Source organism: Oncorhynchus gorbuscha, linkage group LG09 (genome assembly GCF_021184085.1).
Source record: "Oncorhynchus gorbuscha isolate QuinsamMale2020 ecotype Even-year linkage group LG09, OgorEven_v1.0, whole genome shotgun sequence".
NCBI lineage: Eukaryota > Metazoa > Chordata > Actinopteri > Salmoniformes > Salmonidae > Oncorhynchus > Oncorhynchus gorbuscha.
The window spans coordinates 28,123,484-28,195,572 of record NC_060181.1 but is presented as its reverse complement, the minus strand read 5'-3'; the positions used below and the strand labels follow the sequence as shown (position 1 = coordinate 28,195,572).

At 45.0% G+C, this 72,089-nt stretch overlaps 2 protein-coding genes across 3 annotated transcripts; one reads left to right on the top strand and one right to left on the bottom strand.

Moving 5' to 3' along the window:
• Positions 1-38,751: 38,751 nt before the first annotated feature.
• On the bottom strand, positions 38,752-58,388 carry sdhaf3 (succinate dehydrogenase complex assembly factor 3). Its single transcript, XM_046360862.1, has 2 exons — positions 57,854-58,388; positions 38,752-39,725 (listed from the first exon to the last, which is right to left on the bottom strand). Exons 1-2 carry the CDS (start codon positions 58,028-58,030, stop codon positions 39,525-39,527), a joined length of 378 nt encoding a protein of 125 aa, XP_046216818.1. The 5' UTR covers positions 58,031-58,388; the 3' UTR covers positions 38,752-39,524.
• A 675-nt stretch (positions 58,389-59,063) lies between these two features.
• Positions 59,064-69,946, top strand: LOC124042755 (glycoprotein-N-acetylgalactosamine 3-beta-galactosyltransferase 1-like). 2 transcript variants are annotated; one of them, XM_046360860.1, is made up of 4 exons: positions 59,064-59,167; positions 59,468-59,660; positions 65,903-66,567; positions 68,572-69,946. In XM_046360860.1, exons 2-4 carry the CDS (start codon positions 59,492-59,494, stop codon positions 68,746-68,748), a joined length of 1,011 nt encoding a protein of 336 aa, XP_046216816.1. In that variant the 5' UTR covers positions 59,064-59,167; positions 59,468-59,491; the 3' UTR covers positions 68,749-69,946. The 2 variants fall into 2 exon arrangements, with proteins under 2 accessions (XP_046216816.1, XP_046216817.1); XM_046360861.1 differs by lacking the exon at positions 59,468-59,660 and having other exon boundaries at positions 59,070-59,167.
• Positions 69,947-72,089: the final 2,143 nt, after the last annotated feature.

The following is a 72,089-nucleotide window of genomic DNA, read 5'->3' as shown; positions in this document are numbered from 1 at the left end:
TTAGAAGCTTCTAATAGGCTAATTGACATCATTTGAGTCAATTGGAGGTGTACCTGTGGATGTATTTCAAGGCCTACCTTCAAACTCAGTGCCTCTTTGCTTGACATCATGGGAAAATCAAAAGAAATCAGCCAAGACCTCAGAAAAAAGTCTGGTTCATCCTTGGGAACAATTTCCAAACACCTGAAGGTACCACGTTCATCTGTACAAACAATAGACCACGCAGCCGCCATACCTCTCAGAAAGGAGACGCCTTCTGTCTCCTAGAGATGACAGTTCTTTGGTGTGAAAAGTACAAATCAATCCCAGAACAACAGCAAAGGACCCCGTGAAGATGCTGGAGGAAACAGATACAAAAGTATCTATATCCACAGTAAAACAAGTCCTATATCGACATAACCTGAAAGGCCGCTCAGCAAGGAAGAAGCCACTGCTCCAAAAATGCCATAAAAAAGTCAGACTATGGTTTGCAACTGCATATGGGGACAAAGATCGTACTTTTTGGAGAAATGTCCTCTGGTCTGATTAAACAAAAATATAACTTTGGCCATAATGACCGTCGTTATTATTATTATTATTGATTTATATAGCCCTTCGTACATCAGCTGATATCTCAAAGTGCTGTACAGAAACCCAGCCTAAAACCCCAAACAGCAAGCAATGCAGGTGTAGAAGCACGGTGGCTAGGAAAAACTCCTTAGAAAGGCTAAAACCTAGGAAGAAACCTAGAGAGGAACCAGGCTATGAGGGGTGGCCAGTCCTCTTCTGGTTGTGCCGGGTGGAGATTATAACAGAACATGACCAGCATGGTCAAATATTAATAATCACAGTAGTTGTCGAGGGTGCAGCAAGTCAGCACCTCAGGAGTAAATGTCAGTTGGCTTTTCATAGCCGATCATTAAGAGTATCTCTACCACTCCTGCTGTCTCTAGAGAGTTGAAAACAGCAGGTCTGGGACAGGTAGCACGTCCGGTGAACAGGTCAGGATTCCATAGCCGCAGGCAGAACATTTGAAACTGGAGCAGCAGCACGACCAGGTGGACTGGGGACAGCAAGGTGTCATCATGCCAGGTAGTCCTGAGGCATGGTCCTAGGGCTCAGGTCCTCTGAGAGAAAGAGAGAATTAGAGAGAGCATACTTAAATTCACACAGGACACAGCATAAGATAGGAGAAGTACTCCAGATATAACAAACTGACCCTAGCCCCTCAACACATAAACTACTGCAGCATAAATAATGGAGGCTGAGACAGTAGGGGTCAGGAGACACTGTGGGCCCCATCCGATGATACCCCCGGACAGGGCAGGACAGGGCCAAACAGAATACTATAATTATATCAGATATTATTATTCATCTTCATAGCTGTACCAGATACCCTTGTACTGCCATGGGACACTATGTTAACAGTCATTGAGTTCCATAATGCTTTTAAACAATCGCATTTCTACTTTGATAATTAATTAGGAAAATGATAATTGACTGCCCTGAGGGTGGCCATTCTCTGTTTGGCCCTCTGGACAGACATCCGCCACAGAGTCACAGACAGTTTAACATCTTGTAGTGGTCTGGGTGTAGCTGATGCAGAGGAGTCAGGCGCAGGACAGCAGAGATGAGTAACACAAGTAACTTTACTCAAATATTCCAATAAAATGTCATAATACCGAGCCCACAATAACGGACCGCACATACATAAAACAATCACACACAAAAACCATGGGGAAAACAGAGGGTTAAATAATGAACATGTAATTGGGGAATTGAAACCAGGTGTGTAAAACAAAGACAAAACAAATGGAAAATTAAAAATGGATCGGCGATGGCTAGAAGGCCAAACGCCTCCCGAACAAGGAGAGGGACCGACTTCGGCGGAAGTCGTGACACCTCTAAACTCTCTCTCTTTATCCCGCTCTCTTGCTCTCCCTTCCTCTCTCTATAGCTCAATCTCCCTTCCCATCTCCCATTCTCTCTCTCGCTCTCTCTCTTTTTCTCTCCCTCTCTTTCTCTCTCCCCTGAACTCTGCCCCACAGAAGTGAGGCCTTTTTATTCCCAGAAGATTTCCTGTAAAATGCCAGCGTCCACTCTGTCTGTCATGTACTGTGATTCCTCAGCCTGGTTTGGCTTAGCAGAGAGCAGAATGAACGTAGGAACATGGGTTTTTGTTTCTGACCCAAACGGAATATCGTACTGCAGCTTAAATTTCACTCACCTAGCACTGTGGAGGATTCAAGGCTAGTTTTATGCCACAGTTAGGAAGGTGTTCTCTGGTGTGTGTGAGTTGGAATGAGAGGCATGACCCTCAGAGGGGACTCTGCTGTCATCAGGCTCGTTATGCTCAAGGTAAGTTCACGTCCCTGAGCCAGCAGAGCTATGGGTGTGTGTGTGAATGTGCATATGTGTATGTGTGTGCATTTTGTGTTTTGGCGCGTGGGTGCATGTGCGTGTGTGGTGTGGCACACACACTATGGAACAATAGGTGCGACTGCTTCATGAATTGAAGTATTCTTGACATATTTGACATTTTCACCTCAGTACTGTACAGTATGTACTTTCATGACGTGTCTGACTCAGTTAGTTCTCAACAGGTTATTTTCAATGAGCACTTAATTGGTGGGTAGTGATAGGTTTGCGTTTGTAATAGCAGGTGTGTTTGCACAATGGTCTGTTGTGTTTATCAAGAGGAAAACGAGATATGGAGAGAGCTGGTCTGCCTCCCACACAGAAGCCATGTATCTAAATTAAAACAAACAAAGTGATCAAACATTTAGAAGGGATGTCATTTCCTGTGTCTATGTCAGTAAAACATTTTTTCATTAACATGTTCTTTCTTCAATGCAGTGGTCTATTTCAGTTTGGTCCAGTAATACAAGTCAAGAGAGTGGAGCCAAGCCCTTCTGCCTTGCACTAAGAAAAAAACACAGCAAGTTTGTCAGGTTTGCTTCCCCCTGAGACCTAGCAAGGAAATTTTGTCCTCTTTAATGGACAGTTTCAGTTTGAGATTGTTAATACATTTACTGTAATGTAACATGTTTTACATGTTCTATCAAGTAATGTCCACCACAGTATTCTTTCACATTGTGTTCTTTGTAATAGTTTATTTTCACCCCACACACTTTCTAGATCTGATATAATACATTCACAACGTGTTTCTCAATCTTGTAAAGAAAACCTTAAATTGAATTCACCAAGGCTGAAACATAACCCATTTACAGCTGCTGTTGGAATATCCATCACCAGCATCATATGTACTTGTTGTCTGTAGCTTTTCCTTCAGCTCGCTGTAATATATTCCAGACACATACAGGTAAACGTCATTATACAGAACACTGACCTGATCGTCATTATACAGAACACTGGACCTTCTGTAGCTCAGTTGGTAGAGCATGGCGCTTGTAACGCCAGGGTAGTGGGTTCGATTCCCGGGATCACCCATACGTAGAATGTATGCACACATGACTGTAAGTCGCTTTGGATAAAAGCGTCTGCTAAATGATATATATTATTATACAGAACACTGGCCTGATCGTCATTATACAGAACACTGACCTGATCGTCATTATACAGAACACTGACCCGATCGCCATTATACAGAACACTGACCCGATCGTCATTATACAGAACACTGACCTGATCGTCATTATACAGAACACTGACCTGATCGCCATTATACAGAACACTGACCTGATCGTCATTATACAGAACACTGACCTGATCGTCATTATACAGAACACTGACCTGATCGCCATTATACAGAACACTGACCTGATCGTCATTATACAGAACACTGACCTGATCGCCATTATAGAGAACACTGACCTGATCGCCATTATACAGAACACTGACCTGATCGCCATTATACAGAACACTGACCTGATCGCCTGGTCTGTGTGACTCACAGAAAGATGCCTTCAGTGGCAGGCTGAGTGTGACCACAGAAACTCAGTTACCCCATCTTCTCATCTCTTCTTCCCACCACTTACTGTCCTTTATGTGGTTTTCTTACATGAATATGGGATGGACCTCAGAGACAGGCAGTAATTAAAATGGTTTCTCTTGAAAGCAAGGAGCTTCTCGATCTGACAACGGATGCATAAAGGGTTGTTTTAGGGATGGAGGTTGGGAGAAAGGGGGACAGCAATGTCCTTGACAGCTGATAGCACTTGGATGTCAAGTGTCATGAATGCCAAGGTAAAGGGAGAGAAAGACAGGGTTTGTCATCGCTCTAGCGGAGTGAAGCTCTCTCCAAGCCCCCATGCATTAGACAGTCAAAGAGAAGGTCTATTCAGGCAGTAAAACGTGAACCTGTTCTTGGTACTCTGGTCAAGAGTACCAACCCCTTAGGTCAAGAGAGATACAAATCCCATCTGTGGACAGATCTGAAAAGAAAGCTCCTTTTCAATCGTTCTGTTCTATGCTGTACAGCTCTGAAGTTAAATGATGTAAAGTACTTAAATGGTTCAATAGTGTAAATTACTTAAGTAAAAAATACTTTAAAGTACTACTTAAGTAGTTTTTTTGGGTATCTGTACTTTACTATTTTTGACAACTTATACTTTTACTCCACTACATTCCTAAATAAAATAATGTAATTGTTTTTTGTTGTTGTACTTTTTTAAAACCTCTTTTTCTCCTCAATTACATGATATCCAATTGGTAGTTACAGTTGTGTCCCATTGCAGCAACTCCCGTACGGACTCAGGAGAGCTGAAAGTCGAGAGCCATGCGTCCTCCAAAACACAGCCCTGCAAAGCTGCACTGCTTCTTGACACACTGCTCGCTTAAACCGGAAACCAATGTGTCGGTGGAAACAGTACAACTGGCGACCGAAGTCAGCGTGCAGGCGCCCGGCCCGCCACAGGAGTTACTAGAACACAATGGGACAAGGACATCCCGGCCGGCCAAACCCTCCCCTAACTCGGACGACGCTGGGCCAATTGTGCGCCGTCTCATGGGTCTCACGGTTGCTGCCGGCTGCGATACAGCCTGAAATTGAACCCGGATCTGTAGTGACGCTGCACCACTTGGGAGGCCCAATAATGTACTTTTTACTCCATAAATTTTCCCTTACACCCAAAAGTACTTCTTCCATTTTGAAGGCTTAACAGGACAGGAAAATAGTCCAATTAACACAATGGTCATTCCTACTGCCTCTGATCTGGCGGAAAAGACGGAAAAGATTTGGCATGGGTCCCCAGATCCTCAAAAAGTTCTACAGCTGCATCATCGAGAGCATCCTGAAAGGTTGCATCACAGCCTGGTATGGTAACTGCTGGGCATCCGACCGTAAGGCGTTACAGATGATAGTGAGTACGGCCCAATACATCACTGGGGCCAAGCTTCCTGTTGTCCAGGACCTATATACCAGGCAGTGTCAGAGGAAGGCCCAAAAAATGGTCAAAGGCTCCAGTCACCCAAGTCATAGACTGTTTACTCTGCTCCCACACGGCAAGTGGTACGAGAGCGCTAAGTCTAGGTCCAAAAGGCTCCTTAACAGCTTCTGCCCCCAAGTCATAAGACTGCTGAACAATTAATCGAATGGCCACCCGGACTATTTACATTGACACCCCTCCTTGTTTTGTACACTGCTGTTACTCGCTGTTCATTATCTATGCATAGTCACTTTACCCCAATTTTTTACTTAAGTTCATTTAGTAAATATTTTATTAACTTGTTCCAACTTGCATTGTTGGTTAAGGGGCTGTAAGTAAGCATTTCACGGTAAGGTCTACTATACCTGTTGTATTCGGCGCATGTGACAAATAAAATGTCATTTGATTAAATTTGTATCTATCTCTATGATGTGGACATGTTAGACTGTAGGATATTCTCTCTCTTGGCTGGTCACATGACCTCCGGCTGTGAATCTGACAGGATAATTGCGGCTGCATGGAGATAATGTAGGCAGTGTTTATTAAGGCACTGCAGTCCTTTCTCTCTCAGGGTGATGTTGAACTCAACTGATTTTACCCACAGCAGTAAAGAGCATGTACGTATGGATGCACGTACACAGACAGGTATGCACGCAAACACACACACACACACACACACACACACACACACACACACACACACACACACACACACACACACACACACACACACACACACACACACACACACACACACACACACACACACACACACACACACACACACACACACACACACACACACACACACAAAACATTCTGGTACCTTAAGCTCACATTGGCACCACTCATTGACTCTGATTGTGACACATAAAGGGATCATAAATGGACCTGCTACCATCTAGATGGAGGAGACAGTACAGGTGAATCAAAGCTGGGACCGAGAGACTGAGAAATAGCTTCTATCTCCAGGCCTTCACACTGTTAAACATTCACCACTAACTGGCCTCCACCCAGTACCCTGCCCTGAACGTACTGTTACTAGCCAGCTACCACCCGGTACTCTACCCTGTACATAGAGTTTTTGAACACTGGTCACTTTAATAATGTTTACGTACTGTTTCACCCACTACATGTATAATACAGTATTGTAGTCATGGTTCATCCTATTTAACTACTACTGTACACACCTTTTCTATTCATATACTGTCCATACTGTCTATACATACCATTATATAATGTCTATATACATTGAGTGTACAAAACATTACGAACACCTTCCTAATTTTGCATTGCACCCTCTTTTGCCCTCAGAACAGCCTCAATTTGACGGGGCAGGGACTATAAGGTGTGAAAGCATTCCACTGGGATGTTGGCCCATGTTGACTCTACAAGGTGTTGAAAGCATTCCACTGGGATGCTGGCCCATGTTGACTCTACAAGGTGTTGAAAGCATTCCACTGGGATGCTGGCCCATGTTGACTCCAATCCTTCCCACAGTTGTGTCAAGTTGGCTGGATGTCGTTTGGGTAGTGGACCATTCTTGATATACACGTTGAGCGTGAAAAACTCAGGAGCGTTGCAGTTCTTGATACACTCAAACCAGTGTGCCTGGCACTGACTACCACAACCTGTTCAAAGGCACTTCCGTCTGCCCATTCACCCACTGATTGAAGTGGATTTAACAAGTGACATCAATAAGGGAGCATAGCTTTCACCTGGTCATAAAGAGTGTTTTGTACACTCATTGTACATCTATATTCCTGGCCCTGACATTGCTCGTTCTGATATTTTTTATTCACATACATGGAACTGCAGCAGGCCAACAATGAAAGGCTTTAATGCCAGGCAGTCAGTTGAATAGCAGCGTATTTATTACTCAAAAAACACAGGATACATGTTTTAAATTATGAAATTCAATAGAAAAGGTTATTCTGCATTTGCTCAACATATGATCGCAAGCCAAATTGGAGATCCACGCTCTTCCATAGTCTGGTGTTTGAGGAGCTTTTTTGAAGAGGGGAGAGGCTGAGACCTGTGTTTGTGTTTGTGTGTCCGTAGGAAACGTGGGCCATGTCAGATGGCACGTGGTGCTGTATGGAGAAGATATGTGTCCAGAATTCTAAGCAGCATTTTTCCATTGATCCCTGGTGCTCCGTTACAGTGGCTGATATCTCTTTCAAACCTAATTGGCAGGGGGGAAGGAGGAGAGGAGACAAGGAGGGGAGGAGGAGAGGAAGAGAGGAGACCCCCTCCATGTGATAAATAGTCTGGTTTCTCCAGCACTGTGATTAAACCAGTGGATTAGTGCTGACAGCCACATGAGAACAGTATTACTATAGGTATTAAAGGTCAGTGAAACCATGTGACCCTTACATCAACAGACACTGACTAACAGTTAGGTGGATAAAGAGCACCAGGAACTGAAAAATTCATAGTTGCATCATTTTACGAGATGTTTCTCTCTTCTTTCCATTTTTGGAAGACTTTTAGACACTGGCTGTTGTTCAAGAGCAACGCGTCCAAATGCTATTTTAATGTCGTCTTTAATCCGTTCTTTATGTTCTGTATAATAGTGAGATGAATATGAATACAATGTTTGAATCCTCCTTTTTGTTGTTCTCCACTCAGCACCAGGTGTTGTATCACAAGACAGGGACATGGTATTCTCCCAGCAATTTACACAGAAAGTGTAAATCTCTCCATTGTAAAAGGTATTTTCCCCCATCAAATGGAGATAGTATCTTCAAGAAATGATAACATAACTGGAAAAGGAAAATTGCATCTGTTCTCTTCTGTGTGTGTGCCAAAGGTGTTCTTTTTCTAGAAGTCATTATAGCTTGCCCCTATTTCACCCTCTTCCCTCCCACTCCTTTCTTTTTCTTCCCTTTCTCCTTTATTTCACCCTCTTCCCTCCCACTCCTTTCTTTTTCTTCCCTTTCTCCTTTATTTCACCCTCTTCCCTCCCACTCCTTTCTTTTTCTTCCCTTTCTCCTTTATTTATTTCACCCTCTTCCCTCCCACTCCTTTCTTTTTCTTCCCTTTCTCCTTTATTTCACCCTCTTCCCATTTCTCCTCCTCTTGTATTCATGAATTCATTCCTCCACCTCAACGCCTCTCATCTGACCTGGCTCCGAGGTCAGAGTGGATCATGTTTCTCGTGTGCATTTCTGGATGTGTAGACAAACTCAGCAAAAAAATAAACGTCCTCTCACTGTCTACTGCGTTCACTTTCAGCAAACGTAAAGTGTAAATATTTGTATGAACATAACAAGATTCAACAACTGAGACATAAACTGAACAAGTTCTACAGACATGTGACAAACAGAAATGGAATAATGTGTCCCTGAACAAAGGGGGGGGGGTCAAAGGGGGTCAAAATCAAAAGTAAGTCAGTATCTGGTGTGGACACCAGCTGCATTAAGTACTGCAGTGCATCTCCTCCTCATGGACTGCACCAGATTTGCCAATCCTTGCTGTTACCCCACTCTTCCATCAAAACACCTGCAAGTTCCTGGACATGTCTGGGGGAAAGGCCCAAGGCCTCACACTCCGATTCAAAAAGTCCCAGACATGCTCAATGGGATTGAGATTCGGGCTCTTCGCTGGACATGGCAGAACACTGACATTCCTGTCTTGCAGGAAATCATGCACAGAACAAGCAGTATGGCTGGTGGCATTGTCATGCTGGAGGGTCATGTCAGGATGAGCCTTCTTTAAAAAAATATATATTTTTACCTTTATTTAACTAGGCAAGTCCGTTAAGAACAAATTCTTATTTTCAATGGCGGCCTAGGAACAGTGAGTTAAGTGCCTTGTTCAGGAGCAGAACTATCTTGCAACCTTTCGGTTACTGGCCCAATGCTCTAACCACTAGAATACCTAGGTACCACATGAGGGAGGAGGATGTCTTCCCTGTAATGTACAGCATTGAGATTGCCTGCAATGACAACAAGCTCAGTCCGATGATGCTGTGACACTCCACCCCAGACCATGATGGATCCTCCACTTCCAAATCGATCCCGCTCCAGAGTACAGGCCTTGGTGTAACGCTCATTCCTTCGACAATAAACGCGAATCCGACCAGCACCCCTGGTGAGACAAAACCGCGACTCGTCAGTGAAGAACACTTTTTGCCAGTCCTGTCTGGTCCAGCGACGGTGGGTTTGTGCCCATAGGCGACGTTGTTGCCGGTGATGTCTGGTGAAGACCTTCCTTACAACAGACCTACAAGCCATTGGTCCAGCCTCTCTCAGCCTATTGAGGACAGTCTGAGTATTGATGGAGGGATTGTGCGTTCCTGGTGTAACTCGGGCAGTTGTTGTTGCCATCCTGTACCTGTCCCGCAGGTGTGATGTTCAGATGTACCGATCCTGTGCAGGTGTTGTTACACGTGCTCTGCCACTGCGAGGACAATCAGCTGTCCGTCCTGTCTCCCTGTAGCGCTGTCTTAGGTGTCTCACAGTACGGACATTGCAATCTTTCTTTTGGTGTTTTTCCAGAGTCAGTAGAAAGGCCTCTTTAGTGTCCTAATTTTACATAACTGTGACCTTAATTGCCTACCTTCTGTAAGTTGTTAGTGTCTTAACGACCTTTCCACAGGTGCATGTTCATTAATTGTTTATGGTTCATTGAACAAGCATAGGAAACAGTGTTTAAACCCTTTACAATGAAGATCTGTGAAGTTATCTTTGAAAAACAGGGTCTTGAAAAGGGGAGTTTATGTATCTTACAATTTTGCAGGGTCATAATTAATTTCCTATGTCTTTAATTGTATTACTCTTCCCAGTTTGTCCTTGGAGCTATGTTAAGTTTTATGTCCATGTTCAAGGACTGTGTGTATCTGAATCATGGCTGCATTTCTTATAATAACCCTAAATAAAATATTGGCTTGTCATTTGTCACCTCGCATGAGTGGGTTTGTTAACAAATACCAGAGAGAGCCTATTCAGAGCTGTGTCATTGTTTGTGCTGTTTGTTTAATCTCTCTTGGTCGTATTGTAAAGGGTGGTGCTGAAGGACCAACAGTAAGGATACAACAAATTATTTATTAAATTCTTCAAGTACATTGACTCTGTACTGGTACCACCTGTATATAACCTCACTATTGTTATTTTCACTGTCGTTTTACTGTTTTTTTTTTCTTTACTCATCTATTATTTACCTAATACCTATTTTTTACCCTAAAATTGCACTATTGGTTAGAGCCTGTAAGTAAGCATTTCACTGTAAGGTCTACACCTGTTCGGCGTACGTGACAAATTAACCTAAACCCTTCTCTTACCTCCTCCACAACCTTGGTTACAGAAAATTAATTCATACATATCTGTAATCTGTAAATTGGTACACAATGTCAATGTCAACTCTGTTGTGGAGTACATGATGCCAGATAAGCAGTGTAACAACCTTTCCTATCAATGACAACGCCAAGGTAAGTTGTAGTTGGAGATACACTGTAATGCATATCATGTATCCACTTTATGTGGACAGGGAAGTTAATTTATGTTCTGGTTGACATTTCTGCAGATTGTGTTGATGATTATGTAATTATCATAGGAATATAATTACTAGAATGGGCACCCCACTCAACTCAACGTGCCATGATGAGTGGACCAGTATACAGGAAGTAAAGGATGTTTGGTGCATCCAAAGGGAACATATGTTTGGTGCACCCAATAGGAAAAGATGTTTGGTGCATCCAATAGGAAAAGATGTTTGGTGCATCCAATAGGAAAAGATGTTTGGTGCATCCAATAGGAAAATATGTTTGGTGTATCCAATAGGAAAAGATGTTTGGTGCATCCAATAGGAAAAGATGTTTGGTGCATCCAATAGGAAAAGATGTGTGGTGCATCCAATAGGAAAAGATGTGTGGTGCATCCAATAGGAAAAGATGTTTGGTGCATCCAATAGGAAAAGATGTTTGGTGCATCCAATAGGAAAAGATGTTTGGTGCATCCAATAGGAAAAGATGTTTGGTGCATCCAATAGGAAAATATGTTTGGTGTATCCAATAGGAAAATATGTTTGGTGCATGCAATAGGAAAAGATGTTTGGTGCATCCAATAGGAAAATATGTTTGGTGTATCCAATAGGAAAATATGTTTGGTGCATGCAATAGGAAAAGATGTTTGGTGCATCCAATAGGAAAAGATGACCCAAATGACAGCTGCTCCATGGCTTACATCTCCGATGACATTAAAAGAGTTAACGCCTATGAATATTCATATGCTGTAAGAGACTCTGCCCTTCAACACCCAGTGGTTCAAATATATCATTATCTTCTGATCTCATACAAGGGAATAGACTTACATTTCCCAACTAGAAGAGTGAAATAGATTATACACGGATTATCTTCTGTCCCAGAGGAGGAAGGGGTTTCTGTTTGATAATGCAGGATACTTAGTTAGAAATCCAGCTCTTTTTACAGACACTATTCTGCCATTGAACATGGACTCTTCTGCTTGTTTGTAATATATATGCACTATGGTGTCATTCTCCTTGTGGATTCTTCATCTGTGGAATCCCTGTTTGTTACAGCATGTACACACCATATGACCATTTCCTGGAATTACGTCCAATCGGGACATGAAAAAAGGCCTTGACCAAGTCTGCAGATGTGACAACTTACCCAGACACCTACTCTATGACATTTTCTAAAAGAATGTTCAAATTGTATTTGACATCCATTCACACCTTGACAGCAGTTCCTGATTGAATAAACATTGACTGAGTCTGTACAGTACATGTGTTGAAGAGTCACCACAATCATTACATAAAGCTGCACCATGATTGTTACATTGCTACCCCTAACCATATTCTTCCTGTCACCTAAAAATAACATGAAGTCACTCAAACCCTAACTCAGACTATGAGATATACAGTCTCTGTTTTGTTGAAGCTCCCTATTGATTGAGTTGTCTCTGTCTGTGCATCATGATGCTGGCATCATCAACTGTGTGTCGCCGAAGCAAGCGTGCAGAAACATGAGGATAGATGGAACGTCTTGCCTCCTCAATGAGGTGTCACTCACAACGCTGACTCCATTCTCTCCCCTGCCTATTCACATCAGCCTCCTGATTAGCAGCAGGAAGATACATTCTGTCTCCTGTCTCCTCTCTCTGTGGCCAGCCTCTCATCCTCTGTGACGGGGTCAGTGTGTGTGTGTGTACTCATTCTGAGTGAGCCATCCTTCCTGTCTCTGTATGGCCCAGCCTCCCTTCTCCCAGGCTCAATCTGTGGCACAAATTTGGTGACCTCAATGCAGCATTGTTCCTTTGATCAGCGGGTCAGAGTGTGTGTCGCCGAAGGTACCACGTTATGCAAAGTAAAAAGATATCTGCTTTTGCTACTAATTAACTCGTGGTGCTGAATCTGTGGTGTAAATTCTCTGTACAGCACTGAATGCGGAGCTGTCCGTGGTGCTGAATTGTATACGTACAGTGCATCGGAAAGTATTCAGACCCCTTGACTTTTTCCACATTTTGTTACGCTACAGCCTTATTGTAAAATTGATTAACTCGTTTTTTCCCCTCATCAATCGACACACAATACCCCATAATGACAAAGCAAAAACAGGTTTTATATCTCATTTACGAAGTCTGAAGTTTATACACACTTTGGTTGGAGCCATTAAAACTTGTTTTTCAACCACTCCACAAATTTCTTGTTAACAAACTATAGTTTTGGCAAGTCAGTTAGGACATCTACTTTGTGCATGACACATCATTTTTCCAACAATTGTTTACAGACAGATTATTTCACTTATAATTCACTGTATCACAATTCCAGTGGGTCAGAAGTTTACATACACTAAGCTGAATGTGCCGTTAAACAGCTTGGAAAACTTCATAAAACGATGTCATGGCTTTAGAAGCTTCTGATAGGCTAACTGACATCATTTGAGTCAATTGGAGGTGTACCTGTGGCTGTATTTCAAGACCTACCTTCAAACTCAGTGCGTCTTTGCTTGACATCATGGGAAAATCAAAAGAAATCAGGTGCGTGGTACCTCCAAATACCTGAAGGTACCACGTTCATCTGTACAAACAATAGTACACAAGTATAAACACCATGGGACCACGCAGCCGTCCTACCACTCAGGATGAAGAAGCATTCTGTCTCCTAGAGATACGAAAAGTGCAAATCAATCCCAGAACAACAGCAAAGGACCTTGTGAAGATGCTGGAGGAAACTGGTACAAAAGTATTTATATCCACAGTAAAACAAGTCCTATATCGACATAACCTGAAAGGCCACTCAGCAAGGAGGAAGCCACTGCTCCAAAACCGCCATAAAAAAATCCATGCTACGGTTTGCAACTGCACATGGGGACAAAGATTGTACTTTTTGGAGAAATGTCCTCTGGTCTGATGAAACAAAAATAGAACCGTTCGGCCATAATGACCATCTTTATGTTTGGAGGAAAAGGTGGATGCTTGCAAGCTGAAGAACATCCCAACCGTGAAACACAGGGGTGGCAGCATCATGTTGTGGGGGTGCTTTGCTGCAGGAAGGACTGGTGCACTTCACAAAATAGATGGCTTCATGAGGCAGGAAAATTATGTGGATATATTGAAGCAACATCTCAAGGCATCAAACCTGACTCAGTTACACCAGCTCTGTCAGGGGGAATGGGCCAAAATTCACATAACTTATTGTGGGAAGCTTTTGGAAGGCTACCCGAAACGTTTGACCCAAGTTAAACAATTTAAAGGCAATGCTACCAAATACTAATTTAGTGTATGTGAACTTCTGTCCCACTGGGAATGTGACGAAAGAAATAAAAGCTGAAAAAAAAAATTTGCTCTGCCATTATCCTGCCATTTCACATTCTTAAAATAAAGTGGTGATCCTAACTGACCTAACACAGGGAATTTTTCTAGGATTAGAAGTCAGGAATCTTTGAAAAACAGAGTTTAAATGTATTTGGCTAAGGTGTATGTAAATTTCCGGCGACAGGGTAGCCTAGTGGTTAGAGCATTGGACTAGTAACCGGAAGGTTCCAAGTTCAAATCCCCGAGCTGACAAGGTACAAATCTGTCGTTCTGCCCCTGAACAGGCAGTTAACCCACTGTTCCTAGGCCGTCATTGAAAATAAGAATTTGTTCTTAACTGACTTGCCATAGTTAAATAAAGGTAAAAAATAAATAAAATTGTAAATGTTCTGTACTTTGTTGAAGCACCTTTGGCAGCGATTACAGCCTCGAGTCTTCTTGGGTATGACGCTATAAGCTTGGCACTGTGCCTCGACACAATTCGCTATCAGAGCTCAATGGACAATTCCTTCGACCTCATGGCTTGGTTTTTGATCGGACATGCACTTTCAACTATGATACGTTATATAGACAGGTGTGTGCCTTTCCATATCATGTCCAATCAATTGAATTTACCATAGGTTGGCGAAACATCTCAAGGACGATCAATGGAAACAGGATGCACCTAAGCTCAATTTCGAGTCTCATAGCAAAGTGTCTGAATAGTTACAGTACCTGTCAAAAGTTTGGACACACCTACTCATTCAAGGGTTTTTCTTTATTTTTTACTATTTTCTACATTGTAGAAAAATAGTGAAGACATCAAAACTATGAAATAACACATGGAATCATGTAGTAACCAAAAGTGTTAAATAAATAAAAATATATTTTATATTTGAGATTCTTCAAAGTAGCCCCCCTTTGCCTTGATGACAGCTTTGCACACTCTTGAAAGGGCCGCTGTGATCGCCTCGGTTCAAGCCCGGGTCTCCTACTAGTCACATAACTATGTTATCCCGCTAAACTAAAACCCTAGGCAGCCTAGCCCAGGGGAGCTAACACAAGTCATTGGGTCTCAAAGAAAGGTTACTCATAATGAGTGTGATTCACTGAACCACCTCTGTTACAGTGTGCAAAGACACTGTGGACTGGAAGAATGGCTGGGCTGAGAAATTAATGTTAGCTCACTGAAATATGTGAGTTTTTTTCTCCCTTCCTGAACAGATATGTCTGGAATAAAATACATCCCTATTCCCCAGGGCTCTGACAGTCTGTGCTGAGAACGGCCTTTTGAGAGTCGGAATAAATACCAAACCTTTACATGATGTTTTTTTTTTTACAGATGGTTTCTGGGCATGGAGGTTTCCCTGTAGAAAATTCCTGAGAAAGTTGCTACTCTATGGATTGCTAGTGGAGAGATGTTTGTTGAGAATGTATATGGGATGACCTACTGTTCCCTAGAAACCCTGCGGTCACAATTCAACCTCCATTAACCGCCTATTTGAATTTTAGAACCTCTGGGTATACAAAAGAAACTGATAAAATATTGAATGTGGCCTTTACTAGACAATAGAAATCCATTGAATAACACATTCATAAATGGAAAAAAGACATGAAAAAATGTACCATAAGGAATAAGGCTTTGACACATATTTAACCCCTTATTTCTCTTGCCACAAAACTACTTCCATGCATTAGTATGGGCTACCTTCAGACGTGTCCCGTGCCACTTGTGAAAACACAAAACAAAGAACACCATCATGTTCGTAAGTCTCCCCTTTCCACAGTGGGGTCATATTAGTTTGTAGCCCAAATGGTTTGGACACTACAGACAGTAGTTGGGACATCAGTGTTTCTGACTTCAGGCGAGTCCCGTGGGGCTTGGAGAGCAAAACGGAGAACACAATCCTGTTAATAGGCCATGTTGTACGATGGCTGACGCCGTGTATCTCTGCAGAGAGAGCATCTCTTGGGACTTTTACTTCCTTGTATCAATGCCAAGGCACCAACAAATCAATGTCATTTTTAAGGCCTTTATTAAAATCTCCTCCCACCTCTCTAGAGAGAGAGAATGAGAGAACGAGAGGACAAAGGAGAGAGAGTGAGAAAGGGAAAGAGAGAGCGGTAATTAGAGTGTAAGAGAGGTGGGAGAAGAGAGAGAGAGAGAGAGGTGGGGGAAGAGAGAGAGAGAGAGAGAGAGAAGAGAGAAGAGAGAGAGAGGTGGGGGAAGAGAGAGAGAGAGAGGTGGGGGAAGAGAGAGAGAGAGAGAAGAGAGAAGAGAGAAAGAGAGAGAGAGCCTACAACCGTATATCCAAAACATCTTCCCCAGCAATACAGACAGCCCCCCCAACACACCATATCTCCTCAAACATCTCCACACATTTGATCATTTTATAGAACTCAAACTCAACCCTAAGGCGCGCAGAGACCATCCCATTAAACAGTAGTAAAGGGTCTGTTATCCCCCCACCTTTGACCCTGTTCCTCCTTGTTAGCCAAATAGCTAACTTTGCCTGAGCAAACAGAAAATTCAACAAAACACATTTTTATTTCTCCTTACTCGAATACCTGTATCCCATTATAAACATCCCAACAGCAAAAACCACCCCCAACCTGTCACACAGACATTCCAACAGAGACATTAATGGCATTAACCTGGTGCACACAGAAAACACATGAATTACAGTTTCTTTCATTTGACAGAAAGGACACCCCTGCCCAATTCCCGGATCAACCCGTGCCAACCAGCTGTTAGTGGCCAGGGCTCCATGAAGAACCCTCCACTGGAGGTCCCCTGACCTCTTTGGTACTGGGGGTTTGTAAAGCGCCCTCCATCTAAAACCCACCATACTCTCCGCCCCACTGATGTGCCTTCACTCCTGTTAGGCTTCTAATGCTCCTAACCTTAACGCAGAGGTTGTAGAGGGCTTTACCTCCCACCCCCTCAAACTCCCTCAGGCTCGGAGTGTTAAAATTTAACAAGTCCTCCAGACCCCTTGCCAGTCTCCAGTCTCTGCCGTCACCTGCAGTGGTGGGAACATTGGTGGCCCCTCTCCCTTTGGCCTCTCAAACACCCCCCTTACCGGCTCAGACAGTGCCTCCTGGACCTCCTCCAGGAATCTCTCCAGCAGCCTAAGAGACGTTATTCCTGTTTGTTGCGCCAAGACCTCCGGGGTTTTCCACCCCTCCTCTCCCAGCAGTCTCAGGTCACCCAGCCTTTGTAAACCCCCTGCCATCAGTTGCCTCTGCAGGGTGGCCGACTGAACCGATCTCAAAGGGATGGCTGGGATGTGGAAGATAGGCTCCTCCCACACCCACTGCCCAGGCTCCACACCCCCTTCTCGTGTGGGCCTTAGCAGCTGCCAGGCCCTCAGCACCGCAGAGTAAAACTCTGAGAGCCCTGCTGTACTCAGCCTCTCCAGCTTCATGAGGAACAGCTGCCGGTCCAACCCTAATCCGCCAGCTCTCCTCAGCAGCGCGCATGCTGGTTCCCTCCAGCCAACATCAGTGTGGTACAGCAGTCTCTGCACCGCCTTTAGTCGGAAAGCAGCCATCCTGCTCTCCAGTTCCACCAGGCCCTGTCCTCCTTCGTGGACGGTCATGTACAAAACTGCTGCCTTCAGCCAGTGATGTCCCGACCAAAAGAAGTCCACCAGCTTGCGTTGCAGGTCTGCAAGCAGACCAGCGGGGGGGTTGAGGACAGCCAGTTTATGCCACAAGGAAGATGCCACCAGGTTGTTGATTATCAGCACCCTCCTCTATATGACACTTGGGACAGGAGCCACCTCCACCTGGCCAGTCTTGACACCACTGCCTGTGTCAGCCCCTCCCAGTTCTTGCTGACCCACCTCTCCGAGCCCAGGTACACCCCCAACACTTTAAGCCCTTCACAACCCCACTGCAAACCCCCTGGAAGCAGAGGAGGAGCCCTATCCCCCCATGCCCCACATAACAGAGCTTTGCTCTTTCCCCAGTTTACCTTAGCTGATGAAGCTCCCTCGTACACCTTCAGACTGGTCTCTAGTTCCTGCATATCTTGCCCATCCCTGACCATCACAGAAACATCATCTGCATATGCTGAGACTGCTATTCCTGTCCAGCACACTCCCCGCAGTCTCCTGCGTAGCAGTCCTAAAAAAGGCTCAATGGCTAGTGTGTACAGCTGCCGAGATAGAGGGCATCCTTGTCTAATGCCCAGTCTCACCCAGACTGGCCTACTGAGCCCCCCTCCCACCTTAACCATACATGACGCCCCAGCATACAACAGCTTCACACAGGTCACAAAACTCTTCCCAAACCCAAACACAGACATCACATTAAACAGATACTCATGATCCACTCTATCAAAAACCTTCTCTTGATCTAAAGAGACCAGTCCAAAGTTCACATTAGAACCTCTCGACAAGTCCAACATGTCCCTAATCAAGAACAATTGTCCGTGATTGAGCGTCCCGGTACACAATATGTCTGGTCCTTGTGTATTATAGAGTCCAGATGGGACTTCAGGAAGGTTAGAGAGGACCTTGGCAAAAATCTTGTAGTCAGCACAGAGTAATGCCACAGGCCTCCAGTTCTTAAGTTCACACAAGTCCCCTTTTTTGGGCAGGAGATTCAGAGCCGCCCGACGGCAGCTCATCGGCAACTCTCCTACCCCGACGCATTCACGCAACACGCAAAAGAAATCCTGTCCAATTGTTCCCAATAATTTTTTCTAAAATTCCACTGGAAGTCCATCGACCCCGGGTGCACGACCGGGGGACATCTGGGTTACTGCCTCTGCCAGTTCATGTGACAACAGAGGAATGTCCATTTCATCCCTCTGTGCCCGAGAGAGTTTAGGGAGTCCTGCGAACAAGACCTGAGCACACATAGGATCACACATTTCTGCCCTATACAATTCAGTATAAAACTCCACAGTCCGCTCCCGCATCTCCCCCACCACAGAGGTCACCCGCCCATCAGACAGCCGTAGACAATGCATACCCTTGGCTTCAATGCTCTGTCTTTCCAAACCAAAGAAGAAGGAGCTGGGAGCATCCGTCTCCTTGAGCATGGAGAACCTAGCTCTTACAAGTGCTCCCTTTGCTTTAACCTGGAAAAAACTGCCCAGGTCCCTACGTAATTCGGCTAAGTTAGCCTGGAGGCCTACATTGCCTTGCCCCACCATCTCACTAATACACCGCTCTAGTTCCCCCAATACTCTCCTAGCCTGTGAGGATGAGAGAGCTGTGTACTGTTGACAGAAAAGCCGAATTTGCACTTTCCCCACATCCCACCATTGACTCAGAGACTCATACTCCTCTCTTCGCTGCCCCCATCTTTCCCAAAAAGTCTGGAAACCTGAGCAAAAAGTGGCATCTTGTAAGAGCTTTACATTGAACTTCCAATAAGATGCCTGCTGGGGCCCTGGTGAAATAGACAGCCGAGCCATGGTTATGTGGTGATCCGAAAACCCCACTGGGAGAATGGTAGCACCCAGCAGCCTATTGCTCTGATTCCTGGACATGTAAAAACGATCAAGTCGAGCTGCACTCACCCTAGCCCCAAAAACCTTCACCCACGTATACTGTCTTGTGTTTGGATGTTTAGTTCTCCAAACATCCACTAGGTCAAACTGATTAAAGATGTCCCTTAACACTCCCACTGACACTGAATGAGGCTCTTCCCCATTTCTGTCTTTTGTAAAATCCATTGTACAGTTCCAGTCACCTCCGATCACCAGCGTCTCCTCAGGTGCTACTTGTGAGAATTCCTGTCTAAGACTCCCAAATAGAAACCCTCTTTCTCTTCCTGTGTTAGGCGCATACACATTTATAAAGACAAAACACATGTTGTTAATTTCTGCTTTAACAACAAGCAACCTACCCCTACACACCTCCTTTGAGGAGCAAATTTTTACAGCCAGACCCGGTGCAAAAAGGACTGCCACCCCTGCACTAAGATGTGTCCCATGGCTCAACACACTTGCCCCTTTCCACCAGAGCCCCCAATCAACTTAATTCACCACATCACTATGAGTCTCTTGCAGAAACAACACCTGTACTTTTTTTTGTTTTACATATTCACCCAACACACTCCTCTTTCCCGCATCTCTGGCGCCATTTATATTGAGCGAGTCTACCCGAAGAGTCTCCATAAGAAGTGGGAGAAAAGCCAGCAGAGAAATAGACCAATAGCAAAGCTCAAAAAGCCCCAGTGTCAGTAAGAAATTAAACATTTAAACAGTGTCTGAAGGTAAACCTTTACGCACTGTTGTGACCCACTTCCTCAACCTAAACTGCTTCCTGGGTGAGAGGACACCATGCCCCTCATTTCTCATAGCATGTTGTACTGATCTTACAAACTTTCTAGGATCAGGAAAAAAAGCCTCAAGATGAACTTTTTTCCCCTTAGTCTCATTCAGGAACCTTGTCAGTTCTCTCAACGTGTACTTAGACCCCTCTGGTTGACTGGCTGTCAGCTCCGGGCCAATTGAAGAGGAGTCTGAAAAAAATAACTCCTCATCCTCACTTTCCTCCTCTTCTCTATCTCCCACCCTGACCACCTGCCCTTTCTCTCTGGTTAGGGCCTCACCCACAGCAACAGGCAACATTTCCATGGTGCCTTTGTCCACACCCTTTTTCCTTTTCCTCTTGACACCCTCCTCCTCCCCCCCTAATCTCTTACACTTCCCCACTATACTCTCCTCATCCACTAGAATAACCTGACTAGACGCAGTATCATCTGCACCGCCCTCCATAGCATGACTAGGGCCAGCCTCAGCTACACCACCCTCCATAGCATGACTAGGGCCAGCCTCAGCTATACCACCCTCCATAGCATGACTCGGCCCAGCATCATCTGCACCACCCTCCATAGCATGACTCGGCCCAGCATCATCTGCACCACCCTCCATAGCATGTCTAGGCCCAGCCTCAGCTACCCCACCATCTCTAGCCTGACTAGACCCAGCCTCCACTACCCTACCATCTCTAGCCTTACTAGACCCAGCCTCTGCTTCTCCACCATCTCTAGCCTGACTAGACCCAGCCTCCACTACCCCACCATCTCTAGCCTGACTAGGCACAGCCTCATCTACACCACCATCTCTAGACTAACTAGGCCCAGCCTCTGCTGTCTGCATCTCCTTACCCCCTGCATTTTGACCTTGATTTCCCCCACTTGCGCTTGTACCCTCACCTTGTCTATGGCCTTTATGTGGGCACGCAAAGCTCTTGTGCCCCAAATCCCCACATTCAAAACACCGTAGACTATCTGTGCTGGCAAAACCTGCATAGAGCCCCTCCCCATGCCTCACTTTAGCTGTTGCTCATTATTGTTCAGAAACATAAACACTTGCCTCCTGAACGAAACAACGTGCTTAACGGCATCTGCCTGAAAACCTGCTGACAGTACACGGAAACCGCTAGCAAACTTACCAAAACGACTCAGCTCTTTCCTAATTTGATCATCCGTAATAAACAGAGGCAAATTTGCCACTACAACTCTTGTTGAAGGGGTAGAGAGAGGTGAAATTGACACCAACACATCCCTTACAAATATTCCGCTAGCAATTAGCCTACCGACCAAATTAGCCCTTTTCATGAACACTACCACAGCTTTGTTCATTCTAGAAGCAGAATGTATAAACTCAGCTCCTACCTGTTCACCGACCGCGAGCAGAACCTCCTCCACCTTAACTCCGTTCTCAGGAACACACCTGAATCCATGCTGTATCGACAGCGTCTCCTCCGCGCTAGGCTGAGAAGCCATTGCGCACACTACACCTTCCAACCCCCAGGAAAGTTACTCTGTCCTCTTCCACCCTAACTTTGAAAAAAAACTTTGGATACCGCTAAAAACAAATATTGCATTAACCCTCCACCATAGAAAATAACATGTAAAGAAAAGAATCAAGAAAGTTAGTTAGGATAGAGCTTTCCACACCAAACACTCAAACTCCAAAAACACCCAGCATGCACCGAGAGAGAGAGAGAGAGAGATATGGGGAGAGAGAGAAACAGTTAGTTGCCTGTCCAACTAAAAACATAGAGACCCGGAAAACCTGAGTCTACGCCTTCACTATGGTGAATCACTAAAACAATACAGAAATACTCTACGGAAAAAGAAAACGGCGTGTCAGAAATCAGCTCAATGTAATTGAAGAATCCATAGACTCTAAACACTTCTGGGAAAATTGGAAAACACTAAACAAACAACAACACAAACAATTATCTATCCAAAATGGAGATGTATGGGTAAACCACTTCTCCAATCTTTTTGGCGCTATAACAAAGAATAAAGAGCAAAAACATATACATGATCAAATACAAATCTTAGGATCAACTATTAAAGTCTATCAGAACCCACTGGATTCTACAATTACCTTGAATGAGCTACAGGACAAAATAAAAACCCTCCAACCCAAAAAGGCATGTGGTGTTGATGGTATCCTTAATGAAATGATCAAATATACAGACAACAAATTCCAATTGGCTATACTAAAACTCTTTAACATAATCCTTAGCTCTGGCATCTTCCCCAATATTTAGAACCAAGGACTGATCACCCCAATCCACAACAGTAACCTTGGGAAAATCCTCTGCATTATCATTAACAGCAGACTCGTACATTTCCTCAATGAAAACAACTAAGCAAATGTCAAATTGGCTTTTTACCAAATAACCGTACAACAGACCATGTATTCACCCTGCACACCCTAATTGACAACCAAACAAACCAAAACAAAGGCAAAGTTTTCTCATGCTTTGTTGATTTCAAAAAATCCTTGACTCAATTTGGCATGAGGGTCTGCTATACAAATTCATGGAAAGTGGTGTTGGGGGTAAAACATACTACATTATAAAATCCATGTACACAAACAACAAGTGTGCGGTTAAAATGGAAAACCCCCCACAAATTTCTTCACACAGGCCGTGGGGTGAGACAGGGATGCAGCTTAAGCCCCACCCTCTTCAACATATATATCAACGAACTGGCGCGGGCACTAGAAAAGTCTGCAACACCCGGCCTCACCCTACTAGAATCTGAAGTCAAATGTCTACTGTTTGCTGATCTGGTGCTTCTGTCACCAACCAAGGAGGGCCTACAGCAGCACCTAGATCTTATGCACAGATTCTGCCAGACCTGGGCCCTGACAGTAAATCTCAGTAAGACCAAAATAGGTCCAGTCGCCAGGACCACAAATACAAATTCCATCGAGACGCCGTTGCCCTAGAGCTCACAAAAAAACTATACATACCTTGGCCTAAACATCAGCGCCACAGGTAACTTCCACAAAGCTGTGAACGATCTGAGAGACAAGGCAAGAAGGGCCTTCTATGCCATCAAAAGGAACATAACATTTGACATACCAATTCAGATCTGGCTAAAAATACTTTAATCAGTTATAGAACCCATTGCCCTTTATGGTTGTGAGGTCTGGGGTCCGCTCACCAACCAAGACTTCACAAAATGGGACAAACACCAAATTGAGACTATACATGCAGGATTCTGCAAAAATATCCTCAGTGTACAACGTAGAACACCAAATAATGCATGCATAGCAGCATTAGGCCGATACCCACTAATTATCAAAATCCAGAAAAGAGCCGTTAAATTCTACAACCACCTAAAATGAAGCGTTTCCGAAACCTTCCATAACAAAGTCATCACCTACAGAGAGATGAACCTGGAGAAGAGTCCCCTAAGCAAGCTGGTCCTGGGGCTCTGTTCACAAACACAAAGAAACCCTACAGAACCCCAGGACAGCAGCACAAATAGACCCATCCAAATCATGAGAAAACAAAAAGATAATTACTTGACACATTGGAAAGAATTAACAAAAAAACAGAGCAAACTAGAATGCTATCTGGCCCTAAACAGAGAGTACACAGTGGCAGAATACCTGACCACAGTGACTGACTTAAACTTAAGAAAAGCTTTGACTATGTACAGACTCAGTGAGCATACCCTTGCTATTGAGAAAGGCTGCCGTAGGCAGACATGGCACTCAAGAGAAGACAGGCTGTGTGCTCACTGCCCACAAAATGTGGAAACTGAGCTGCACTTCCTAACCTCCTGCCCAATGTATGACCATATTAGAGAGACATATTTCCCTCAGATCCACAAACAATTCAAAAACAAATCCAATTTTGATAAACTCCCATATATACTGGGTGAAATTCCACAGTGTGCCATCACAGCAGCAAGATTTGTGACCTGTTGCCAGAAGAAAAGGGTAACCAGTGAAGAACAAACACCATTGTAAATACATATTTATGCGTATTTATTTTCCCTTGTGTACCCTTAACCATTTGTACATCGTTGCAACACTGTATATATACGTAATAACACATTTGTAATGTCTTTATTGTTTTGAAACTTCTGTATGTGTAATGTTTACTGTTCATTTTGATTGTTTATTTCACTTTTGTATATTATCTACCTCACTTGTTTTGGCATGGTTAATTAACACATGTTTCCCATGCCAATGAAGTCCCTTGAATTGAATTGAGAGATGTGGGGGACGAGAGAAAGAGTTAGTGAGAGAGTTAGTGTGTGTGAGAGAGAGAGAGGTGGGGAGGAGAGAGAGAGAGAGAGAGAGAGAGAGAGAGATGGGGGGAGAGAGGGAAAGAGTTAGTGAGAGACAGAGAGAGGTGGGGAGGAAGAGAGAAAGAGTTAGTGAGAGAGAGAGAGAGAGAGAGAGGAAGAGAGAAAGAGTTAGTGAGAGAGAGAGAGAGAGAGAGAGAGAGAGAGAGAGAGAGAAGAGAGAAGAGAGAGAGAGAGAGAGAGAGAGAGAGAGAGAGAGAGATGGGGAAGAGAGAAAGAGTTAGTGAGAGAGTTAGTGTGTGTGTGAGAGAGAGAGAGAGGTGTGGGTGAAGAGAGAGAGAGTTAGAGAGAGAGAGAGAGAGGTGGGGGAGAAGAGAGAAAGAGTTAGTGAGAGAGAGAGAGAGAGAGAGAGAGAGAGAGAGAGAGAGAGAGAGAGAGAGAGAGAGAAAGAAAGAGAGAGAGAGAAAGGTGGGGAGGAAGAGAGAAAGAGTTAGTGAGAGAGAGAGATAGAGGTAGGGGGGAGAGAGAGAGAGATGGATAGAGGTAGAGGGGGGGGAGAGAGAGAGAGATAGAGGTGGGGGGGGGAGAGAGAGAGAGAGAGAGAGAGAGAGAGAGAGAGAGATGGGGAGGAAGAGAGAAAGAGTTAGTGAGAGAGAGATAGAGGTGGGGGAAGAGAGGAAGATCTCCTTACATTTACATTTCTACATGTTTTATGTATCAGGCTGAGATAAAGGAAAAATAAACTAAAAGAATAGTATAATATAGCAGTAGTTTCCATCACTATTTCAGACAGCAACTCAGTTAATGACTTGTATTCTCCACAGCTCAGCTAAACAGTAGGTCCAGCTTTTGTATTTGGGATTCCCAATCAGATAATAAAGTATAAAATGTGATGCGTCAGCTGCACTATTGGATTGGGACAAAGGCAGAAGAAAATAACACAATTCCCTCCTAAAAAATAAACCACAAAAAAACACCAAAGGCTTTACATTACATTGGAGCAACTGAAGCAATTATAACATAAGACGCGACAGCTTTGTGTATTTAGGATTTGAACATATTTGTCATCAGATTCAGTGCTTGGACAGAGGGGTTGATTGTTCATACTCAACGTTGCACGAAAAGGGAACAACATTCATCTTGAATGGAAACGCGTGGAGAGCGTTCCGGAAGAGGTTGAACCATGTCATAGAGGGTAAATAACAAGCATGTGAGAACCAGGAGTGGGTGTATGATGACAACTGCCTGAACTTTACATAGTGACATCAGACGATGCTGTTTTTACTAGTGCCTACCCTAAATACAGCGTCTTGCAAAAGTATTTGGGCAACTGTGTCTTTGATGTGTCTGGGTGGTTTGATACATAATCCACAGCATATTAACCACGTTTAAAGAGATATTCAATGTCTGATTTGTTATTGTTACCCATCTACCAACCACTGCCCTTTATGAGGCTTTCAAACAAAGCTCCCTGGTCTTTTGTAGTTAAATTCAATACTTGACTGAGGGACCTGACAGATGTTGTATGTATGGGGGACAGAGGAAGGGTTAGTCATTCAAAAATCATTTCAACCCCTATTATTTCACACAGTGAGTCCATGTAACTTATTATGTGATTTGTTAAGCACACTTGACTCCTGAAATAATGTAGGCTTGCCTAAACAAAGGGGCTGAATACTTACGGAACGGTTATATTTGAGTTATGAATGTTTTATTTATAAAAAATATATATAGAAGGAGAGGGACAGTGGGAGCATGTAGCGGACTAGTGTGTGTGGATACAAGCGTAGATTGTACTCAACATGGTCCACTTGTTCTTAGCCTCTTCTTGAGATTTCATTTTGGTAATAATATGCTTGACAATAATATGCGTATTTAAGTTATCACATTGTTCATGATATTGTTCATGTTTTATCTTCTTTGATGTATTTTGTTGAGCAACAACACAGCATCCACAAATGCACGTCAACAATGATTGTTAGAGAAAGAGAGAGCGAGAGAGAGCGAGAGTGAGAGAAGCAGCTCCTCAGCCTCCATGTTCTTGAAACACTGGTGCAGACAAAGAGAAACAGTTAGATAAAGAGGAGAGAAAGAACGAGTGAATAAGAGGAAGAGAGAGAGCTCTTCAACCTACATCAATTGTTCAGTGAACAACAGGGCTCGGGTGAGTCACAGATGACCCCAACATCCTATGGTCCTTCAAGTCAACCTCTAGCACACTCCTCTCTCTATGTTAACACAAACTATTTACATATTTGATCCACTTCTCCAGTTTTTGTATTTGTTATTATCCAAGGTCGATGGAGCGGTCAAGTACTCAATGTTTTCTTTTCAAAGCACAGTGAAAAGCCTTGAATCCCCAAATCAATGCAAGAGTCCTTGTCATCCTCCAAACTTTGTCTGACTGAAAATATTGTGAGTGAATTTGCACACTACTTTTGGAGTTAGAATGAGTTATGAAAAGAGTCTTTAGAAACAAGTTGAAGTACTGTCTTAATAGAAATATACTGAACAAAAACAAATGCAACAATTTCACTGAGTTCCAGTTCATATAACGAAATCAACTGAAATAAATGCATCCTAATCTATGGATTTCACAGGACTGGGAATACAGATATACATCTGTTGGTCACAGATACCTTAAAGAAAAGGTAGGGGCGTGGATCAGAAAACCAGTCAGTATCTGGTGTGACCATTTGCCTCAGGGTAGCCTAGTGGTTAGAGCGTTGGACTAGTAACCGGAAGGTTGCAAGTACAAACCCCCGAACTGACAAGGTACAAATCTGTCGTTCTGCCCCTGAACAGGCAGTTATAACCCACTGTTCCTAGGCAGTCTTTGAAAATAAGAATTTGTTCTTAACTGACTTGCCTAGTTAAATAAAGGTCAAATTGAAAATTAAAAATCATGAAGCACGACACATCTCCTTCACATAGAGTTGATCAGCCTGTTGATTGTAGCCTGTGGAATGTTGTCCCACCTTTCAATGGCTGTGCGAAGTTGATCGATATTGGCTAGGATCTGGAACACGCTGTCGTACACGTTGGTCCAGAGCCACCCAAACATGCTCAATGTGTGACATATGTCTGGTGAGTATACAGGCCATGGAGGAACTGGGACATTTTCAGCTTCCAGGAATGGTGTACACATCCTTGCGACATGGGGGTGTGCGTTATCATGCTGAAACATGAGGTGATGGATGAATGGCACGACAATGGGGATCTCATCACGGTATCTCTGTGCATTGAAATTGCTGTTGATAAAATGCAATTGTGTTCGTTGTCCGTAGCTTAGGCCTGCCCATACCATAACCCTACCGCCACCATGGAGCACTCTGTTCACAAAGTTGACATTTGTGAGGCCGGTTGGAAGTACTGTTAAATTCTCTAAAACAACATTGGTGGTGGCTTATGGTAGAGAAATGATCATTCAATTATCTGGCAACAGTTCTGGTGGACATTCCTGGAGTCTCAAAACCTGAGACATCGGTGGCATTGTTTGTGCCAAAACTGCACATTTTAAGTGGCCTTATATTGGTGCACCTGTGTAATGCTCACTAATAGGGATGCAAACAAATTTGTGCACAAAATTTGATAACTTTTTGTGCATATGGAACATTTCTGGGATCTTATTTCAGCTCATGAAACATGGGACCAACACTTTACATGTTGCGTTTATATTTTTGTTCAGTGTAGAATGACTAAAATGATTATACGTCTTGCCTTTATTCACCATGGTTACACATTTGAGTCCCAACCCTGTAATGTTGATGTACTGTAGTAGTAACGTAAGACGTTACACAGAGTCCGAGTTACAATCCACCCATCTTTTTGTTGCCATCTAACTTTCTCACTCATTATTATTCACAACTCAGTCAGGATTGTCCGTCATCATGGTAGCATCCACATTCATGTAGAAGTGTTTAGCAACACACTCTATTCTTTTTCACAATAACAGTGACTCCAACATGCCACAATACAATGAGTTTTGAATCATCTCTTTGGGCAACCAATATCTTTTAGTCTGCCATTGGGGTTCCAAAAGATACAGTAGTTGTGATAAAATAAATGGGAGAAGTAGGAAACAGGGGGTCATCATTTACAATAAAAAAACATAGCAAAATAAACAGAAGGAACAAGCTGCAATCCGCTGTGTGAAAACCCATGGCTGTGCTGATTCTGGATATGATCCATTAAAAACACGGTTATAGTGATGCCTCACGCTCCCTCTCCCACAAAGACTCTATTTCCATAGAGAAACATTGTGTCATAACAATAACTCAATACTTTTTCCTTTTGTCATGCTAATGTGTTTACTTGGCATGGGTGTTGTTTGTTGTTCATCCAAGACAACAAACCCCTGGTTCATGAATTATTCACTGTGTAAACAAATAATAGAATCATCAGTGACAAAGTCTCTGGGCCCCTTCAGATAACACACACAGGTGTCTCTGGGCCCCATCAGATAACACACACGTGTCTCTGGGCCCCATCAGATAACACACACGTGTCTCTGGGCCCCTTCAGATAACACACACGTGTCTCTGGGCCCCTTCAGATAACACACACGTGTCTCTGGGCCCCTTCAGATAACACACACGTGTCTCTGGGCCCCTTCAGATAACACACACACGTGTCTCTGGGCCCCATCAGATAACACACACACAGGTGTCTCTGGGCCCCTTCAGATAACATACACACACACACGTGTCTCTGGGCCCCTTCAGATAACACACACAGGTGTCTCTGGGCCCCATCAGATAACACACACACAGGCGTCTCTGGGCCCCATCAGATAACAGACACACAGGTGTCTCTGGGCCCCTTCAGATAACAGACACACAGGTGTCTCTGGGCCCCTTCAGATAACACACACACAGGTGTCTCTGGGCCCCTTCAGATAACACACAGGTGCCTCTGGGCCCCTTCAGATAACACACAGGTGCCTCTGGGCCCCTTCAGATAACACACAGGTGTCTCTGGGCCCCTTCAGATAACACACACAGGTGTCTCTGGGCCCCTTCAGATAACACACACACAGGTGTCTCTGGGCCCCATCAGATAACACACACAGGTGTCTCTGGGCCCCATCAGATAACACACACACAGGTGTCTCTGGGCCCCTTCAGATAACACACACACAGGTGTCTCTGGGCCCCATCAGATAACACACACAGGTGTCTCTGGGCCCCATCAGATAACACACACACAGGTGTCTCTGGGCCCCTTCAGATAACATACACACAGACAGGTGTCTCTGGGCCCCTTCAGATAACACATACACAGGTGTCTCTGGGCCCCTTCAGCTAACACATACACAGGTGTCTCTGGGCACCTTCAGATAACATACACACAGACAGGTGTCTCTGGGCCCCTTCAGATAATACAAACACAGGTCTCTCTGGGCCCCTTCAGATAACACACACACAGGTGTCTCTGGGCCCCTTCAGCTAACACATACACAGGTGTCTCTGGGCCCCTTCAGAAAACAACCTGTCACTTTCCATTGGACAGCAGACAACCGAAGATCTATCTTATTTTAATACTGCTCAATTATGGTCAATGGAGCTCATGGGTGCTCATATACGCAAAGAAATAATATATTTGTATATGTCTCATACATATTCATTTACAACTGATAATTTACATTTAATTGACTGTAATAAATGAAATGCTGTCTCTATTACTTCCTTCCGGGTGGTGTTCCAAAATTAGAGACAACCTCCTTCCTTACAGACAGCTCTTTCACTTCACCTCCATACTGCAACCTATTTAGATCTGAAAGGGTGTATGTGCTTCCTGTCGAGCTCTAATATGGACAGAGCCTCTATAAGGGTAGATCAGACACACCATTCTAATGGAGACTATACTCTCTTGTCAAAATCATAGGTCTATAAAGTCAGCGATTTTAAGTCAACCATAATCACAGCGTTTCTGTAAACTAAAATAACTTATTTTGTCCTGTGTACACTACCTGAGAACAGAAGAACAGCATGAAGGGCTAGATGCACTAAACTATTTATCCGTTAAACTATTTATCTATTATTTCAGGTAGCCTGGCTACTTTGTGTGTGTGTCAGGTCTACTCCTGCGCTCCAGTCTACTAACCATCAGTCCTGGCAACCCTCCTTTGTCAACACCCACCAGGCAATATGGTTTATGTTTCCATGTTAATCGCTTCCCTTGTTTTGTATCGTTCCATGTTTGTCATTAAACTCACTAACTGCACTTACTTCCTGACTCCCTGAGTATACGTTACAGTGTGCATGGAGACTTTCCACACTAACGTCTATCCTGAAACCAAAGAACATTTAATTGACTGTAATAAATGAAACGCTGTCTCTATTACTTCCTTCCGGGTGGTGTTCCAAAATTAGAGACAACCTCCCCTTCCTTACAGACAGCTCTTTCACTTCACCTCCGTACTGCAACCTATTTAGATCTGAAAGGGTGTATGTGCTTCCTGTCGAGCTCTAATATGGACAGAGCCTCTATAGGGGTAGATCAGACACATCATTCTAATGGAGACTATACTGTAAGAGATACAGTACATAAATTGACGAAGAACTGGCGAATCATCCAGAATATATTTCTCCTGTGGCTGGGATTCCAACTAACTGAGAATCTGTGCACTGCCATTTACTCTTAAAGGGGATATCTATGTGCACAATCACCATGCGCAGGTTGTTGATCTGTGTTTAACATTTCAGGTAAACGCAGACTGTGTTGAAGTAACAATGTTTATTACGGATTCAGGGGCAGGCAAACGACAGGTTAAGGCAGGCAGGGGTCGATAATCCCAAGTGATGGGGCAAAGCTACAGGACGGCAGGCAGGGTCAGGGGCAGGCAAAGCGATCAGGCAGGCGGGCTCAGAGTCAGGACAGGCAAGGGTCAAAACCAGGAAACCGAGAAAAAGAAAGACTGGGAAAAGCAGGAGCTGAGACCAAAAACGCTGGTTGACTTGACAAACAAGACAAACTGGCAACAGACAGACAGAAAACGCAGGTATAAATACCCAGATGATAAGTGGGGAAGATGGGCGACACCTGGAGGGGGGTGGAGACAAGCACAAGGACAGGTGAAACAGTTCAGGGTGTGACAGTGTTGGCTTGAATCTTGGCCAGTGTCTCCTATTTGACCCAGGTGTGTTTTTTGATCCAGCATCCCTCCACCACCACCCTGTAGATGCCCTTTAACTCCAACTCCAGTCACAGATTTTGTGAGAAGTCTTAGGGTCGCCGGAGGAAAAAAAAACGACCCGGACGAGGCACTGATGATGTAATCATTCGGCCTTCAAAACGAGGCGCACCAAACAGTTGTGTGTCCGAGCGTACTCATCTGCCAACACTGCTGCCTGGGCTAATGTCGCCACTTTCTGTTCACTTAAATTAACTCCAATTCTATCAGGGAGGTTACTTTTAAAATCCTCCAACAGCATTAACTCCCGAATATCAGCAAAGGTGTTTGCTTTCAAATTGCAGCTGTCTAATGAGCTCTATCTTTTTGCTCCATTTCCAAACGGCGAGCCTCACCTTTAGCCTAGCGGTCCCGTCTGAACGACCCGAAGCAGAAGAGAAAAGGTCAAATTGGGGCAAAGGGGGTACGAGCAACCCCTTCCTCCGTGCCGTCCTCCAACTTGGCATAGGAAAGGTCAACCCGTCTCCTCTCCTGAAGCCTCCGTCACCTTTCAACAAGAAAATGTATTTTCTCACTAAACCCTCCCTGACTAGCACCAAAGGCTCAGCCTTTAGGGATTTCATAATGAGAGAGCCCACAATGGTCAGCTATGGCGCAAAGGTCTACCTTACACAACCCCAACAACAGAGGGCACTTCAATAAAACTGGAGACTGCTGAGGCAGCCATTTTGTACACAGCAGCCTACTGAACACACGTAACCTAAACTCACAACCTTACCACCACACCTCAATCACCAATCACAGAGAGCTCAGAGCAGCAGGGTCCAGTGAGTTTAATGATCCCGGATGAGCCCCCATTATGTTAGGCACCCCTCACGGAGGAGGGAACGCAACACCCTGCTACAGGGTGAAAAAGTATGTGATCTTAGGTGCGGGGAAGGACAACAGAGGAAGAGATTAGACAGATTAAATACTACGGGTTATGTACACCCGTAGGCCTCTTGCCTAAACACTCCCAAGGTGCGTTCCCCTTCCCCCCCTGGGAACAAATGAAACAGAATAATTACCAATACTTGAAGTTAAAAATTTCATCAACCAAAACCACTAAGTCCTATTGGCATACACACACTGCTACTCCTACTGCTCTCTCTTCGTCCGCCCACGTGTTCTCGCACACCCCGAGAGCGTCTGGTCAGCGGGGTGGTGGCACCGGGATCCTCATCTCTCCCAAGTGGTCATTCTCTCTTTCTCCCCTTACCCATCTGTCTATCGCCTCCTTTGAATTCCATGCTGTCACAGTTACTAGCCCTTTCAAGCTTAACATCCTTATCATTTATCGCCCTCCAGGTTCCCTCGGAGAGTTCATCAATGAGCTTGATGCCTTGATAAGCTCCTTTCCTGAGGACGGCTCACCTCTCACAGTTCTGGGCGACTTTAACCTCCCCACGTCTACCTTTGACTCTTTCCTCTCTTTCCTCTCTGCCTCCTTCTTTCCACTCCTCTCCTCCTCTCCTCCCCCAAATAGCAGCACTGTCGAAACTATTACACTCAACGGAACGACTTGATTAGTGTAGTGTCAACAACGCAGCCACTGCCAGCTAGCCTACTTCAGCAGTACTGTATCATTTGAATAATTTTAGTCAATAAGATTCTTGCTACGTAAGCTTAACTTTCTGAACATTCGAGACGTGTAGTCCACTTGTCATTCCAATCTCCTTTGCACTAGCGTAGCCTCTTCTGTAGCCTGTCAACTATGTGTCTGTCTATCCCTGTTCTCTCCTTTCTGCACAGACCATACAAACGCTCCACACCACGTGGCCGCGGCCACCCTAATCTGGTGGTCCCAGCGCGCACGACCCACATGGAGTTCCAGGTCTCCGGTAGCCTCTGGAACTGCCGATCTGCGGCCAACAAGACAGAGTTCATCTCAGCCTATGCCTCCCTCCAGTCCCTCGACTTCTTAATACTGACGGAAACATGGATCACCACAGACAACACTGCTACTCCTACTGCTCTCTCTTCGTCCGCCCACGTGTTCTCGCACACCCCGAGAGCTTCTGGTCAGCGCGGTGGTGGTGGCACCGGGATCCTCATCTCTCCCAAGTGGTCATTCTCTCTTTCTCCCCTTACCCATCGGTCTATTGCCTCCTTTGAATTCCATGCTGTCACAGTTACCAGCCCTATCAAGCTTAACATCCTTATCATTTATCGCCCTCCAGGTTCCCTCGGAGAGTTCATCAATCAGCTTGATGCCTTGATAAGCTCCTTTCCTGAGGACGGCTCACCTCTCACAGTTCTGGGCGACTTTAACCTCCCCAAGTCTACCTTTGACTCATTCCTCTCTGCCTCCTTCTTTCCACTCCTCTCCTCTTTTGACCTCACCCTCTCACCTTCCCCACCTACTCACAAGGCAGGCAATACGCTCGACCTCATCTTTACTAGATGCTGTTCTTCCGCTAACCTCATTGCAACTCCCCTCCAAGTCTCCGACCACTACCTTGTATCCTTTTCCCTCTTGCTCTCATCCAACACCTCCCACACTGCCCCTACTCGGATGGTATCGCGCCGTCCCAACCTTCGCTCTCTCTCCCCCGCTACTCTCTCCTCTTCCATCCTATCATCTCTTCCCTCCGCTCAAACCTTCTCCCACCTATCTCCTGATTCTGCCTCCTCAACCCTCCTCTCCTCCCTCTCTGCATCCCTTGACTCTCTATGTCCCCTATCCTCCAGGCCGGCTCGGTCCTCCCCTCCCGCTCCGTGGCTCGATGACTCATTGCGAGCTCACAGAACAGGGCTCCGGGCAGCCGAGCGGAAATGGAGGAAAACTCGCCTCCCTGCGGACCTGGCATCCTTTCACTCCCTCCTCTCTACATTTTCCTCCTCTGTCTCTGCTGCTAAAGCCACTTTCTACCACGCTAAATTCCAAGCATCTGCCTCTAACCCTAGGAAGCTCTTTGCCACCTTCTCCTCCCTCCTGAATCCTCCGCCCCCTCCCCCCCTCCTCCCTCTCTGCAGATGACTTCGTCAACCATTTTGAAAAGAAGGTCGACGACATCCGATCCTCGTTTGCTAAGTCAAACGACACCGCTGGTTCTGCTCACACTGCCCTACCCTGTGCTCTGACCTCTTTCTCCCCTCTCTCTCCAGATGAAATCTCGCGTCTTGTGACGGCCGGCCGCCCAACAACCTGCCCGCTTGACCCTATCCCCTCCTCTCTTCTCCAGACCATTTCCGGAGACCTTCTCCCTTACCTCACCTCGCTCATCAACTCATCCCTGACCGCTGGCTACGTCCCTTCCGTCTTCAAGAGAGCGAGAGTTGCACCCCTTCTGAAAAAACCTACACTTGATCCCTCTGATGTCAACAATTACAGACCAGTATCCCTTCTTTCTTTTCTCTCCAAAACTCTTGAACGTGCCGTCCTTGGCCAGCTCTCCCGCTATCTCTCTCTGAATGACCTTCTTGATCCAAATCAATCAGGTTTCAAGACTAGTCATTCAACTGAGACTGCTCTCCTCTGTATCACGGAGGCGCTCCGCACTGCTAAAGCTAACTCTCTCTCCTCTGCTCTCATCCTTCTAGATCTATCGGCTGCCTTCGATACTGTGAACCATCAGATCCTCCTCTCCACCCTCTCCGAGTTGGGCATCTCCGGCGCGGCCCACGCTTGGATTGCGTCCTACCTGACAGGTCGCTCCTACCAGGTGACGTGGCGAGAATCTGTCTCCTCACCACGCGCTCTCACCACTGGTGTCCCCCAGGGCTCTGTTCTTGGCCCTCTCCTATTCTCGCTATACACCAAGTCACTTGGCTCTGTCATAACCTCACATGGTCTCTCTTATCATTGCTATGCAGACGACACACAATTAATCTTCTCCTTTCCCCCTTCTGATGACCAGGTGGCGAATCGCATCTCTGCATGTCTGGCAGACATATCAGTGTGGATGACGGATCCACCAATTTGTAAGTCGCTCTGGATAAGAGCGTCTGCTAAATGACTTAAATGTAAATGTAACATACCTCTGAAGGAGCGTCCTCAAAATCATATCAACAAAACTTTCACCAACCAACACAGGACATAAAAAGAAGCTCTCTTCTGACAAAGGAACACTGGGTTTTATCAAGCTGGAGAAGGAGTTGGTAATTGCAGAGACAACTGTTTCCCCTGACGAGAGGGAGGAGTCATTACTTCAATCAGCGATGGGGCTGACCAATCAGCTGCTTTACGATTCCAGGAAGCCATTTCCTCAAATACACACACAAACCCACAACACAGAAACTGGGGAACCTAACAATCACAGTGTAGAACAACATATGCTTCTAAACTATGTGATCATGATGCCGGAGCATCCTTGTTTGTTTGTGCATCTATTGGTCTCATTAAGATTTCAGTATTACCACATAGACTGGCATTGATCAGTAAGAGGGGCAGACGTGGCTAAAGGGAATATTCCTCCATTCAGCGAACATAAAGACAGCAAATAAAGCTGTACCGGGGCCATTGATTTGTGTTTAAGATCTTCTCCCCTCCTCATCTCCTCCGTCTCTACAGTGGAAGCAGCAGCAGCAGTGCGTCTGAAAAGTTGCCAAACACGACCCTGGTTGATCACTCCTTTTCTCCTTTCCCAGTGTTCACAGAGAGATTACACGCTACATCGCTCCTCTTGCCCCCTAATCCCCTGGATACACACTTTTCTTCTGGCTCGTCGGAACCGCTCAGAGCCAGGTGACATGCCCTTCTACTGACTGGTTCCGTATGGATCTTTCCCCGCTCCCTCTGTGTGTGAATCTTGCTGAAGTAAAGGGTGCTGCTTTTAAAGGGATACTTCAGGGTTTTGGCAAAAAGGCCCTGTATCTACTTCCCCAGAGTCAGATGAACTCGTGGATACATTTATGTCCGTGTCCATTATGAAGAGAATTACAGGTCGTTTCAGGAGCAAATGCTAACTAGTGTTACCCCACAGACTTTTGCTAGCATGCTGTGTCTGCTAGCATAACATCGTGTGCGTTTCCTGAGCAGGGTGTGTCTGCTAGCATAACATCGTGTGCGTTTCCTGAGCAGGGTGTGTCTGCTAGCATAACATCGTGTGCGTTTCCTGAGCATGCTGTGTCTGCTAGCATAACACCGTGTGCATTTCCTGAGCAGGGTGTGTCTGCTAGCATAACATCGTGTGCGTTTCCTGAGCATGCTGTGTCTGCTAGCATAACATCGTGTGCGTTTCCTGAGCAGGGTGTGTCTGCTAGCATAACATCGTGTGCGTTTCCTGAGCATGCTGTGTCTGCTAGCATAACATTGTGTGCGTTTCCTGAGCATGCTGTGTCTGCTAGCATAACATCGTGTGCGTTTCCTGAGCCACGTGTGTCTGCTAGCATAACATTGTGTGCGTTTACTGAGCAGGGTGTGTCTGCTAGCATAACATCGTGTGCGTTTCCTGAGCAGGGTGTGTCTGCTAGCATAACATCGTGTGCATTTCCTGAGCAGGGTGTGTCTGCTAGCATAAAATCGTGTGCGTTTCCTGAGCATGCTGTGTCTGCTAGCATAACATCGTGTGCGTTTCCTGAGCATGCTGTGTCTGCTAGCATAACATCGTGTGCGTTTCCTGAGCCACGTGTGTCTGCTAGCATAACATCGTGTGCGTTTCCTGAGCAGGGTGTGTGATCTTAGAGGCTTTGACACCTACCTCCCACTGTGTGAGCGTAAGGTGCAAAGAACTAACCAATTTACCCTCAAATGATGCAATGAGGGAACATTTTCAGTTTCAGGTGTGTGTGTGTGTGACAGTACAGCCATACACTACAGACCAGCAGTCCGTCAATGTGTAAGATTGAGTACATCATACTGGGTTGTGAAAACCAAAACATCTGACCAAGCAACAGACAAAAGGAAAAACAGAATGGAACATCGGATGGAATATTGTAGATATGATCATGAAACAGAATCTTTCAGCAACAAAAAAAACATTGAATCTATTCCTAGATATGAAGAATAGAACTCAGGTCCCAGACTGACACCAGAGGGAACTACAGCCTCAGGTGCTATTGCCATTTGATCAAGCAATAATTTAAATGGGGCAACAGGTAGCCTAGTGGTTAGAGCGTTGGACTAGTAACTGAAAGGTTGCAAGATCGAAACCCCGAACTGACAAGGTAAAAATCTGTCGTTCTGCCCCTGAACAAGGCAGGTAACCCACTGTTCCTAGGCCGTCATTGAAAATAAGAATTAGTTCTTAACTGACTTAGTTAGCCTAGTAAAATAAAAATGACCCATTAGGTAAAAGCAGGCTCTATCCACTGTCCATCTAGTTAATAATCCCCATTCATTTTGCCATGTGCCATTCTGTGTCTGCAATGTCTATTTCTTTATCCCAAAATACTTGCGAAGTGCAACGCCATACAAATTGCTCTTCATTGTAGAATAAAAAGTGTGAGCTTTTGAGCAATATGACATGTGTTGATGCACAACGACTTCTGTCACATTGCCTTCGCTCCCCTAATCTTGGTTCAAAGCGTTAGCTGCTACACGAGGGGACATGCTCATATTTCCACATGACTGACAATGAAAGTCAGACACAAAGACAGACACAAACACGATTCCCTTACAATGGATCAGATTATGCAGGGGGACCGAACAAAGGTGGCGTTATTGATTAATTTTTGGAGGAAAGATGCATCTTCTCTCTTTGCCATCGTCTCTGTTTCGTCTCTATATTGAGACATGAGTACTGCTTCACGCTCCTGCGAGAAGCTTCCCATGAAGCTAATTACTGACAGTGTTAGGGTCCAAAGTGGCACCCTATTCCCTAAGTAGTGCCCATGGTCCCTGGTCAAAAGTAGTGCACTATTTAGTGAATAGGGTGCTAGTTGTGACGCAAGAGTGTGACAGTGTAGTGCCAGTTTCAGGTCCTCTCCAGGAACCTCCGTTTTCCTCACAAACACAACAAGAGAGAAAGGAAATTAACACAGATACTGAGCATGCCGTGGTATTTTTATTTCACAGACAGTACTTTAATATAATTACAACATTTCCTAAAAGCATCCATTTCATTCGGGGCTTGAGTGCAGTTAGTTTCTTTGGAGGTGTACCAGTCAGAGTACCTCAGATTTTGCGGCAAGTCTAAGTCACACATCCCTTACTCTTCTCCCTGGCTCCAGCGCACTAGTCTAAAGCAGGGGGACAACTAGATTCAGCCGCAGGCCAATTTCTGTCATTTGCACACTGCAAATTGACCAAAAGCAAGCTCAAAACAGACTGTATTTGATAGTAACAATCATTTCATACCTTGATTACATTGAGACACCATCACATATGTCTCTCTCTACATTTCTGGGAATACTTGGGAACAAATGTTCCTGAATTACATTTTTGGGCTGAATTCCTGGCGATGCTACTCTTTTTTCACTAAAAACTTTTGCGGGCCAAACAAAATCACTTGAGGGATGGTTTTTCCCTGCGGCTTGCCTGTTGCCGACCCCTGGTCTAAAGTGTCTTTCTCCCTCGTCGCCTTTCTTCATCTGCACTGATGAATTGGATATATCTGTGGGGTGTCCACTGTGTGAAATGAAACGTCTCGCTTGAATACGTGACTAAATGAGACTAACCTGTCCTGTAAAAATACAGGTTCGATGAAGAAAAACAAACGGAGTATATGAAGGAGAGGAGACAAGGAAAGAGACACTAAACTATTGAGATGCACCACCTCCCTCTCTGGTCAGTATGGGAGCATCCCGTCTACTCCTTCACTTCTTCAATCCTTCCTCCTGGATGTCGAACTGTCTGTTGGGCTTGGTGGACTCCAGCATCAGCTCATACAGCTGTCCCACCTGCTCGTCCTGGAACAGTTTGAGATCCCCCTCCGACAGCTCTGCTCCAAACTCCACCTTCTTCAAACGGTCCCTAGCAGACTCCAGCACCTGGGTCTGCAAGGTGTCACGGTAGTTCTAGAGCAGAGACAGAGAAGGAACATTTAGACTGTCCTGGTAGTTCTAGAGCAGAGACAGGGAAGGAACATTTAGACTGTCCTGGTAGTTCTAGAGCAGAGACAGGGAAGGAACATTTAGACTGTCCTGGTAGTTCTAGAGCAGAGACAGGGAAGGAACATTTAGACTGTCCTGGTAGTTCTAGAGCAGAGACAGGGAAGGAACATTTAGACTGTCCTGGTAGTTCTAGAGCAGAGACAGGGAAGGAACATTTAGACTGTCCTGGTAGTTCTAGAGCAGAGACAGGGAAGGAACATTTAGACTGTCCTGGTAGTTCTAGAGCAGAGACAGGGAAGGAACATTTAGACTGTCCTGGTAGTTCTAGAGCAGAGACAGGGAAGGAACATTTAGACTGTCCTGGTAGTTCTAGAGCAGAGACAGGGAAGGAACATTTAGACTGTCCTGGTAGTTCTAGAGCAGAGACAGGGAAGAAACATTTAGACAGTCCTGGTAGTTCTAGAGCAGAGACAGAGAAGGAACATTTAGACTGTCCTGGTAGTTCTAGAGCAGAGAAAGGGAAGAAACATTTAGACTGTCCTGGTAGTTCTAGAGCAGAGAGAGGGAAGGAACATTTAGACTGTCCTGGTAGTTCTAGAGCAGAGACAGGGAAATAAAGGATCATTAAGACAATTCATTTCCGGTAACACTTCACTTGACACCTACCGTCATAACACGGTCATAACCATGTCATAACAGCTGACAACTTGTCACAATATGGTCGTAACACTGTCATGACCTATATATTTACACCTGTTGTGACATATATTGCGTTTTATGCCTGGTTATGACACCTACATAAGAGTGTCAAAACCCGCATTTATTCAAATGTGTTTTTTTTCCCTGCCAAGAAGATTCCTTTCTTTTGAAAGTTTGTTTCTTAAATTCTTTGTTGTTGTTGTACTGAATTCTTTAGAGTCAAGTGTTTACACTTGCCACTGTCAAGAAGCATTATGACCATCCTGTGTCACTTTACTTGGACTAAGAAGATGTGCTTTTTGACAGTGTCATAATGCATTATGACCATCAAGCATAATCCACCCAGGCCTATCCCGTACATGGCCTTATGTCAGTCATCAGAAACACATAATCCACCCAGGCCTATCCCGTACATGGCCTTATGTCAGTCATCAGAAACACATAATCCACCCAGGCCTATCCCGTACATGGCCTTATGTCAGTCATCAGAAACACAAAATCCACCCAGGCCTATCCCGTACATGGCCTTATGTCAATCATCAGAAACACATAATCCACCCAGGCCTATCCCGTACATGGCCTTATGTCAGTCATCAGAAACACATAATCCACCCAGGCCTATCCCGTACATGGCCTTATGTCAGTCATCAGAAACACATAATCCACCCAGGCCTATCCCGTACATGGCCTTATGTCAGTCATCAGAAACACAATCATAATTCCTGTTTGAGGAGTATGCTCTCACTGTCTCAACAGGTGATATTCCTGTTTGAGGAGTATGCTCTCACTGTCTCAACAGGTGATATTCCTGTTTGAGGAGTATGCTCTCACTGTCTCAACAGGTGATATTCCTGTTTGAGGAGTATGCTGTCACTGTCTCAACAGGTGATATTCCTGTTTGAGGAGCATGCTCTCACTGTCTCAACAGGTGATATTCCTGTTTGAGGAGTATGCTCTCACTGTCTCAACAGGTGATATTCCTGTTTGAGGAGTATGCTGTCACTGTCTCAACAGGTGATATTCCTGTTTGAGGAGCATGCTCTCACTGTCTCAACAGGTGATATTCCTGTTTGAGGAGTATGCTCTCACTGTGTGACAGGTGATATTCCTGTTTGAGGAGTACGCTCTCACTGTCTCAACAAGTGATATTCTTGTTTGAAGAGTATGCTCTCACTGTCTCAACAGGTGATATTCCTGTTTGAGGAGTATGCTCTCACTGTCTCAACAGGTGATATTCCTGTTTGAGGAGTATGCTCTCACTGTCTCAACAGGTGATATTCCTGTTTGAGGAGTATGCTCTCACTGTGTGACAGGTGATATTCCTGTTTGAGGAGTATGCTCTCACTGTCTCAACAGGTGATATTCCTGTTTGAGGAGTATGCTCTCACTGTGTGACAGGTGATATTCCTGTTTGAGGAGTATGCTCTCACTGTGTGACAGGTGATATTCCTGTTTGAGGAGCATGCTCTCACTGTCTCAACAGGTGATATTCCTGTTTGAGGAGTATGCTCTCACTGTCTCAACAGGTGATATTCCTGTTTGAGGAGTATGCTCACACTGTGTGACAGGTGATATTCCTGTTTGAGGAGCATGCTCTCACTGTCTCAACAGGTGATATTCCTGTTTGAGGAGTATGCTCTCACTGTCTCAACAGGTGATATTCCTGTTTGAGGAGCATGCTCTCACTGCGTGACAGGTGATATTCCTGTTTGAGGAGTATGCTCTCACTGTCTCAACAGGTGATATTCCTGTTTGAGGAGCATGCTCTCACTGTCTCAACAGGTGATATTCCTGTTTGAGGAGCATGCTCTCACTGTCTCAACAGGTGATATTCCTGTTTGAGGAGTATGCTCTCACTGTCTCAACAGGTGATATTCCTGTTTGAGGAGTATGCTGTCACTGTCTCAACAGGTGATATTCCTGTTTGAGGAGCATGCTCTCACTGTCTCAACAGGTGATATTCCTGTTTGAGGAGTATGCTCTCACTGTCTCAACAGGTGATATTCCTGTTTGAGGAGTATGCTGTCACTGTCTCAACAGGTGATATTCCTGTTTGAGGAGCATGCTCTCACTGTCTCAACAGGTGATATTCCTGTTTGAGGAGTATGCTCTCACTGTGTGACAGGTGATATTCCTGTTTGAGGAGTACGCTCTCACTGTCTCAACAAGTGATATTCTTGTTTGAAGAGTATGCTCTCACTGTCTCAACAGGTGATATTCCTGTTTGAGGAGTATGCTCTCACTGTCTCAACAGGTGATATTCCTGTTTGAGGAGTATGCTCTCACTGTCTCAACAGGTGATATTCCTGTTTGAGGAGTATGCTCTCACTGTGTGACAGGTGATATTCCTGTTTGAGGAGTATGCTCTCACTGTCTCAACAGGTGATATTCCTGTTTGAGGAGTATGCTCTCACTGTGTGACAGGTGATATTCCTGTTTGAGGAGCATGCTCTCACTGTCTCAACAGGTGATATTCCTGTTTGAGGAGTATGCTCTCACTGTCTCAACAGGTGATATTCCTGTTTGAGGAGTATGCTCACACTGTGTGACAGGTGATATTCCTGTTTGAGGAGCATGCTCTCACTGTCTCAACAGGTGATATTCCTGTTTGAGGAGTATGCTCTCACTGTCTCAACAGGTGATATTCCTGTTTGAGGAGCATGCTCTCACTGCGTGACAGGTGATATTCCTGTTTGAGGAGTATGCTCTCACTGTCTCAACAGGTGATATTCCTGTTTGAGGAGCATGCTCTCACTGTCTCAACAGGTGATATTCCTGTTTGAGGAGCATGCTCTCACTGTCTCAACAGGTGATATTCCTGTTTGAGGAGTATTCTCTCACTGCGTGACAGGTGATACTCCTGTTTGAGGAGCATGCTCTCACTGCGTGACAGGTGATATTCCTGTTTGAGGAGCATGCTCTCACTGTGTGACAGGTGATATTCCTGTTTGAGGAGTATGCTCTCACTGTGTGACAGGTGATATTCCTGTTTGAGGAGTATGCTCTCACTGTGTGACAGGTGATATTCCTGTTTGAGGAGTATGGTCTCACTGTCTAACTGGTGATATTCCTGTTTGAGGAGTATGCTCTCACTGTCTCAACAGGTGATATTCCTGTTTGAGGAGTATGCTCTCACTGTGTGACAGGTGATATTCCTGTTTGAGGAGCATGCTCTCACTGTCTCAATAGGTGATACTTACTTCCGGGTTGGAGCGAGCGGTCGCATCAACACTCCGCAGGTAGTATAACTTTTTCATTACATTTCATTACATTTCATTATAGCACAACGGTTTGTTTTGTCTAATCTTAGCAATTTCTTCTTAGCTAGCTACATAGCAGTCTTTGTATCAAAGATAATTGCGTAATTATCGTATTTCGCCGTCCTAACGTAGTCTTCACTAGCCAGCTAGCTAACGTCCACCGATTAGCTGCACTGTAGAACTATTACACTCAACTGAACGACTTGATTAGTGTAGTGTTAGCTAGCTACATAGCTGTCTTTGCTGTCTTCGTATCCAAGATAATTGTGTAGTTTAGAGTGTGTGGTCTTAGAGTGATTATCTTAATTTACCGAGGTTAGCTAGCCAGCTATTTGTCGTCCTTAACGTAGGAGACTCTGCTAGCTAGCCGACAGCTAGCCAACAGCTAGCCAACGTCTACCGAATAGACTCACAACCCGGTCGCATTCACAGGTAGTATCACATTTTCATCTCATTTCATTACAGTACAACGGTTTGATCTGTTTGATCGTAGCTAGCTACAGAGCCAGCTACATAGCCGTCTTTGTATCAAAGATAATTGTGTAGTCTAGAGCGATTTTCTAGGTTAGCTAGCCAGCTATTGTCGTTCTTTTAACGCAACGTAACGTAAACAACACTGCTAGCTAGCCAGCTAGCCCCCAAATAGCAGCACTGTCGAAACTATTACACTCAACGGAACGACTTGATTAGTGTAGTGTCAACAACGCAGCCACTGCCAGCTAGCCTACTTCAGCAGTACTGTATCATTTGAATAATTTTAGTCAATAAGATTCTTGCTACGTAAGCTTAACTTTCTGAACATTTGAGACGTGTAGTCCACTTGTCATTCCAATCTCCTTTGCACTAGCGTAGCCTCTTCTGTAGCCTGTCAACTATGTGTCTGTCTATCCCTGTTCTCTCCTTTCTGCACAGACCATACAAACGCTCCACACCACGTGGCCGCGGCCACCCTAATCTGGTGGTCCCAGCGCGCACGACCCACATGGAGTTCCAGGTCTCCGGTAGCCTCTGGAACTGCCGATCTGCGGCCAACAAGACAGAGTTCATCTCAGCCTATGCCTCCCTCCAGTCCCTCGACTTCTTAATACTGACGGAAACATGGATCACCACAGACAACACTGCTACTCCTACTGCTCTCTCTTCGTCCGCCCACGTGTTCTCGCACACCCCGAGAGCTTCTGGTCAGTGCGGTGGTGGTGGCACCGGGATCCTCATCTCTCCCAAGTGGTCATTCTCTCTTTCTCCCCTTACCCATCGGTCTATTGCCTCCTTTGAATTCCATGCTGTCACAGTTACCAGCCCTATCAAGCTTAACATCCTTATCATTTATCGCCCTCCAGGTTCCCTCGGAGAGTTCATCAATCAGCTTGATGCCTTGATAAGCTCCTTTCCTGAGGACGGCTCACCTCTCACAGTTCTGGGCGACTTTAACCTCCCCAAGTCTACCTTTGACTCATTCCTCTCTGCCTCCTTCTTTCCACTCCTCTCCTCTTTTGACCTCACCCTCTCACCTTCCCCACCTACTCACAAGGCAGGCAATACGCTCGACCTCATCTTTACTAGATGCTGTTCTTCCGCTAACCTCATTGCAACTCCCCTCCAAGTCTCCGACCACTACCTTGTATCCTTTTCCCTCTTGCTCTCATCCAACACCTCCCACACTGCCCCTACTCGGATGGTATCGCGCCGTCCCAACCTTCGCTCTCTCTCCCCCGCTACTCTCTCCTCTTCCATCCTATCATCTCTTCCCTCTGCTCAAACCTTCTCCAACCTATCTCCTGATTCTGCCTCCTCAACCCTCCTCTCCTCCCTCTCTGCATCCTTTGACTCTCTATGTCCCCTATCCTCCAGGCCGGCTCGGTCCTCCCCTCCCGCTCCGTGGCTCGATGACTCATTGCGAGCTCACAGAACAGGGCTCCGGGCAGCCGAGCGGAAATGGAGGAAAACTCGCCTCCCTGCGGACCTGGCATCCTTTCACTCCCTCCTCTCAACATTTTCCTCCTCTGTCTCTGCTGCTAAAGCCACTTTCTACCACTCTAAATTCCAAGCATCTGCCTCTAACCCTAGGAAGCTCTTTGCCACCTTCTCCTCCCTCCTGAATCCTCCTCCCCCTCCCCCTCCTCCCTCTCTGCAGATGACTTCGTCAACCATTTTGAAAAGAAGGTCGACGACATCCGATCCTCGTTTGCTAAGTCAAACGACACCGCTGGTTCTGCTCACACTGCCCTACCCTGTGCTCTGACCTCTTTCTCCCTCTCTCTCCAGATGAAATCTCGCGTCTTGTGACGGCCGGCCGCCAAACAACCTGCCCGCTTGACCCTATCCCCTCCTCTCTTCTCCAGACCATTTCCGGAGACCTTCTCCCTTACCTCACCTCGCTCATCAACTCATCCCTGACCGCTGGCTACGTCCCTTCCGTCTTCAAGAGAGCGAGAGTTGCACCCCTTCTGAAAAAACCTACACTCGATCCCTCCGATGTCAACAATTACAGACCAGTATCCCTTCTTTCTTTTCTCTCCAAAACTCTTGAACGTGCCGTCCTTGGCCAGCTCTCCCGCTATCTCTCTCTGAATGACCTTCTTGATCCAAATCAGTCAGGTTTCAAGACTAATCATTCAACTGAGACTGCTCTCCTCTGTATCACGGAGGCGCTCCGCACTGCTAAAGCTAACTCTCTCTCCTCTGCTCTCATCCTTCTAGATCTATCGGCTGCCTTCGATACTGTGAACCATCAGATCCTCCTCTCCACCCTCTCCGAGTTGGGCATCTCCGGCGCGGCCCACGCTTGGATTGCGTCCTACCTGACAGGTCGCTCCTACCAGGTGGCGTGGCGAGAATCTGTCTCCTCACCACACGCGCTCACCACTGGTGTCCCCCAGGGCTCTGTTCTAGGCCCTCTCCTATTCTCGCTATACACCAAGTCACTTGGCTCTGTCATAACCTCACATGGTCTCTCCTATCATTGCTATGCAGACGACACACAATTAATCTTCTCCTTTCCCCCTTCTGATGACCAGGTGGCGAATCGCATCTCTGCATGTCTGGCAGACTTATCAGTGTGGATGACGGATCACCACCTCAAGCTGAACCTCGGCAAGACGGAGCTGCTCTTCCTCCCAGGGAAGGACTGCCCGTTCCATGATCTCGCCATCACGGTTGACAACTCCATTGTGTCCTCCTCGCAAAGCGCTAAGAACCTTGGCGTGATCCTGGACAACACCCTGTCGTTCTCAACCAACATCAAGGCGGTGGCCCGTTCCTGTAGGTTCATTCTCTACAACATCCGCAGAGTACGACCCTGCCTCACACAGGAAGCGGCGCAGGTCCTAATCCAGGCACTTGTCATCTCCCGTCTGGATTACTGCAACTCGCTGTTGGCTGGGCTCCCTGCCTGTGCCATTAAACCCCTTCAACTCATCCAGAACGCCGCAGCCCGTCTGGTGTTCAACCTTCCCAAGTTCTCTCACGTCACCCTGCTCCTCCGTTCTCTCCACTGGCTTCCAGTTGAAGCTCGCATCCGCTACAAGACCATGGTGCTTGCCTACGGAGCTGTGAGGGGAACGGCACCTCAGTACCTCCAGGCTCTGATCAGGCCCTACACCCAAACAAGGGCACTGCGTTCATCCACCTCTGGCCTGCTCGCCTCCCTACCACTGAGGAAGTACAGCTCCCGCTCAGCCCAGTCAAAACTGTTCGCTGCTCTGGCCCCCCAATGGTGGAACAAACTTCCTCACGACGCCAGGACAGCGGAGTCAATCACCACCTTCCGGAGACACCTGAAACCCCACCTCTTTAAGGAATACCTAGGATAGGATAAGTAATCCCTCTCACCCCCCCCTTTAAGATTTAGATGCACTATTGTAAAGTGACTGTTCCACTGGATGTCATAAGTTGAATGCACCAATTTGTAAGTCGCTCTGGATAAGAGCGTCTGCTACATGACTTAAATGTAAATGTAACTTAAATGTGATATCCCTGTTTGAGGAGTATGCTCTCACTGTCTCAACAGGTGATATTCCTGTTTGAGGAGCATGCTCTCACTGTCTCAACAGGTGATATTCCTGTTTGAGGAGTATGCTCTCACCGTGTGACAGGTGATATTCCTGTTTGAGGAGTATGCTCTCACTGTCTCAACAGGTGATATTCCTGTTTGAGGAGCATGCTCTCACTGTGTGACAGGTGATATTCCTGTTTGAGTAGCATGCTCTCACTGCGTGACATGTGATATTCCTGTTTGAGGAGCATGCTCTCACTGTGTGACAGGTGATATTCCTGTTTGAGGAGTATAATAATATAATAATAATAATAATAATATATGCCATTTAGCAGACGCTTTTATCCAAAGCGACTTACAGTCATGTGTGCATACATTCTACGTATGGGTGGTCCCGGGAATTGAACCCACTACCCTGGCGTTACAAGCGCCATGCTCTACCAATTGAGCTACGTGTGACAGGTGATATTCCTGTTTGAGGAGTATGCTCTCACTGTCTCAACAGGTGATATTCCTGTTTGAGGAGCATGCTCTCACTGTCTCAACAGGTGATATTCCTGTTTGAGGAGTATGCTCTCACTGTCTCAACGGGTGATATTCCTGTTTGAGGAGTATGCTCTCACTGTCTCAACAGGTGATATCCCTGAGCATGCCCTGAGCATGCTCTCACTGTGTGACAGGTGATATTCCTGTTTGAGGAGTATGCTAATATATATAATAATCATATATATATAATAATATATGCCATTTAGCAGACGCTTTTATCCAAAGCGACTTACAGTCATGTGTGCATACATTCTACGTATGGGTGGTCCCGGGGATCGAACCCATGCTCTCACTGTGTGACAGGTGATATTCCTGTTTGAGGAGCATGCTCTCACTGTGTGACAGGTGATATTCCTGTTTGAGGAGTATGCTCTCACTGTGTGACAGGTGATATTCCTGTTTGAGGAGTATGCTCTCACTGTCTCAACAGGTGATATTCCTGTTTGAGGAGTATGCTCTCACTGTCTCAACGGGTGATATTCCTGTTTGAGGAGTATGCTCTCACTGTCTCAACAGGTGATATCCCTGTTTGAGGAGTATGCTCTCACTGTCTCAACAGGTGATATTCCTGTTTGAGGAGTATGCTCTCACTGTCTCAACAGGTGATATTCCTGTTTGAGGAGTATGCTCTCACTGTCTCAACAGGTGATATTCCTGTTTGAGGAGTATGCTCTCACTGTCTCAACAGGTGATATTCCTGTTTGAGGAGTATGCTCTCACTGTCTCAACAGGTGATATTCCTGTTTGAGGAGTATGCTCTCACTGTCTCAACAAGTGATATTCCTGTTTGAGGAGTATGCTCTCACTGTCTCAACAGGTGATATTCCTGTTTGAGGAGTATGCTCTCACTGTCTCAACAGGTGATATTCCTGTTTGAGGAGTATGCTCTCACTGTCTCAACAGGTGATATTCCTGTTTGAGGAGTATGCTCTCACTGTCTCAACAGGTGATATTCCTGTTTGAGGAGTATGCTCTCACTGTGTGACAGGTGATATTCCTGTTTGAGGAGTATGCTCTCACTGCGTGACAGGTGATATTCCTATTGATGGAGGGACAATAGAGCCCTGAGTACCAAGCCAATAGGGACTGATGATCGTTAGCCAGCTGGGTACTACCAATACATGTCCAGAGTGCATGAAAGCAGACTCAACGATCACATGGAATTTTACTGCTGGCATGACTGATGACTGCCGGTGTGGCGGTAATACAGTCACCATAACAGCCCTATTTCTGATTACTGTACCACTAATCACATGCTCAAAGTACCCCCTGATGTGCAAATGATCAATCGGCTTATGTCTTCCCAAGTACCCTGTGTGGATAGGCCAGGTACACACAGAGAACCACTGCTTTAGACATATCAAAGAACTAACCATTCCATTCCCCTCCAGCGAATCCATTGCTCTGGCAAACCCTTGCCTACAGAGGATTTTCAGTAGCCAATTCAGCTGAATTAATGAAAATGATTAAGTAAACACAATAGATAGGCCATGTATGAATACATCACATCAATATGGAAAGCCCATATCCCTTGAGTCTGTAGAGAAACATCATTGGCCTGCTTTACCACCCTCACTGGGGAAAATATGATATGCATGAATCAAGCCATTCTACAACACATGGTGCTATTGAATAGATTTGTAAGGTTGATTGGTTATAAAGGAGTATTCTCGGATTCTGATCTCTGAATTCCTGGACTGACAGTATCATGGGATATGATACGGACACTACAGGGGTCACTGGCGGATGATTTGAGGTCATTTTAAGGGTTAATAGAGGTCATAGCCCACACCTAACCAGCAACGCAGCCAGTCAGAAATGGAGCGCAAGTCATACATAGAGATTGTCGAGTCAAATAAGCAATATACAGTGGTATTTGCAGAGGCGTGTGGTTCAGAACTGTCCAGGGCTCACAGCAAATACTTTGGTAACTCAATGATGTCCTTCAACATGCCAGTCTGTCACACTACAGTCATTCTCAAAACTTTTGGCCACGACACAAATATTAATTTTCACAAAGTTTGCTGCCTCAGTTTGTATGATGGCAATCTGCATATACTCCAGAATGTTATGAAGAGTGATCAGATGAATTGCAATTAAGTCCCTCTTTGCCATGCAAATGAACTGAATCTTCCAAAAACATTTCCAATGCATTTCAGCCCTGCCACAAAAGGACCAGCTGACATGTCAGTGATTATCTCATTAATACAGGTGTGAGTGTTGACGAGGACAAGGCTAGAGATCACTCTGTCATGCTGATTGAGTTCAAATAACAAACTGGAAGCTTCAAAAGGAGGGTGGTGCTTGGAATCATTGTTCTTCCTCTGTCAAACATGGTTACCTGCAAGGATACACATGCCGTCATCATTGCTTTGCACAAAAATGGCTTCACAGTAAAGGATATTGCTGCCAGTAAGATTGCACCTAAATCAACCATTTATCGGATCATCAAGAACTTCAAGGAGAGTGGTTCAATTGTTGTGAAGAAGGCTTCAGGGAGCCCAAGAAAGTCCAGCAAGCGCCAGCACCGTCTCCTAAAGTTGATTCAGCTGCGGGATCGGGGCACCACCAGTACAGAGCTTACTCAGGAATGTCAGCAGGCAGGTGTGAGTGCATCTGCACGGGAATCCCCTTCCCGATTGTTTAGGGCATCTGGAAAAAAGCTTGTCCGGAGAAGACAAGGTGAGCGCTACCATCAGTCCTGTGTCATGCCAACAGCCCCGAGACCATTCGTGTGTGGGGTGGGGGGAGTGGGCTCACTCACAATTTTGCCTAAGATCACAGCCATGAATAAAGAATGGTACCAACACATCCTCCAAGAGCAGCTTCTCCCAATCATCCAGGAACAGTTTGGTGATGAACAATGCCTTTTCCAGCATGATGGAGCACCTTGCCATAAGGCAAAAGTGATAACTAAGTGGCTCGGGGAACAAAACATCGATATTTTGGGTCCATGACCAGGAAACTCCCCAGACCTTAATCCCATTGAGAACTTGTGGTCAATCCTCAAGAGGCAGACGGACAAACAAAAACCCACAAATTCTAACAAACTCCAAGCATTGATTATGCAAGAATGGGCTGCCATCAATCAGTTAATTGACAGTATGCCAGGGCGGATTGCAGAGGTCTTGAAAAAAAGGGTCAACACTGCAAATATTGACTCTTTGCATCAACTTCATGTAATTGTCAATAAAAGCCTTTGACACTTGTGAAATGCTTGTAATTATACTTCAGTATTCCATAGTAATATCTTGACAAAAATATCCAAAGACACTTTGTAGAAATGAACATTTGTGTCATTCTCAAAACTTTTGGCCACGACTGTACATTGTACAATATCAGGAAAGGCAAGAGTCTAGGGCTGACACTGACTATAAGAGAAATGGGGGACGGGAATCCATTATTTTATTTTCTAAAATGTCAACCCTTCAGAGCACCCTCTTGCAGCTCTCAAAGCACACATTACTGCATAAAGAGGACCAAACCTCTTAACAAATACAGTGCAGTGAGAGCACTCCGCAGAGTGATCACATTTGTGCAGGACAATCTGATCAATAGAAGAGGTTGATCACTGTAACCGTGGAGTGACAAATACAGGTAACAGAACAGTCAACAAATCCTTTTCAATGATTCATTTTCCCTGGTATCCTCCTTGCTATGCTACTGGGACAGATGATGTCCATCAAGCTAGTGTGACCTCTGCTGAAGCATGTCCAAGACAACATAGTGTGTCATTGGACACAGCCCAGACAGACATGTTAAATCTGTGTCAAGACCATTTACGAATCAACGACAAGGAGATATAGAGCAAACATCTGTTTTTATTCATAAAAATGTAATACAAATCCCTGTCTGGAGTTGGAACAAATGTTAGGACCTCACATCGAGCCACTCATAAAGACATCGGAAAGTTCTGGAAGCAGTTCAATTTAAGAAATAACAGGCCATTTGTCTAAAAGGCTTTCTCCTGTCTCGTACATAATGGAATTATTTTGAGTGTTGGCCAAGGGGTCATATTTTCTTGGAGACAGAGGAGAGCAGTCGGGTCTCCACGACAACCCCAAAATGATTTTACTATTGGCTCCAGCACAGACCCAGGACAGACATTTCAATGTCACATTTATATTCAAACTTTTTAGGAAACCTGTTGACTGTCATGTAGAAATGACTTTCTCAAGGTTACAGAACAACTTTATTTGTCCATTGGTAACAACAAATTCAGTATAAAGCTGATATCCAAATCTAATCTACTTTCTCAGAGTAAGTTTTGAACAACAGACAATCGGTGTACTTTTTTAATGCATCTCTTCCGTAAACCTATTTAGTCTAAACAATATGACTGGATTTGCACCAAAGCAATGTGGGTAAAGTAGTCCCCAGACTTGCTAGGGTAGCTTTGGTTGGTCAAAACCTCCCTTTGAATCTCGACAACTCAAACGTATGGTCGGCTGCAAATCTCGCTCTCTCTAAAGGTAATTCCTACTCCACTCTCTCTCTCTCTAAAGGTAATTCCCACCTCACTCACTCTCTCTATAAAAGTAATTCCCACTCCACTCTCTCTCTCCCTCTCTAAAGGTAATTCCCACTCCACTGTCTCCCTCTCCCAAGTCCCTAACATACTGGCTGTATTAAGCAGACCTGGTCCCTGCTTCTGTGGTGTCTCTCCCCCTCATGTGAGAGCTTGTCTGTTTTGATACAGGGCGATTTATTCAGAGGAGCTCTATTCCATGGGTCCTATGTAACTGAATCAGACTGAACACTCAGTGCTTGTAATCTGGTTAGGAGTCTCTGTGTGTGTGTGTGTGTGTGTGTGTGTGTGTGTGTGTGTGTGTGTGTGTGTGTGTGTGTGTGTGTCTAAGAGTCTAAGAGAGTGTGTGTGTGTGTGTGTGTGTGTGTGTGTGTGTGTGTGTGTGTGTGTGTGTGTGTGTGTGTGTGTGTGTGTGTGTGTGTGTGTGTGTGTGTGTGTATGTAATCACATTTAGGAGTCTGTGTGTGTATGTGTGTGTGTATGTAATCACATTTATGAGTCTCGCTCCTTGTCTGTTCTTTGGGCTCTGCCTGCCGCCCTTCCGCACTTCTCTGAGGCAGCTAGGACGGAGGAAGGGAGTGGTGATTCACCCACTTCTTAATGAATGAATAGAGAGAAAGAGAGGGGGAAGAGAGAGATAGGAGGATTCTGAATCTGAATGCATTGGTTATATCAGGGCTCTACAGCGCGACCATTTCACTGACATTTGCGACCAAAAAAATATGTGCAAAATAAATTGCTGCCGTAGCCATTTTGTTTCACTGCATGGTAATCGCACAATGAAATACCAATCCCATTTCCCATCTTGCATAGCAGCTGTGCGCCACAGAAATATATTTTTTTAATGTATACAATTTTTGTTTTAATTGAACATTTATTTAACTAGGAATGTCAGTTAAGAACAAATTCTTATTGACAATGACGGCCTACCGGGATAACTGCATTGTTCAGGGGCAGAACAACAGATTTTTACCTTGTCAGCTCGGGGATTCGATCCAGCAACCTTTCGGTTACTGGCCCCACGCTCTAACTACTAGGCTACCCCAAATAGAATGTAAGGACGGGCTTGGAACCTGGAACCCAGGTAGCCTAGTGGTTTGCGCATTAGACTTGTAACTGAAAAGTTGCGAGATCAAATCCCCGAGCTGACAAGGTAAAAAAAAAAGTAAAAAAAAAAAAAAAAAAAAGTAGTTCTGCCCCCCGAACAAGGCAGTTGACCCACTGTTCCTAGACCAGTTAACCCACTGTTCCTAGGCCAGTTGACCCACTGTTCCTAGGCCAGTTGACCCACTGTTCCTAGGCCAGTTGACCCACTGTTCCTAGGCCAGTTGACCCACTGTTCCTAGTCAGTCATTGAAAATAAGAATTTGTTCTTAAAACTGACTTGCCTAGTTAAATAAAGGTAAAATAAAACAAATGGACAGGTCAACTCAGCGGTACACTTAACGGCTGCATGGTATTGAGATGCAATAATTTGACCAGAAGAAGATATGTTTGGGATGGAAACGTTGTCAATAAAGCGTTGAATTGGGAGCTTTAACAGTGTGAGGGCCTTTGTGTTCTATACTAGTATTCTTTATTAGCCCAGCAACTATGTTTTAAGGATGTGCGTGTGACCATACACTTTTCAACGTAAAGATAACTGCCTAAATAATAGAAACACTTGAGTAAATGAGGGAAACAAAGTACAGTGCATTCGGAAATTATTCAGACCCTTGACTTTTTCCACAATTTGTTAAGTTTCACCTTATTCTAAAATGGATTAAATTGTTTTCTTTCCCCTCATCAACCTACACACAATACCCCATAATAACAAAGCAAAAATAGATTTTAGAACTGTTTACAAATTCTTCATTAAAGATGAACTTAAAGATCACATTTAAATAAGTAAGTATTCAGAACCTTTAACTCAGTACTTTGTTGAAGCACCTTTGGCAACGATTACAGCCTTGAGTCTTCTTGGGTATGACGCTACAAGCTTGGCACACCTGTATTTGGGGAGTTTCTCCCATTCTTCTCTGCAGATCCTCTCAAGCTCTGTCAGGTTGGATAGGGAGCATCACTGCACAGCTATTTTCAGGTCTTTCCAGGGATGTTCAATTGGGTTCAAGTCCAGGCTCTAGCTGGGCCACTCAAGGACATTGAGACTTGTTTCCAAAGCCACTCCTACGTTGTCTTGGCTGTGTGCTTAGGGTTGTTATACTGTTGGAAGGTGAACCTTCACCCAAGTCTGAGGTCTTGAGTGCTCTGGAGCATGTTTTCATCAAGATCTCTCTCAGCTTTCCTCCATTCATCTTTCCCTCAATCCTGACTAGTCTCCCAATCCATGCCACTGAAAAACATCCCCACAGCATGATGCTGCCACCACCATGTTTTACTGTAGGGATGGCGCCAGGTTTCCGCCAGATGTGAGGCTTGGCATTCAGGTCAAAGAGTTCAATCTTGGTTTCATCAGACCAGAGACTCTGGTTTCTCATGGTCTGAGAGGCTTTATGTACCTTTTTGGAAACTCCAAGAGGGCTATCTTGTGCCTTTTACTGAGGAGTGGCTTCCATCTGGCCACTCTACCGTAAAGGTCTGATTGGTGGAGTGTTGCAGAGATGCTTGTCCTTCTGGAAGGTTCTCCCATCTCCACAGATGAACTCTGGATCTCTGGCAGAGTGACCAGGCCCTTCTCCCCCGATTGCTCAGTTTGGCCGGGCAGTCAGCTCGCGGAAGAGTCTTGGTGGTTCCAAACCTCTTCCATTTAAGAATGGAGGAGGACACTGTGTTATTGGGGATATTCAATACTGCAGACATTTTTTGGTAATCTTGCCCAAATCTGTGCCTCGACACAATCCTGTCTCGGAGCTCTCTGACAATTCCTTCAACCTCATGGCTTGGTTTTTGCTCTGACATGCACTGTCAACTGTGGGACCTTATATAGACAGGTGTGTGCCTTTCCAAATCATGTCCAATCATTTGAATTTACCACAGCTGGATTCCCATCAAGTTGTAAAAAAATCACAAGGATGATCAGTGGAAACAGGATGCACAGGATTCGAGTTTCATAGCAAAGTGTCTGAATAATTACGTAAATAAGGCTTATCTGTTTTGGATTCGTAACATATGATACGAATCGGGCACCCATTATGACACCTTTGGCTTGAATGGGGATTCCCATTCTATTCATTCTATTTCTATGCTGTGCTTGCACTGTAGATCTAAGTGAAGTGCTGAAAGGTTTTAAAAATTAAGCCCACCACACAGAAGTTTGTCTAATTTAGCCGAAAGTCTAGTAGTGTGACTTTGTCCTCGTGCTTCTTGGCTATTTACATCCTTTTGTTCACACACCAAGTTATTTTTCAATGTTAGTTTGAGTTTGCTGCATGTGCTAGCAAATAACAGAGATTCAGTCTCATTCAGAGACATGCCAGTTTCACTATTACCACAGCAACCTTCCACCCTTAAAGGGACAACTGAACATTGTCTCAACTAAGTGACTAAAATATTTGGGGGTGCATTGTGCCTGATTGAGCATGGACCACGGCAAAAACATTTTATTATTATTATTGTTTTTATTCATGTCAGCTAACATAGTACAAAGTTGTCGGGCAACACAGCTCACGCAGACCGTGATGAACACGCATTACTCAAGTTCAAAGTCTGTAAACTGTTGTGGGTCTGACAGAGATATTAGAGTGGTGAGAAAGGGACCAACAGACTGCATCAAGTTCAATGTAATTACTGCACAAATGGCCTATAATTGTATAGAATTATTATTTTACCAAAAAAAATGAAGAAAAAAAAATATATTTATCCTTTCCGTGTGGCACGGTAGCGAATGTCCACGGCCCGGTGGTTTGAGACCGCTGCTATAGACTACAATATTATGCAACGCAAGTTCTTACTCAGCACTGTCAACACTCTTTATTCAACACTTTTATAAGCCATAAAATGTGCATTCTTCCTACTTCCACTCCTGCTACAACCAACTGTAATGAAGGAGTAGGAAAGTGTATCATGAATTTGTGCATGAGGAGACTCGAGTTTCGCCATCAGCTGGAAGACAGTGTCAGTGGAGGAAAGGGAGAGCGGGGGGACGTTGAGAGGTGGACCCTGTGACTGACCATCAGTATCATGTTTTTAAATGGTCTGAACAACAATACATGTGAGCGGTAGGTCTCGGCTTGCATTTTGACTCAGAAAAGGTTGGTGACCACCGCTTTAAGCTCACCTGAGAAAAATGTCAAACTGACAAAAATGATATATACATCAATGCAACGTTCATTTAACAGTAAAATACGACTAAATGCATTTTAAAATGTAAGCTGTGAATGCCTGAAATCTATTATCTTGTAGAAGTTAACCAAATGATGCTGCTATTGTGTGACTGTGACACACCGGCTCAATAACTAGCATGAAAAATATGTTCAATTGGTAAGAAATAGTCATTAATGCCCATGACATGTGCTATCCTGTGCATATAAATGCACATGAATATTTTAATTGTACATAAAGTATGATCTGAGAAGATACAAAACATATCTGAAAAATGTGTTTATCTGGGCGTCACCTCAACACCAACGTTTTTTTACAGCTTTGAAAGTGGTCACTAGTGGGTACTTACACAGCTGTCAATAACCTAATAATAAAACATCTGAATGGCTTAAAATAAAAACGGTCATGGATATAACAACCAGATAAATGGATTGAACCCAAAGATTGACGTGGGCTTAATAGATACGCTGCATGTACTACAATACTGATGATAGATAACATATGTCCATTGTGTGCTGTGCTTAAATCTTGAATCAGAGATGCAGAGAGATTGTCTAGGCTCTGGAATTATGGTAAACACCGCCATCGTGCGGCGGGGGATTAAACGGCACATGTTCTTCTAGAAAAAGGGACCAACGATATTGGTTAAATGTCCTGTCCCCTCAAATATCCTCTATTCAAGGCAATAACTAACATGACCATAAGTATAAGTACGTGCTTATCAATTTCATGTATTAGCTACACATGTATATGTATTGACCGTGCACATGCAATGACAAGCAGTTCTGTAGTGTTGCCAACTTACCCCCCATTCCCTCATGAAGACAGTGACCTCCTCGGGCGCCGCCGTTTTGTTCCTTCTGAATTCATCTTTGACATACTGGTCTCCCAGCGCTCTCAAATCAATGGGCAGGAACCGGTGCAACAGTAGAATCCTCTTGTACAAAGAGAAAACTCTTGATACATGGGAAGGATTCGCCATGAAGTTGTTGGCAAGAGAAACACGCAAAAACAAATAAATCTAGTAAGATCGCTAGCCAACTATGTATGACGGTTAGCTACTTGACTTTCCTTCAATGACAACTTGGTGGCTGATTGTATGACAAGTGAATGTTAACTAAACAAGCTATACTAATCTGTGATTGCTGGCTCGAACTCACAACTTTCAGATTTCAAGCTAAACGTCTCGTTCACAAGTCCTTTCGTGACAAATGTCGCATGACACATTCAGATAAAAGCAAATACCTCTGTAGATGTGCAGTTTTGTCAACTTAGTCACATTAAAACAAGGAGAGTTATTCAACAAAACAGCGTGCCCTTGTTTATCCCGGAAGTAGAATTTTTTTTGACCATTCACAGACTTGGATCGGAAAACCTCAAGATGACTGTTTTATTATAGTGCCCCCCTAGCGGTGAATTTGTATTTGGACGTAAAGTTATTCACGTGAAATTCACATGTTCCAGTTATTGGAAATGACTTGAACAAATGATATATGCATTGCAGCACTAAGCAGTAGCCTAAACGAAAAAAAAAAAAAAAAATCAGTCAGAGGATTCTCAATGTCCATCGTAACCTGAGATAGGTATTATAAAGAGTGGTTATGAACATGTTATAGAACTGTTACAAAGTTGTTGGTTTTTTTTTAAATGACATTTTTTTATTTGAGTTCCCTCTCCCAAAGATAAAGAGAAAAAAATAGGGGCGACACTGACTAAATCGATTTTTGTTTCCTATAACATTCTTGTGATTGCAGGTAAATGGATGAAAGCACGATCCGTATACCGTTCGTTCAATATCCGAATTTAAACAACAAATACGGATACCATTTGTATCAGTGGATATGATCATGCACAGACTGAAAATTTGTCAATTATAGCCTACTAGTGTACATACATACTCGCAGTCTCGTCATCAGATGTATCAGACGTGGCAAAATTAAGACAAACTGCTTGGTAACATTCCATGCATGAGTATAGGAGGTACCTGATAAACCATGAGTTCACCTGCCTATAAAACTCACTCCCACGTCTATGTGCTCTTACTCTTGTCAATCCATGCTTCTATGCGTTATCCACAATCAGAGGAGCATATTTGCGTTAAATATTTTTGTGTGAACAGGTAAGCCCGTTTTCTTCCAGTAAAAATGACCAACGATAATATAAAAATATTTGAATATCAAAATGTTGCAAAATGTGTTATTGTGACTTTAAAAGTAACAGTAACTTTGATTGAGAGTCATTATTACAATCCTTTATTTTAAATACATCCCCACTTGTAAAGTGATCTTGAACATGATAGCACAATCAACGTCAGTTTGTATACTGTATATAGCATATCTGCAAATGATTTTTGACAGGTTGGAAGTAACAAGTGTTTGTTCACCTGCCCTAACTCACTTATTTTTTGTATCACTCACAGGGTTTGGTCTGAAAGAGGGGAATTATGATCACTCTTTCACTGGTACCCTTTGTGTCTGGGCTGTGTATAGGATTTCTGTCTATTCAATACTTTGTTTACTCAGACACCAACACTGCAAAACCAGCTGTTTTCTCACTGGGTAACTCCAGTGGAGTTCATAATGACAAAAGGGTTCCAAGACACACACACTCAGGTAATTGACTTCTGAATATACATTCACTGCATTTCATTTGTGGCTTTCTTAATCCCAATATTGTAGTAAAATGTTATTCATCAAAAACGAATGTAATGTAAACAAATGCGTTTTGAGGTTTTCTCCACTTGCTATGACGATGTAAGGTCTAAGTAGAAAGCTTTTTTTGTGTGTGTGAGAGAATCTTCTAACATCTGTGATTCCTGAAATAATTCTGGTTCCAAGATGCCAGTGGATTTGAGCACAGTGCTGGGAACACTACTGTTCAGGGTTTGATTCCTGCATAGGCCAAATGCAGTTGTTTCAATGACAACCAAATACTTTGGATAAAGTACAGTTTCCCAAACTCGGTCCTGGCCCCCCAACAAAAAAACATTGGAGCCCTATCACTACACAGCTGATTCAAATACAGTGCCTTCAGAAAGTATTCACACCCCTTGACTTTTTTCCACATTTTGTTGTGTTACTGCCTGATTTAAAATGGATTCAATTGAGATTTTGTGTCACTGCCCTACGCACAATACCCCATAATGTCACAGTGGAATTATGCTTTTAGACATTTTTACAAATGTATAAAAAATGAATAGCTGAAATGTTTTGAAAAGTTGAAATGTGCTTAAGAAGTCACAAAATAAATTCATGGACTCACTCTGTGTGCAATAAGTGTTTAACATGATTTTTGGTACCTCAGTCAAGCAGTGAAGTTCAAACATAAATTCAACCACAAAGGCCAGGGAGGTTTTCCAATGCCTATCAAAGAAGGAAACCCCACCTATTGGTAGATGGGTAAAAACTCAAATCTGACATTGAATATCCCTTTGAGCATCGAGAAGTTATTAATTACACTTTGGATGGTCGTATCATATACCCAGTCACTACAAAGATACAGGCGTCATTCCTAACTCAGTTGCCAGAGAGGAAGGAAACCGCTAAATGTTGGAATATTGCTGTGGAGACTTGCTTCCATTAAGCCACAAGAGAATTAGTGAGCACTGATATTGGGCGATTAGAACTGGTTCACAGTCTGCGTTCCAATTTATCCCATAGGTGTTAGATGGAGTTGAGGTCAGGGCTCTGTGCAGGCCAGTCAAGTTCTTCCACACCAATCTGGAAAAATCATTTCTGCATGGACCTCGCTTTGTTCCCAGGGGCAATGTCATGCTGAAACAGGAAACTGTTGCCACAAAGTTGAAAGCAAGTTGAAAGCACAGAATAATTTAGATTGTCATTGTACAGAATATACATATAGGTAAGGATAAAGTGACTAGTCAACAAGATGGATAATAGACACGTAGATCCCCTGAACGCCGCTCACTCTCCAGATCCCAATCACCTGAATTCTGATCACATTTACATTTACATTTAAGTCATTTAGCAGACGCTCTTATCCAGAGTGACTTACAAATTGGTGCATTCACCTTATGACATCCAGTAGAACAGTCACTTTACAATAGTGCATCTAAATCTTAAAGGGGGGGGGGGGGTGAGAAGGATTACTTATCCTATCCTAGGTATTCCTTAAAGAGGTGGGGTTTCAGGTGTCTCCGGAAGGTGGTGATTGACTCCGCTGTCCTGGCGTCGTGAGGGAGTTTGTTCCACCATTGGGGGGGCCAGAGCAGCGAACAGTTTTGACTGGGCTTAGCGGGAACTGTACATCCTCAGTGGTAGGGAGGCGAGCAGGCCAGAGGTGGATGAACGCAGTGCCCTTGTTTGGGTGTAGGGCCTGATCAGAGCCTGGAGGTACTGAGGTGCCGTTCCCCTCACAGCTCCGTAGGCAAGCACCATGGTCTTGTAGCGGATGCGAGCTTCAACTGGAAGCCAGTGGAGAGAGCGGAGGAGCGGGGTGACGTGAGAGAACTTGGGAAGGTTGAACACCAGACGGACTGCGGCGTTCTGGATGAGTTGTAGGGGTTTAATGGCACAGGCAGGGAGCCCAGCCAACAGCGAGTTGCAGTAATCCAGACGGGAGATGACAAGTGCCTGGATTAGGACCTGCGCCGCTTCCTGTGTGAGGCAGGGTCGTACTCTGAGGATGTTGTAGAGCATGAACCTACAGGAACGGGCCACTGCCTTGATGTTAGTTGAGAACGACAGGGTGTTGTCCAGGATCACGCCAAGGTTCTTAGCGTTCTGGGAGGAGGACACAATGGAGTTGTCAACCGTGATGGCGAGATCATGGAACGGGCAGTCCTTCCCCAGGAGGAAGAGCAGCTCCGTCTTGCCGAGGTTCAGCTTGAGGTGGTGATCCGTCATCCACACTGATATGTCTGCCAGACATGCAGAGATGCGATTCGCCACCTGGTCATCAGAAGGGGGAAAGGAGAAGATTAATTGTGTGTCGTCTGCATAGCAATGATAGGAGAGACCATGTGAGGTTATGACAGAGCCAAGTGACTTGGTGTATAGCGAGAATAGGAGAGGGCCTAGAACAGAGCCCTGGGGGACACCAGTGGTGAGAGCGCGTGGTGAGGAGACAGATTCTCGCCACGCCACCTGGTAGGAGCGACCTGTCAGGTAGGACGCAATCCAAGCATGGGCCGCGCCGGAGATGCCCAACTCGGAGAGGGTGGAGAGGAGGATCTGATGGTTCACAGTATCGAAGGCAGCCGATAGGTCTAGAAGGATGAGAGCAGAGGAGAGAGAGTTAGCTTTAGCAGTGCGGAGCGCCTCCGTGATACAGAGAAGAGCAGTCTCAGTTGAATGACTAGTCTTGAAACCTGACTGATTTGGATCAAGAAGGTCATTCAGAGAGAGATAGCGGGAGAGCTGGCCAAGGACGGCACGTTCAAGAGTTTTGGAGAGAAAAGAAAGAAGGGATACTGGTCTGTAGTTGTTGACATCGGAGGGATCGAGTGTAGTTTTTTTCAGAAGGGGTGCAACTCTCGCTCTCTTGAAGATGGAAGGGACGTAGCCAGCGGTCAGGGATGAGTTGATGAGCGAGGTGAGGTAAGGTAGAAGGTCTCCGGAAATGGTCTGGAGAAGTGAGGAGGGGATAGGGTCAAGCGGGCAGGTTGTTGGGCGGCCGGCCGTCACAAGACGCGAGATTTCATCTGGAGAGAGAGAGGAGAAAGAGGTCAGAGCACAGGGTAGGGCAGTGTGAGCAGAACCAGCGGTGCCGTTTGACTTAGCAAACGAGGATCGGATGTCGTCGACCTTCTTTTCAAAATGGTTGACGAAGTCATCTGCAGAGAGGGAGGAGGGGGAGGGGAGGAGGATTCAGGAGGGAGGAGAAGGTGGCAAAGAGCTTCCTAGGGTTAGAGGCAGATGCTTGGAATTTAGAGTGTTAGAAAATGGCTTTAGCAGCAGAGACAGAGGAGGAAAATGTAGAGAGGAGGGAGTGAAAGGATGCCAGGTCCGCAGGGAGGCGAGTTTTCCTCCATTTCCGCTCGGCTGCCCGGAGCCCTGTTCTGTGAGCTCGCAATGAGTCATCGAGCCACGGAGCGGGAGGGGAGGACCGAGCCGGCCTGGAGGATAGGGGACATAGAGAGTCAAAGGATGCAGAGAGGGAGGAGAGGAGGGTTGAGGAGGCAGAATCAGGAGATAGGTTGGAGAAGGTTTGAGCAGAGGGAAGAGATGATAGGATGGAAGAGGAGAGAGTAGCGGGGGAGAGAGAGCGAAGGTTGGGACGGCGCGATACCATCCGAGTAGGGGCAGTGTGGGAGGTGTTGGATGAGAGCGAGAGGGAAAAGGATACAAGGTAGTGGTCGGAGACTTGTAGGGGAGTTGCAATGAGGTTAGCGGAAGAACAGCATCTAGTAAAGATGAGGTCGAGCATATTGCCTGCCTTGTGAGTAGGGGGGGAAGGTGAGAGGGTGAGGTCAAAAGAGGAGAGGAGTGGAAAGAAGGAGGCAGAGAGGAATGAGTCAAAGGTAGACGTGGGGAGGTTAAAGTCGCCCAGAACTGTGAGAGGTGAGCCGTCCTCAGGAAAGGAGCTTATCAAGGCATCACGCTGATTGATGAACTCTCCGAGGGAACCTGGAGGGCGATAAATGATAAGGATGTTAAGCTTGATAGGGCTGGTAACTGTGACAGCATGGAATTCAAAGGAGGCAATAGACCGATGGGTAAGGGGAGAAAGAGAGAATGACCACTTGGGAGAGATGAGGATCCCGGTGCCACCACCCCGCTGACCAGAAGCTCTCGGGGTGTGCGAGAACACGTGGGCGGGCAAAGAGAGAGCAGTAGGAGTAGCAGTGTTGTCTGTGGTGATCCATGTTTCCGTCAGTATTAAGAAGTCGAGGGACTGGAGGGAGGCATAGGCTGAGATGAACTCTGTCTTGTTGGCCGCAGATCGGCAGTTCCAGAGGCTACCGGAGACCTGGAACTCCACGTGGGTCGTGCGCGCTGGGACCACCAGATTAGGGTGGCCGCGGCCACGCGGTGTGGAGCGTTTGTATGGTCTGTGCAGAGAGGAGAGAACAGGGATAGACAGACACATAGTTGACAGGCTACAGAAGAGGCTACGCTAATGCAAAGGAGATTGGAATGACAAGTGGACTACACATCTCGAATGTTCAGAAAGTTAAGCTTACGTAGCAAGAATCTTATTGACTAAAATGATTCAAATGATACAGTACTGCTGAAGTAGGCTAGCTGGCAGTGGGTGCGTTGTTGACACTACACTAATCAAGTCGTTCCGTTGAGTGTAATAGTTTCTGCAGTGCTGCTATTCGGGGGCTAGCTGGCTAGCTAGCAGTGTTGTTTACGTTACGTTGCGTTAAAAGAACGACAATAGCTGGCTAGCTAACCTAGAAAATCGCTCTAGACTACACAATTATCTATGTAGCTAGCTACGATCAAACAAATCAAACCGTTGTACTGTAATGAAATTAAATGAAAATGTGATACTACCTGTGAATGCGACCGAGTTGTTGAGTCTATTCGGTAGATGTTGGCTAGCTGTTGGCTAGCTGTTGGCTAGCTAGCAGAGTCTCATACGTTAAGGACGACAAATAGCTGGCTGTTGGCTAGCTGGATCACCTGTACACACACCTGTATGTTATTATCACACACTATTTAGTTCAGTTCTTTGCACCTCATCATTGAGAGGTATTGATTGTTTTCTGACACACTTCTAGTTGGAGTGCTGGTTTTACTGTAATTTAATCCTCCTATGTATGATAGTTTTGGCCTGCCTCACTAAAAATGCCTTTTGCCTATTCCCTGCCTGTACCTAAGCCTATCGGATTTCCTGTAATCAATGACGTTACTAGCCTTTTCCCTGCCTGTATGGTTGCCTTTACGGACCCCCTGTGTATGACCTTCTACCTTCCCCTGGGCCCAGCTACCTGCCTCCTCCTGTGGTCCTGTACAAATAAACACCTGCTGTGCCCTGCGCTTGAAACCAGCTCTCTGTCTCCCATCATGTTCATGACAACAGCAGCGTATGTGATGGGTCAAAAGAGTTGCAAAAAGGGTCAATGCATATAGTTAAGTAGTAATAGCTACCTGGACTAACTATTTAGCAGTCTTACGGGGGTAGAAGCTGTTCAGGGTCCTGTTGCTTGCAGACTTTGTGCATTGGTACAGCTTGCCATGCAGTAGCAGAGAGAACAGTTTAGACTCTTTAGGGCCTTCCTCTGACACCACCTGGTACAGAGGTCCTAGATGGCAAGGAGCTCGGCCCCAGTGATGTACTGGGCTGTACACACTACCTTCTGTAGCGCCTTGTCGTCAGATGCCAAGCAGTTGCCATACCAAGCCGTGATGCAGCCCGTCAAGATGCTCTCAATGGTGCAGCTGTATACCTTTTAGAGGTTCTGAGGGCCCATGCTAAATCTTTTTAGCCCCCTGAGGGGGAAGAGGTGTTGTCATGCTCTCTTCATGACTGTGTTGGTGTGTGTGAACCATGATAATTCCTTAGTGATGTGGACATAGAGGAATTTGAAGCTCTCAACCTGCTCCACTACAGCCCTGTCAATGGGTGCATGCTTAGTCCTCTGTTTCCTGTAGTCCACGATCAGCTCCTTTGTCTTGCTGATGTTGAGGGAGAGGTTGTTGTCTTGGCACCACACTGCTAGGTCTCTGACCTCTTCCCTGTAGGCTGGCTCATCGTCGTTGGTGATCTGGCCTACCACCGTCGTGTCGTCAACAAACTTAATGATGGTGTTGAAATTGTGCGCGGCCACGCAGAAGTGGGCGAACAGGGAGTACAGGAGGTGTCTAAGCACGCATCGAGTTTGGGACACCCTGTGCTAATTGACCACACTTTTTATTCATTATTTTTAAATGAACTCTTTCAGATGAGGACAGGAGTGTTGCAGCCAACCTGTCCCAAAATGTACGAGTACTATGTTGGATCATGACTGGGCCTAAGAACCTGGAGTCCAGAACCAAACACATCCGGGCCACCTGGGGCAAACGATGCAACAAAGTCCTCTACATGAGCTCAGTGGAGACAGAATTTCCCACGGTGGGGCTCAACGTAACTGAGGGACGAGACCAGCTCTACTGGAAGACCATCAGAGCCTTCCAGTACATCTACCAACACCATCGCAACGACTACGACTGGGTCCTCAAAGCCGACGATGACACGTTCGTGGTCATCGAGAACCTCCGACACACATTGTCTAAACAGGACCCGGAGAAGCCTGAATACTTTGGGAGAAGGTTCCGCCCGTTCGTCCAGCAGGGTTACATGAGTGGTGGAGCCGGCTATGTCCTCAGTAAAGAAGCCGTCAGAAGGTTCATCAAGGGATTCGACGCTGGGAAATGTTCCCACTTCTCCACCATAGAAGACATGGCTCTAGGGACGTGTATGGAGACTATGGGTGTGGAGCCGGGGGACTCCAGAGATGTGAAGGGAAGGCAGACGTTTCATCCCTACCCACCAGACATGTACCTGATCAAAGAGCCACCCAGAAAACTGCCCTGGTATCTCTTATACGACCACTACAAACCAAGAGAGGTAAGCATAGCCTAACCCTAATGAAGTGGACACTTACATCAAGTATGATCATACATACCATTCTATTCAGTTATATTTCAAGCTCTGTGTGTGGGTGTGATACTCCCTCAATCATGTGTAATGTATATTGAGAGGTGTCATAGATGCTTTGGGTTTGGCATTCAGTGTTTTATGATTGAGTAGCTACAGTAAATATTTACTCATGGATTTGTACTTATTGGACAGCAGGGTAGCCTAGTGGTTAGAGCGTTGGACTAGTAACTGGAAGGCTGAAGTGCAAACCCCCCAGCTGACAAGGTACAAATCTTTTGTTCTGCCCCTGAACAGGCAGTTAACCCACTGTTCCTAGGCCGTCATTGAAAATAAGAATTTGTTCTTAACTGACTTGCCTAGTTAAATAAAGGTAATTTTTTTTTATAAGTAAGTAGCCAAGGTTTGTGCGAGCCGGAAAGGCTCATAAGACAAGAGCCTATATTTTGTTACTGTATCGTGAGGCAGCATGATGCTCAAGTCTATCGCAGGGCCTTATATAAACACTTGTAGAATGGTATACTACCTAAACCAGCCTTTCTTAAAGTATGGTCGCGACGTGTCAGTGTAAATGTATAATTATTGATTAGGCCAAGTGCATCTGCGCTCTCTGCTTAGCAACGGTCCCTGCTCAGTTTGGCAGCTGCGTTTTCTGCAGTTTTCTTGAAGATCACTCCGCTAACCACCGGATGCAGCGCTGTCGTTCAGGCAGCGGAAGATGCGCTGTTAGCCATTGACTTGTCCTTCCAAATCACTAACCGCTGTTATCAAATGGACTGATGCTTGCCACAAGTTCTGACTGAGCTCAGTTGTCATGAAACAGCGATGAGTATCTCTCTCTTTCATACAAACTTATAACGAGGAGCGCCCACAATGTGTTTTGCGTGTGGAAGTGCTTAGAAATGAGTCTCTAATGGCGAACAAATTAATAAAACGACGCGTCCTGACCAAACATCCACAGCATGATGGTAAACCCAGGGAGTTCTTTCAGAACAGGACAGAATGCTTCAGGAAACAGTGCTTCGACAGTGAAAAAGTCAGTAGTCATTTTATAACAGGTGAGGATAAGCAGAAATAACGGAGTACTAACTCTTATAGTAGTAGATGTGAGTTTTTCTTTCATACAATCCCCTGGCCTTGTACACAGCAAATAGCTAACATTCGCCAAAGCAAGCTAGCTACTGATAGTGCATCCCAGTAACAGTACAGATGAAGATGAAAAATGATCAGGCCTACTGTATATCTTACTGAGGAAATAGTTAAAAACTAGTCTAGGTTGGAACTGTTGCTGTTAAAATACAATAATAATTGTTATTCTTAACTGGAATAAACTGATTGAAGCAAGATGTTTTTTAAGGCAAACACACTCACACAGTTCTGGTTTGCTCATCTACAGCAGGAAACGGTCTCCTGCCTGACTGAGAAAGCAGATGATGTTCTGGTCCAGTTTGGCACCACATACCTATGCGAGTCAGGGTTCTTCAACTCTGACATACTTAAAAAAACAGAAACAGTTTCAGGGCTGAGCATGACCTCAGTGTTACACTGTCAAAAACAGAGCCGAGAATAGACGTGCTCATTAGGACTGCTGTGTGGTCTGGTCTACATCTATGTGATGTGATCAATCCATTTATTCCAGTTCAGAATGAAAATTATTTATTGTATTTTAACAGCAACAGTTCCAACCTAGACAGATATGTAAGAGTGTTTTTAATGGGGGAAAATTAACATGAATATATATTTATATGGATATTTAATTTCATCGTTATTTGTTTTTGTCTATATTGCATTTGTTTTAAGCATAAGTGCAATGAAATGTACTGATATTTATATATAGTTGCATAATTTTCTATGCTTAGGTCCCAGGAAAACACAGAATTTCTCATTTGGGTCCCAGGCTGAAAACGTTGAAGAACCCCTGACCTAAACGACTATTAATATACTTAATCAGACTGTCGTTCTTCTTTCCCCCAGGGCCCAGATTGTTGTTCAGATCACATCGTATCATTTCACTACATCTACCCTGTAGAGATGTACACGCTGGAATACTTCACCTATCATCTACGGCCCTATGGATACAAGTACAGGTACAACCCTGATGCTGTAGCAGCTGAAATTGAGAGTAACACCACCACACCTGTCTCTGCTTAACACAGAGATATCACAGACAGACTACTGCACTGAAGAAAGAACTTATTACTGTGTCATGTTTAAATGCCGAAACAACAGCCTGACATTGCCACTCTCTTTGGTAAGATGAGCAATGAGACTGAGGAAATGGAACCACTCTCAAATTCACTGACATGGTAGTTTTAAACATATTTTGAAGCTATACATTGTTTGTTTGTATAGACAACAAATACATGAACAGTAGAGTAATATAGTTTTTTTGTGACAGGGGGAGACAGTTGTACTAAGTTGAGTTATTTCTGTTGATAGAGTTTCACATTTCCTTTTTTAATTTTGTAAAGGTAAAATGTACAAATATATATATTCTTCAGTCAAGTGGATATTTTTTACAACTTACAGTAAAACAGAGGATAACATGATATTTTGTTAAAATTCAAATAGAAGTACTTAATGTGTTCTCCAGATTTCTGGAGGTCTTGTGAAATATTAAATTCAGATTGTTAGCTAAAGATGACATTTTGACTAAGTCCAGTACACAACAGATCATGTTATGTCATGAGACTCCTGACCAAAAGAACACAATAGAGAAATAGAGTATACAGGTCCTATCTGGAGCATCAGTGTAGCATTGCTGTCGTTCACCTGAGCTTTGGTCAAACTATAACTGATAGAGAGGCTGTGTCCCGATTCTCCATCCTTATCCCAAAGTAGGCACTTACACACTCCGCATCCTTGGGAGAGTTGGGATGCAGCCATAGATAGATAAGAGCCCATGTCCTCAGTGCATCCCTCTGTCATCAACATTAGGAAAAGTGCAGGCTTTGCACACGGCCCAACTCTCTTTCAACAAAGCACAACTGTCTGTTTCTTGCGAGAACTGGTTTTGTAACATTATGATGTAATCTGAACAAGGAAACAGATCTGAGCCTACCATCCCACGCAGTGAGAATAGTTGGGATGTGATGACATTATCTATAGCGTTTAAATAGTTTAATACTGTAACTATGGTGACTGCTTTACATGCAATGCATTTTCACACTGTTTAAACTCAAATACTTACATTTTAAATAATCACTGCTCTCTCACAGACTTCATAAACCAAAGGGTTATATAAAGGTTTTTAACATCATCGAGTTATTGTCAAAGCAATTTTGGCCCTGTTCCATGCCGATCTACAGAAATCAAGACATCCCCATCACAAACCCCTTAAGGGGCTCTTCATTTGTGTTGTTAGAATAGGTCCCTTGTCTGTTCTTGCCACACTCTGATTGGTTTCACCTGTCTTTGGCCTTGCCCATCTTCCCCATTATCCACTGTGCATTTATACCTGTGTTTCCAGTTTGTCTTGCCAGCATGTCTTCCCGTCTTCCTGTTTTCTCAAGTTTCTGTTAACTAGTTTCCCCGGTTCTGACTATTCTGCCTGCCCTGACCCCGGGCCTGCCTGCTGTTCTGTACCTGCCTGACACTGACCCGATTACAAACCTCTGCCTGCCCTAGACCTGTCTTTTGCCTGCCCCCTGTTTGGGTCAATAAACATCTGTGATTCTAGCTGTCTGCATCTGGGTCTTATCCTGAGTTCTGGTAGTTATTTTATCAATGTATTTAGATAGGCCTATGTTATTTGCATGGATTCCATGTTGTATTGACTGCTATGAGTGTCAGTGGAAATAAAACTCAACTACAACCATATACTAGGCAGTCTAGCATCTAGTCTTGAACTTGATCTAGAACCACATACTGGGCAGCGTCATGAAGTAGTTGATCAGGTACACATGCTCCTTATCTGGGCCAGAGGTGATAGCAATCATCTCAGCCTGGAATTCTGCGTACAGCGGGTCTTTTTTATTTACCACTCTGATGACAAACATCTCAATGCCGGCAGCGTCCTCAGACTGCACTGCATCACGCCGGTCTGCCTGCCCATCGGCTAGTACCACGGCAACTTTATGAACACCGGGCCGCGAGGCCTGGAACAGCCGGTTGGCTCTCAAGATGGCACTACCCATAAAGGTGCCCTCGCCCAGGTATAGCATCTTCCTCACAGCAGTCAGAGAAATTACATAGATTGAGAGAAATTACATAGACAGACAGACAGACAGACAGACAGACAGACAGACAGACAGACAGACAGACAGACAGACAGACAGACAGACAGACAGACAGACAGACAGACAGACAGACAGACAGACAGACAGACAGACAGACAGACAGACAGACAGACAGACAGACAGACAGACAGACAGACAGACAGACAGACAGACAGACAGACAGACAGACAGACAGACCGACCGACCGACCGACCGACCGACCAGTGGATGAATATGTGAGTGTAATTAACATCAGACAGAAAAAGGATACAGCAGAATGAACACAGGTCTGGTTCAAGAATGTCAAGACATTAGCTCAGAAGGCTAACACAGTTGTGGAATGCAGGAAACGCTGGATTTGAACCCAGTCTGTAACAGGTACTCATCTGCTTTAATACTAATCAAATCAATTGTATTTATATAGCCCTTCGTACATCAGCTGATATCTCAAAGTGCTGTACAGAAACCCAGCATAAAACCCCAAACAGCAAGCAATGCAGGTGTAGAAGCACGGTGGCTAGGAAAAACTCCCTAGAAAGGCCAAAATCTAGGAAGAAACCTAGAGAGGAACCAGGCTATGTGGGGTGGCCAGTCCTCTTCTGGCTGTGCCGGGTGGAGATTATAACAGAACATGGCCAAGATGTTCAAATGTTCATAAATGACCAGCATGGTCAAATAATAATCATCACAGGCAGAACAGTTGAAACTGGAGCAGCACCACGGCCAGGGGGACTGGGGACAGCAAGGAGTCATCATGCCAGGTAGTCCTGAGGCATGGTCCTAGGGCTCAGGTCCTCCGAGAGGGAGAGAGAAAGAGAGAAAGAGAGAATTAGAGAGAGCATACTTAAATTCACACACGACACCGGATAGGACAGGAGAAGTACTCTAGATATAACAAACTGACCCTAGCCCCCCGACACATAAACTACTGCAGTAAAAATAGTGGAGGCTGAGACAGGAGGGGTCAGGAGACCCTGTGGCCCCATCCGATGATACCCCCGTACAGGGCCAAACAGGAAGGATATAACCCCACCCACTTTGCCAAAGCACAGCCCCCACGCCACTAGAGGGATATCTTCAACCACCAACTTACCATCCTGAGACAAGGCCGAGTATTGCCCACAAAGATCTCCGCCACGGCACAACCCAAGGGGTGGGGGGGTGGGCAACCCAGACAGGAAGATCACATCAGTGACTCAACCCACTCAAGTGACGCTCCCCTCCTAAGGACGGAATGAAAGAGCACCAGTCAGCTCCTGTAATAGGGTTAGAGGC

What these genes read in the sequence shown, in the direction of transcription:
- sdhaf3 (XM_046360862.1), bottom strand. Translation starts at nt 58,030, where the DNA reads ATGGCGAATCCTTCCCATGTATCAAGAGTTTTCTCTTTGTACAAGAGG. An exon ending in TCTTCATGAGGGAATGGGGG is followed by an intron (nt 39,726 to 57,853) that starts GTAAGTTGGCAA and finishes TCTCTGCTCTAG; the next exon opens with AACTACCGTGACACCTTGCA.
- LOC124042755 (XM_046360860.1), top strand. Translation starts at nt 59,492, where the DNA reads ATGATCACTCTTTCACTGGTACCCTTTGTGTCTGGGCTGTGTATAGGA. An exon ending in TCCAAGACACACACACTCAG is followed by an intron (nt 59,661 to 65,902) that starts GTAATTGACTTC and finishes GAACTCTTTCAG; the next exon opens with ATGAGGACAGGAGTGTTGCA. An exon ending in ACCACTACAAACCAAGAGAG is followed by an intron (nt 66,568 to 68,571) that starts GTAAGCATAGCC and finishes TCTTTCCCCCAG; the next exon opens with GGCCCAGATTGTTGTTCAGA.